The sequence below is a fragment of the Urocitellus parryii genome, chromosome 3 (genome assembly GCF_045843805.1).
Source record: "Urocitellus parryii isolate mUroPar1 chromosome 3, mUroPar1.hap1, whole genome shotgun sequence".
Lineage (NCBI taxonomy): Eukaryota > Metazoa > Chordata > Mammalia > Rodentia > Sciuridae > Urocitellus > Urocitellus parryii.
Window position 1 is genome coordinate 94959523 of NC_135533.1, and position 72089 is coordinate 95031611.

At 37.8% G+C, this 72089-nt stretch overlaps 1 pseudogene and 1 gene segment (V, D, J or C); both read right to left on the minus strand.

Moving 5' to 3' along the window:
- Positions 1-8240: 8240 nt before the first annotated feature.
- Positions 8241-46417, minus strand: LOC113181960 (T-cell receptor gamma chain C region DFL12-like). The segment is given in 7 exon segments: positions 8241-8449; positions 10917-10955; positions 12170-12499; positions 20253-20279; positions 29946-29952; positions 45955-46274; positions 46375-46417. Coding segments are annotated over 7 exon segments (909 nt in total).
- Positions 46418-50815: 4398 nt separating this feature from the next.
- LOC113181942 (nuclear receptor-binding factor 2 pseudogene) lies at positions 50816-51668 on the minus strand (annotated as a pseudogene).
- Between the last annotated feature and the right edge of the window lie 20421 nt (positions 51669-72089).

The window sequence follows — 72089 nt, forward strand, 5'->3', positions numbered from 1 at the left end:
TCATAGATAGTGCACTATAAATTCCCACCTTGCTAAAGAGTCATCAAAGCTTGGAAACTTGAAGAAAGAAGGGAAGTATTATTCCAGGGACCCCGCTGCTACTCACTGTGAAAAGGAGAAAACAAATGCAGATAATTCCTTCAATGTCACAGGACCAAAAGCATCTGAGGCAGGATTGGAACCCACACTCTGTTATGGTAAGATATGCGGTCACCCCAAAAGCTCATATGTGAGACAATGCAAGGGAGTTTAGAAGTAAAATGGGTGGGTGATGAGAGCCTTCACCTAATAAGTGTGTTAATCTCCTGATAGGGATTACCTGGGTGGTGATTATAGAAAGGTAGGATGTGGCTGGAGGGGGGGTGTCATTCAGAGGATGCCTGGGGATTTATATATTGTCTGTGGTGGAATGAGTGCATGTGCCCCACCCCCACCCCTCTCTCAGCTTCCTGGTGTCCATGTCCTGAGCCACTTTCCTCTATCACACTCTTCTGCCATGATGTTCTGCCATGCTTTGGACCCAGAGCAATAAAACTGGCTGTCTGTGAACTGAGATATCAGAAACTGAGCCCCAAATAAATGTTTCCTCCTCTAAAATTGTCTTGTCAGGTCTTTTGGTCACAACAAGGAAAAAGCTGATAAAACAACCACTAATTGTATTTGTAACCTGGTGTTTTAAAATTGTTCCTTTTTGTATATGCTACATAATATACACAAAGTATTTCTATTTTTGCATATTGAAATGATAAAAGCAAAAATGTCATCATTTGCTAATGATATTATTACAAACTAGAAAACTTACATATAAATAAGCATAATACCAAAATTCATCACATTTTAATAGGTTGTCAACACAAAAAATAATCAGTAGAATTTCTGTATCACAGAAATAAATTAGAGTGAGAAGTATATAGCAAAATTTTACCATACACAGACCAATAAGCAGTGTAAGATACCTAGAAATGAGTCTATCAATACTTTATTCAGGGAACTTTTGAGGGAAAATGGTAGAGCTCTCCACAGAAAGTTCAACTGAAATATTAAAAAGCAACAAGGGCTTTAAACCCATGCAAGAAATGGTCACTGTGTGACATACTTGGGTCAGAAACATCTGGACCTTTCCCTTTGAGATGAGTACTCAGACATGGATGTCTATCACTTCACTTTTATTAAATATTGCATGAGAAGTCTCAACCAGGACATTAAGAATATGAAATTAATAAAAGTTAGGAATGTAAAGAAGATATAAAACTGCCATTACTTATAGGTAACAAGAATATATACACAGAAAAATTAAAGAATCAATGAATAAAATAAAAACTATAAGATAATTCATCAAGACTTTTGAGTAATATGCACACATACCCTTGCAGAATCTATTGCAATTATCTGTACCATTAACAAATGAAATTTTAAGACATGAAATTTGAAATTTCTACAAACCTATTACCCTTGATATTCACAGCTGAGCCTTCCAGCAATGTGATGTCTCCCAGTTCTATTTCCTTTCATCTGGATTGATTTTACAACAGTAGACATGACTGAATAGACAGAGATAACCCTTTCCCTTTATGACTTTTTTATTTAAAAATACAATATCCTTATATGATTGTTTGCCGCAGTCTGGCTGGGCACAATTCAGGAGCCACTTGTCAAAAGAAACTAACTTTATTTTTAGAACTACAAACGCCAAGCAAAACAGCTCCTCAGGAAAAGAAACCCTCAGAGCCCAACTGCCACCACCGGCTTCCACAAGCCTCTTACCCACACAAACCTCACCACCTCCCCCAATCCTCCTGCTCTTGAGGCCGATTGGCTGGGTCGCATGGGCAGAGCCAAAGAAGTCCCCCAATGAGCAGCTCCGTGGTCTGAAAGGGCAGGGAAACAGCCCAATGAGCATCACCGCAGAGGAGCCAATCAGCTAGATGTTGCTGGGGCCGCTGTGAGCCAATCATCAGCCGGCAGCTGGAAGTTTGCTGGCAGCTGGAAGTTTGCTGGGGCCCCTTTGGCTTTGGCTCTCAACAATTGTTCATCAAAGATATTGTTAATTTTAATTATTGAAAAGATGGTAATTTGATGGAAACTCTAGTTAAAGGTATATCTGTGTCTATAAAAGAGGGTAGAAGTGGATATGAAGTTTAGCTCTATTATTTTAGACACAGATATACCTTTAACTAGAGTTTCCATCAAATTACCATCCTTTTCAATAATTAAAATTAACAATATCTTTTTTTTTTTTGGTCAGGCCTGGCTCTCCATGGAACTCCATTTCCATGCTGAAGATTCATGGTGCCGGCGAACTTGTAGAGACCCAATTGCAGGAGAGTTAGGAGATGAGTGAGTTTGCCTCAAGTTAAACCAAAGAAGCTGTTCCTGTGAGTAAAGGGAGGGATTGTTGCCAAAGCTCCTTTTGCTTCAGGGAACTCCCACCTTCTCTCCCTGAACAGTATAGTTTTGTCCATCATGGTCCACTTTGAGAAAAAGGAAAATGAACTCAGGGAAGTCTCCAGAACTTTGGCCATTTGCATGATACCTGCCCTATATATGCCTTGTCCAGTCACCTGCCATCTGCCACTGTGGACCTCTGAACTGCTATGATGCTGGATGCCCTTAACTGTCCAGGCCCCACCTGATAGAGAACAAAGACTTTGGGTTACTTCCCCCAACTTCACCCCCTTTCAACAGGAAGCAGTTTGGAGATGTCGTCACCCATTTTTCCACAGAAATGGAATGTAGAAATTGACAGTGGGGAATGGTACAGTGGTCCACTTTATGCTTTGAATATAACCCTTGCTGCACTGCCACTGCAATTTATTTTTAAAATGGACATGTTTCTTTCTCTTCCTCTCTCCCTGTTCCTCCTTAATCTCTCCCCCTCCCTAATCTCAGAGGTAACAGGATTACCATTCTTCCCTGAGGATGGCACCAGATGATCTCAGAAATGACTATCTCCCCAAATTAACAGGAGAATTACAACTCCAGACAGAGGACACATGAAATATAGCTTTTGAGTCATCTCTTTAAAAGCCCCTTGTTCCTATAGATGGGCCGAATCATAGCCTGTGGGACAGGAATGTTTCTCCTTTGCTAGCAAAGCAATAAGCCTTCTTTTTCCTTTAAAAAAATAATTCTAGGTCTGAGGATGTGGCTCAAGTGGTAATATGCTCACTTGGCATGCGCGGTGTGCTGGGTTCAATCCTCAGCACCACATAAAAATAAAATAAAGATGTTGTGTCCACAGAAAACTGAAAAGTAAATATTTAAAAATTCTCTCTCTCTCTCCTCTCTTTATCACTATCTTTAAAAAAATAATAATTCTACTGAGTAGATCTTTGCAACTCGATTTTTTGAAGTTACATAAATTCAACATGTGTTAGTAAATGCAAAAGTTAGCATATTTACATCAATCACTTCTTTCCTATCTTCTCACACATACCAGCAGTACCATGGTTAGTTATGGAGAGGGAAATATTTATTTGTTCCAAAAAATAATAATTATGACTCCCTGCATTAGATCTTTAAGAAGGCTAAATATTTCATTCTATTATTTTTCATAATCCTGAGTAATGAATCAGTCATTCCCAGATATTATCTGCAGATCTCTGTTGGATAAAGACTTAATGCAACTTGCCTTCCAGAATGCTTTCCTAAATGTCACCTCTAACTGATCAACCTTAAGTGACCTTGTATTCCTAGCTATCAGATTGAATGTGCCTCCAACAGGCTGTAGGAGAGCTGAGAGAATGATGCTGTCAGCCAGAATCCTTAGCCAAGGACAAGAGACTGCAGTTTGGGAGATTGGTCTTAGAGGTACAGATGGGGGCAGAGCATAACTGTTGAGGAGTACATTGGGTGCTGAGAAGTATATAGGGTGGTGAGTTAGGCTTTGGGCTCAAGGTTTCCCTTTGTTTAGAGTACAGTGAAGTCAGAAGCAGGAAATGGGATGGGGCTGATCTCTATCTGTGTACCAGAGGCAGACATAGCAACATTTTGAGTACAGATAAAGGCAGGTCTGAACCACTGTGCTAGTCCAGTAGGCGCAGTAATACACAGCAGAGTCACTGCCACCAAGATTTTGTATTATTAATTGATAACTCCCATCTGTTATTTTAGCATTATATTTCGTCGAACTGATTCCTGAGTCCACCACAACCTTGTAATTGTAATTATTATAGTAGAGGAGGCGTCGCGGGACTTGCCCTTCCTTGAATTGATACCAGTGGATGTAGGTACTTGATAAATCACAAGTGATTACCACGTTTGACCCAGGTGAACTCGTGACTGACATCATTCTCCTTTCCAAACTGGAAGATGTTTGACTGCCTGGAATGGTAACAACAATAAAAATTAATGGCTAAAAGGTAATGGGATTCATTGTTATGGCCTCCTTGAGGGGAAAACCACATCCCATGGGCATCTGTGCCACATACTTACCGGGAGGCAGGATGGCTAGAAGTAGGGCTAGAGCCCACAGCATGCCTTCTTCCCTGGGTCACAGAGGAAGAGGACCAGATGATAAAAGGAGAAGAAATGTCTCCCAACACTGACAGCCTGCTCAGAATGGAAGTGATCCCTGCAGCACTGACTTAGAGCTGATCCTCCTGACTGAGTCAGAAGCAGGGAGAAGTAACTGAGGAGGTTCCTGAGAAGAAAACCCAGCTGTTAACCCAGAAGGGGTGGTGCTGGGAGGAGCCCCTGCCACTCTCCTTCTGCCCACTACTCTAGCGCCCCACTGTGGCTGCTGAGGGCAGGCCCTCTGCAGAGGAGGAGAAGCCAGGAAACTGGAGGACTCAGAGCTGAAGAAGGTTGCACACATACATGGTGGGAGGCAGAGCCCATGATGCAAATGCCTGACTCCTTGTAAAAACAGGTCTCTCTGAAGTTTTGAGTTTTCAGGTTGCTTTTGTTACCATGATCTTCTTTATTATGGCCCAAACCATCTTCACTAACATCTGTAAGCTGACCTTTGGACAACCACCAACTGCAAATCTGATAAGCCCTGGATCTCCTTTATTAAAAGCATCTGGGGATATTGGCTGCACATGACTCTACTGTAACACAAATGGATGTGAAGGAGGTGGGGGTCAGTGGCGGACAAGAAACTACCATAGGAGGAGCTCTGGAAGCAGAGGGCCTAGGTCACAGGTATAAATCAGTAGAATGGAGCTCATCCTTGAAGGAGGGATAAAATATTTGTTCTCTCAAAGGCTGACAGTGAGCACAGAAATATAGAATGAGTGTATTATTGGAATGTGTGAAAGGTTTCTACTACCCCTGGGACTGGGCAGATTGAGTCCAGGGCTTGAAGACCCACTCTGCACTATGGCTGGGCAGGAGAGGGTTGGAACATCATTTTTTTTCTCTCACATTAGCCTACCCACCTCTTCTGAGTAACTCTGAACACCTAGTTATGTGATATTAATGTCATATGTAAAACCTCATTAAAGTTGAATCTGATATCATGTTATCTCTGAAGAAGGACTACTTTGATTCTGTATGTGATATTCAATCATGCAGTGAGCTCAGGGCTTCTGTGTCTCTGTGCTCCTGAAGTACCTTTCTGTTGCCCCTATTTACAGGTACCTATGCTAATGGATTCAAGGACATGGGTTTTCCTGCTTTGTCTATGCTAAGAAAATAAAACCAAAAGGTACAGGAATCATTAAATACCTGAGACAAGTCAGACACTTGGTAGAATGTTAAGTATTATCTTGGGCCTTCAGGAATCCTTTGCTCTTCCCTTCAGAACAGTGTCAGGAAGGGTGGGGATGTGACTCAGGGATAGCTTACACAGATAGTATGCTCAAGCCCTGCATTGGGACCCCAGCACCACAAAAGCAAAAAGAAAGAAATAAAAACAGTATCAGGGGAGTGAACAGAAGGTGTGGTGTCTGAAGAATCCTAAGCATCAGATTCCCAACCACCTCCCACAGAGGATAACACACTTTGCAATACCCAACACAGAGAGCCCAGCATACCACAGCAGAGAGAGCAGGTCCTTTCCCTGCCTAATTGTGTAAAGGTGAATACTTCCTTCCATTAGTTGTGGCTTTTTAAAGTGACAAAGTTGGTTGTATGGTTTAACTGCCCTCAACTTCTCTGCTAACACCACATCCAGCCCTGCACTGCCCTAACCAATAGGGGCCGGTTTGACTCTGAGCCTTTTGCACAAATCAACCACATTTGACAGAGCAAGGAAACAAAAGAAGCCTGAGAAAATAACACACCACACCAACACTATCCCCCAACTCTGTGTCCCCTACCACCCACACTCTCCCTCTCTGCACTGCTCAAATTCAAGGCTCCCCAGATGCACTGGGGGGAGGAAGGGACTCAGGTTTGAAACCACATGAGAGGCTGCTTAATGCCCAGGCAGTGAGGTCAGCCCCTCAAAGATCTCAGTGATCTAAAAAAACCTGACTTTGTGTCTGCTTTCCCAGGGTAGGGAGAGTTCCACCTCTCTGAACAGAGCGACTGAGTATGTCCGAAAGAGCTGTGGTCAGTGCAGGATCAGGATATTTAGATATCTAAAGTAAATTTAATATTTTTTGAGTCTGGTTACTCTTATTTTATTTCCAAGTATGAACCTCAGCTTCCAAACCAACACATATCACAAAATCTTAAGCTGATTATAGTTTGTTGTTGTTGTTGTTGTGCTGGGAATTGAACTCAGGGCCTTGTGCATATAAGGCAAGCACTCTACCAACTGAACTATGTCTCCAGCCCCTTAAGCTAATTATAAACAAACAAACTTCCCAGGATTAAATACATTGTAGTTTTAACTCTAATAACAACAACGAAAAATTACTATAAATGAGTCATTAAAGAAAAATAGCTTTTTAATTCAAAAAAATTCATTTATATTTTTCACCCACCTACAATTCACTAAACATTTCCTTTTATCTTTGCCTACAGAAATATCAGTATTATTATACTCAGTTAAAACAGATCAAAGGCATGAACATATACTGCAAAAAATAAAGAGTATAAACACAGGAAAAGATGTGTTATCTTTATTCATAATAGCAAAAAAAAAAAAAGTGACTTTGAGTGGCCGGTTAATTTTTCTAATCTGTAAACTGTAGGAATATAAATACACCTGCCTGGAAGAGCTCTTTGAGGATCAGGGATTGCCTGGTGCATGGTAGAAGCTACAGCAGGTTCCATCCATCCTCTCTGCAGAGAGGTAAGAGCAGAGATCTTCCTTGGTGCTTTGGCATGTATGTGAGTACATACTCTTTTTAGAGTTCATCACATTACAATGTTGTTGAGGACTTTCCTGCACCAAACAATTTAAAAATATCTAATCCAGACAGCTCCAAGGAATAGGGCATCTAAGTTCATTTTATAGGAGGAAATTATGGCAGAGAGTTTTTAAGTATCTGACTTCACACAAATGCTAAATCTCAGACCCAGGAGTGATATTTAGGCCCACTATATCTCTGGCTACAGAGTCCAAGTGCTCAGTCTCCTGGTTCTGCTGCCTCTCCATGATTGGTGCCCCTCTCCTGGGTCTATTATGAGGATCCAGAAACATAGTACTTGTAAAAAAGCTGTTATAGAACTCAGCATATACAGTGTGAGTCACATTAGATATTTTCCTATTTTCATTGGTCTCAAATCAAGTAAACCTGAATCTATGAACCTTCAGAGCAGTATTGTGGGTGTTTTCATTTGGCTGTGGCTTCTCTTGGAGCCAGTCCCCCAAGGAAATCCCCATAACCACCATCGCAAGGGCAGAATTGGACATATGGTGTTGGACTCTTGTTAACAATGTAGGCTTGAAGTCATGGCTAAGTCATCCTCTGTTTCTCACCTTGGACTTTCCAAGTGAAAGTCCAAAATTAAATTCATTTCATCAAAATTAAAATATGCATGTACAAATGTAGACATTTGATATTTAAAAATTTATTGTATCTGTTGTGAAAAGAAAAGTATAGAATAAAGTAGCAAAGAGAGCTGCTTTAGAGTGTTTAGAATAGAAGACCATCTTAAAGATGGTCTCTGTTTAAAGGGCATTAAGGGCTGTGACTCGAAGCAGCACTGTCCCCAACAAGGTTGCCATGATTTGGGATGTCTGGAGAAGTTGATGGAGAACATGGAAACAGAGGCACTAGGGGTTACAATAGGTTGCTCTTTGTTATTACGGCATGAAGTTTCTGAGTTCATGGATGAATTCGAAATCTTCTGCAATGAGGACAGGAAATTAAGGAGCCCATGCTCAGCAAGCAAGCCCAGCCAGGTCCTCAGCAGACATTCTCCGGGACAATAAACAAAAAACATAACACTATCCTGTTGTGCTGCTGTTAGGAGCTCTTCAGATTGCTGCAGACAGCTGTTCTTCTTAACAGATGGAAGGTGATGATGGCCAAGTAGACCACACTCTTGAGCAGCAGGAGGAGGAAGGTCCAGTAGGCAGAGGTGTTTGTGAGCTGCAGCCTCAGTGTATCTAAGAGAAGTCATACAATTAATTGTGCCTGTTATTTCACATGAAAAAAAAACCTCTTGAGGTAGGGTGCCACAGATGTTTGTTTTTGGTGACCTACACTGAAGTGACATTACCCCCACCAAACCCCAAAGGCTAACATCTACCACTTCTACCCAAAACACCAACAGCAAGGTTCAGCTTTCAAGTCAAGTCCATTAACAGCCTCTGCCATACTCAACTTAGAACCTTCCCAATGCCAAAAAGTAAGGTTCATTTTTAATATTTGAGGTCAATAGGGGTCAAATGCATGTGTGATAACGAGGTTTTAGATTTTCTTCACTTCCAAAATGTCTCTAAGTAAAAATAGTTGATCATATTCATTAACTACTAACCAAATGCCAAACAGTATTCTGAGAGCTTTGCATGTAAAATTTTAGTCTTTAAAAAAACCTCTGAGAGAAAGAAAAAAAATATCTTCATTCCCATCTACAAACTAATGATCTGAGAGTATGGATATAAGTAATTTTCCTGATGTTATGCTTTTATTAAGTGACAGTCCCTGATTTTGACCCCAACAATATGACTTTTAAAGAAGACATTCTTATCCACTCTATGATTCCACATTTCCAAAGGCAAAAAACTACCTAGACATCAAAATTTTAATCCTAAGTATAAATCTGAGTTTCTGCTTTCGAAGTATATGAGACATTGCAGGTTATGCATGGATGTAATAAGACTATTAGAGGGACTAATCAGTGGAGTTTGGTGGTGTTCACCATTGTGCAACGTGGGAGATTTTGGAAAAAGAGTACAATATGAAAAATAAAAAGAAAGTTTTTGTGCCAAATTTCTGAAAATATTAGGTTGTTGGGGCACACTCATCTTTTTTTTCTGAATGTCTCTTGTTGATACTCTAATATTTGGGGGATAATGACACATGATATCCTTTGAAGTTTTACAAGAAATATATGACATCATGTAACAATTAAAGATACTGACAGTGGGCCACAGTAGTTAATCAATGTGCCACAAGGACAAGTCTCTTCCTGTGGAAAATTCCACATACATGTTCCATCTTCATAGAATCAGACCTCAAGAATCGTTGACCCTGAGAGTACAAAGAGATCCCAAGAAATGTGTTCACATCTCTGGGCCCTTGGTCAGGTGTGGGTTCCAGCCTCTCCTTGCCTGTGTGCCAGCTAAGATCTATTCCAAGGGATACTGGGAACAGAGATAAGGTGAGCAGGGCTGGAGCCAATGCCTTCAGCCACCTTCTGTGTGCATATGAAGGGAGAAAGGGGCCATAAACTCGTACTTATTTTCAGTTTGATAAAGATACATTTTGCTACACATTCACATTCCATGTAAGTGAGTCTGGCATCATTATTCTCTATTGGCAGATAAGCAAAGTATTACAAAGCGGAAGTCCCTCACCCAGGTGGATACAACTGATGGTTGAGAACAAGGGGAACAGTCGGGGTCTGTGGTACTCTGAGGCCCATGCACTTCCCACCCCCACCATGTGTCCGTCCTGCCTCAGGATCAAAGCTTTGGAATTTCTTGCTCTGAGACTCTAGCTTGGAGGAAGAATAGAAAACTGAATAGAAATATAAATATTATTAAATATTTATATATATATATATTTATATATATTATATTATATTATATTATATATATATTTATATATATATATATATATTTATATATAAATATAAATAGAATAGAAAACAAATCTTCATTTGAAGGCATGAGTTGAAACTCAAGGTCTGGCTGTATGGCATGTGCAAATTACATAATTAATTTTAGCTGATCATTTTTATCTATAAAATTGGAAAAACTATCATACCACTTGATAGGAATATTATGAGGAGGCATAGAGAACACAGTCCAAGAACTTCTACACAAAAAGCATTAAGTGCCACTTTACTTTATTAACACCTATCTAAAACTTTATTTTAAAAAACTAAAAATAACATGGACCCTTAAAAAAACTAGAAATAACTTGATATCACGTTTTTCCAAATCATTTGAAATAATAAAAATCTTTTTGTTGAAATAGTTCAGAGCATGTTACTGTAACTTTCATTTAAATCATTTCCTCCCCAAATCACTAGTTGACTGTGTTAATGTGTTGTCTAGAAATGATGAATTAATTTAATGTATCACTCAATCTATTCTGTAACATCCAATCATTTTTTTTTAAATATTTATTTATTTATTTCTTAGTTCTCGGCGGACACAACATCTTTGTTGGTATGTGGTGCTGAGGATTGAACCCGGGCCGCACGCATGCCAGGCGAGCGCGCTACCGCTTGAGCCACATCCCCAGCCCAACATCCAATCATTTTAGATCATGAATTAATTTAATATATCACTCAATCTATTCTGTAACATCCAATCATCTGTTTTTTTTCTACCTAAAAACAGGTAAGTACAAAAGGGAAAAATGCTAAAGCACGACATGATAAAAAAATACACTAAAACTTACTGATTTCATCTTTAGAGCAAGCTTCAGTCCTGGTGACACCTGCCAGAAATGAGAGCAAGTACTGGTCAATTACTCATATCCAATATTTGACAGTGAGAGCATAAGTGTTTGTATAGATAGATATAGGTTTATGCATAAATCATAAATATATATAATCAGTTCCATGGTGAGACAGGAAGACATTAAAAATCTGAGCCCCACGATTATAGAAATAATTGGTCTCAGGCTGTGATTAAATAGATATCATTCATATATAATTTTTCTACTCCTGAAAAAGAAGTTCATGCAAGATTTTTTTTTCTCTTTTTTACCACAAATGTAATATAATGTTCAAGATAACCTACAATAGAAAGAAGCCATATTATTCCGAATCATGCATATCTTAGGAAAACTGTGCAGACCTCACTTATTGCAAAAACTAAGGGTCCCAGAGGATGAAGTCTTACTTGGAAAATCTGGACCTTGCATGGCAAAGTTTTTGGCATGTTCTGCTCTATGTTTCTTTCACTGATTTAAAAGGGCTGTTAGCCACAGGGAATAGTCTAAGAATGATTCATTTCCATGACCACTTTGAGGCATTTGGATAGCCGTTTAACACTCAGGACTATTCTTACTTTCCAAAGTCATCAATTGTGGACACTCCTTTTAGCATTATCATATACTAAATTGCTAGATGCTTTAGAGTATGTTGTTTGTAGTTTTGTTTTATTTCATTTTTGGTTTTGTTTGCAGTGCTGTAGACGGAACCAGGGCCTCTCACATCCTTGGCAAGGGATCCATCATCGGGGTTATATGTTGGCCTTGTTGTTTCCTACAAACCATTTAACAATTCTTAAAAAAAATAAAATCATGTGACCTTAATATTTTGCATGAAAAAAAAAAAACAAAGGCTGAGAAAGCTTTGGAAAAATTTCTCTTTTTTTTTTTCCAAAGACTAAGTCATTCTAATTAAATGGTAAAATAACAGGGCATGTGCTACCATTAAATGTAATGATATTTAAGAAGAATTTATATAATTTTACATTGATATATCATAAAAAATGTAAAGTAACTCTTTTTCAAACAAGATTTCTAAAGCTGGGCAATGTGTCAGGCACCTGTAGTCACATCTACAGAGATTGAGTGAAGAAGATGACAAGTTCAAGACAAGCCTGGGCAATAGTGAGGCCTAATCTCAAAAATAAGAAAAAAAAGTTTTCAAGGAAAAAGCATAAAAATTTATAAAGTTCATATTTATATTTAAACATATATACCTTTATTTATCGAAGGAAAGAGAATCTCTTGATCAACTCCACCTTTATTATTCTCGTGTTTGACGATACACCTGTGCTCTTTATCCATTGACTCTCCAGTCACAGTTAGCCAGCTCATCTTCATGTATGTGTCATCAGTCTTCACAGTGTTTCCCTGCTGGTCTTCCAGAATCCCATCTCCATCCTTTTCTTTCCAAAATACCTTAATAACATCAGGGAAAAAGTTCTCAAGAAGACAAAGATGGGTCCCAGCCTTATGGAAATTTATTTCAGCAACAGAAGGAAGAAAAATTGTGGGCTTGGGGGAAATGTCTACATCAGAGCTTTTATCTGTGGAGAAAATGGAATATCAATAAAAAGAATTACTAGAGAAACAGAAACGTCACATAGTTTGGAAAAACCTAGTGCATAGAAATAGGAAGAAGAGTTGCCATTGAATTAGTGCCCAAGCTGGTCTTTCATTCCCACCTAGGTTGTGAAGTATTTACTATTGTCCTTATTTATAGATATGGAGAGAGTTTCAAGAGATTAAGTAACTTCCAAAAATAAGAGTTATGAAGTGGCAGAGGCAAATCTGGCCTTCCTCCTTTCTTCACATGCTAAGTAAGGGACGACATTTAACTGTTCCTAACCAAGCTACCAACACTCATGAAACCACTTACTTTTTTTGATTTCTTGTAGTGGTGCACGTTTTCATGGCAGATGACAGGGAGGGAAAGGAGACCAGGCTTCTGTAGTGATCTGTCTGCAGATGAGTCTGTGTTACTTCTAAAGTGCTTCCCTGTCCATCCTTTATCACTTGTGCTCACTGGCCAAGTAGCTCACATTCTCATGATATTTGGTTCTGTGCAACCTAGACTTCATTTAGCTGACTCTAGAATGCATCCTATTTATCTTATTTCTTATATGAGTAAACATCAGGATGTAGATTTTCTCTTTTTTTCTTCTTCTTTTTCCCTCTTTTTTGTTAACAACATGCAATCATTAGTTTTAATGAGTATATACTTTCATTTATACTTTCAATCTATCAAGTGGATCTCTTAGTTTCAAAGACAGATCCCATGTCCAGTTCTGAAGTCCCTGGAGTTCTAGTTGATGTCTAACTAGCTACATAACATTTCACTTTCACATCTGAACTACTTCAAGTTTGGGGTTAGGCAGTATTTAAAGTTGCATCTCCAAATTATTCATACTGTCTTGAATTTAGAAGCAAAATAGCAACATTGTTGTACCTTTTATTAAACAATTTACTGCTTATTTTCAGAAATGATCTTGTGCTTAATCTCATCAACCAATGTTCTTATCTAATTTTGTTTTGCTTTAAAAAAGATTCCAAGATGTTCATTTTATTTTGGGTTTTCATTTGAAGTTCAGTGTGACTAGGAAGATACCAAGAATATTTTTCATATGTTCTTTAATATAAATTGGAAGAGTCTATACATATCTGCATATCCATACATGCCTCTCAGTATTTTTCCCCAAATTCACATTTAATCTACATGCTATTTAACTGTTTTGAAGCTCCATTATTCTCTTTATCTTAATCTGCTGAATAAGGCATGTAATGTAATTGGTATAATGTAAAATTTGTGATTCTAGAGTTTCTTGCAAATATAATGTCAAAATATCAACCAAAGCATCATGTGTTTACAATGGTATATCATGTGTGTCTGAATGTGAATTTGTAATATAATTATTTTTAACCTATTGACTAAAATGATAGATGTTGGCTTTCTAATTGATTTTCAATTGAAACTCAAATGCTTTGCTCTTTGGGCTAGTTGAAGTGAGCATAATAATTCAAGGCCATTTCTTTCCTTTTCCTTCCTTTCTATTTCTTTTTTATTTTCAATTCTGGAGGCTGAACCCAGGGGGCACTTAATCACTGAGCCATAACCACAGCCATTCCCCCCTTCTTTTTATATTTTATTTTGAGACAGGGTTACTAAGTTACTCAGGTCCTCACTAAGTTACTAAGACTGGCTTTAAACTCATGATCCCCAGCCTCAGCCTCCCTAGCCACTGGGATCACTCCATACCACGCCCAGATCCCCAATACTATTATTTATTTATTTATTTGAGGAGTACCAGGGATTGAACTCAGGGGCACTCAACCACTGAGCCATATCCCAGCCCTATTTTGTATTTATTTAGAGACAGGATCTCTCTGAGTTGCTTAGTGCCTTGCTTTTGCTGAGGCTGTCTTTGAACTATTGATCCTCCTGCCTCAGCCTCCCAAGCCATTGGGATTACAGGTATGTGACACCACACCCAATCTTACCTTTTATTTTAAGACAGGGTCTCAGTAGATTGCCCAGATTGGCTCAGAACTTGGAAAAATTCTGTGTCAACCTCTGGAATTATTGGGTTTACAAGCCTGCATGGCCATACTCAACAGGCAAATTCTATTTTTCTTCTTTTTCCAGGGCCCAGGACCAAATCCAGAGCCTTGATCAAGATAGGCAAGGGCTCTGCTGCTGACCTAAATCCCTAACCCCAGACAATTTCTTAAGAACAATTTGGCTTCTCATTTGAGATGAAAAAGACTAAAGCTCCTGACTTTTACACAAAAGTCAGCTATAATTTCTATGTTTTTGAACATGCTGTAAATATAATTGGGTTATAATATACTTATTTTAATTTGGTTCATCTTGCTTTTAAGTGCACATAGTAAGATACTATATATTTCTCCACCACATGCTTTATTTTTAATTCAAAAAGCATATTGTAGAAGATAAGATTGATTTTAAAATTCTATATTATAGTTACATTTTAAGAATACGTTTGTCCATTGAAATACATCTGATTCATTATAATACAGAAATTGAAACTCAAATGTTAAACTTGAAAAATTTCTGCACAGCACCCCACCATGCATTGCCTTTTTTCTCTGGCTAAGCTTGTTTTATTTTTTTGAAGATAAAATGAATCTCAAACTTCTATGACATCCTCAATGTAAGAGTTAACTGGGCATTAAATAGCATATTTGATTGTAATGAAAAGTACCTTTATTGTGCTTTGAAAGTCATGGTCCTTTAAAACTTCCCATACAAATGTACTTATTAAGAGCATTTTTCACGGTCGATTTTTGTTCAAGAAGCATAAAATGGCAGCAATTCTATTTTATTTAAATGATGAATAAAAGAATTACCATATATTTAATTATTTTAAAAAATGACAAAACCTCTTCAATTCAATTATTTATATTAATTTGTACAATCATGCAATGTGAGTTAAATTGCCAACTTGTTTGTATTTGAAGATTCCGCAAGATGAATTATGTATAAATTTATCAAACGTCATATGCATTTTCTATTGAAAGTAAGATTTTGAATCTTTATTTGAGAATTTAAATATTCTCTACTTTCTGTTTTTCCTTCATCAAATCTGGAGGTATAGTTATTTTATATTTAAATATGTATTTCAGATTTTTTATAAATTTCAGAATTATTTAATTGATTTTATATAGACCATTTTCTGTATGAATTTATTTTCCATATGAATCTTATTTGTCAGGAAAAAGCTTTGTATGAATGTTTCCTAACAAATAAGGGTAAAAGCCTTTTTATTGACAATAAAATACAGAATAAATAAATGTTAATGATACAGTTATTATTAGTTAAGACAAAAATATTAAAATTCAAAGCATGTAAAACAACAACAAAAATTTTAAGAAACATTTTAGTGTAATTTTTCTTGCCAAGTGATAAAAAAAATAGTCTGCTAAAGATAAACAAGGGCTGAGGATGTGGCTCAAGCGGTAGCGTGCTCGCTTGGCATGTGCGCAGCGCTGGGTTCGATCCTCAGTACCACATACAAATAAAGATGTTGTGTCCGCCGAAAACTAGAAAATCAATATTTAAAAAATATTTCTCTCTCTCTCTCTCTCTCCTTAAAAAAAAAGATAAACAAGTACCTCCAGATTCAATTTTATTGTGAACAAATGTTAAGATAATCTTTTATAGGAACAGTTAGAAATATACCTGAATCCTTTTAAGAATGTCTGCTCTATAGTAAAGGTTTCTGGCTAAAAACAACTTTCTATCATAGAAAAGCTTCTCTCTTTCCATTTGAATCAGAAAAATTATGGATTGAACAGTATGCAAACAACTCTATTCACATTATCTCTTTCAATACCCATGTATCCTTGCTGGGTTCATACTGTTTTCCCATTTTATGGTTTAGGACACTGAAGCCAAAGGATGTTTCTGCATGTCCACTAAATAGTGATGAATCTGGAGCAGGTGAAGCTCCGAGTCTGCCTTGGAGCAAAGAGTTGACTCCTTTGTCTGACTCTTGGTCATGAGTAAAGGCAATGTCTCCACTCTATTGAGTCCATCGAAGGCTAATCTATAACAGTGGACATGGTCTCAGGGTCAAGTACTTGAATGATATTATTGCCAACATTGTATGAAAGTGTTTCATAGAAGTCTACATGCACACAGAGTCAAACCTTATCAAAATATTTGCACAATGTGTTCCCTGTTCTCTAGTATAAAACTTTCTTTTGAAATCTCTTGTAAGGTTACTACTGAAACTTCATCTCATTCTCTCTTTTTCTAAACATTCTTAATTCTATTCCAGTTTAATCATTCCTTGCCTATCCTCTATTACCTTGGAAATAACATATCCTCCAATACATACCTGTGACAATGAGTTTTGTTCCACCACCAAAAATTTTCCTACCATCATTTCACAGTGTTTTCACCCATATCAAAAATGTTGAACGAGTTTAGTGTCCTTGTGTTCTTCAAATTCTAGGGTCAACATGATGGCCTGAAAGTCCTAAGAAACCAGAGACCAGGATTCTGGTCTTGGTTCATATTGCTCATAACAAGTTCTGTGACTGAGCAAGGTGACTACCTTCAAGGCTTTTGGTTATTATTATTATTATTTTATTATTATCATTTGGTACCAGGGATTGAATCTCCAGGTGGTTACCCACTGAGCCACAACCCAGTCCTTTTTTGTATTTTATTTAGAGACAGGATCTTGCTGAGTTGCTAAGTGCCTCGCTAATCTGCTGAGGCTGGCTTTGAACGCACTATCCTCCTGCCTCAGCCTCCTGAGTTGCTGGGATTACAGGGGAGTGCCACAATGCCCAGAAAGGTTTTTGGTTATTTATCCATTAACAATGATGAGAATGTAAAGCAATTCAACATTGCTACTAGTGCTGAAGTGAGACCAAAATGGAACAATACATAAAAAAAGCAATTGGATTAAAAATACCATAGAAACAGAGAAGGGTTTATCATTATCAGCTTCATTGTTATCAGTAGCTATGACTGTGCTCCAAGATGGTATTGTAATTTCAAAGGACCAAGACTTGCCCTTTTCAATAAAAATTCAGCATTTGGGGTTGCAATTAGATTTAAAGCAATAAAGGAAAGGTCATTCCTCTGTCCTCAGTTTGAAGTCTACTTTGCTCCAATATACCTGAAATTGCCAAAGCCATCATCATAGGAATCGTGTATTTCTCACTCATCTCTTTTATCTTCCCCATTAAGACAATGGAAGGGAGCCCTGGCTCAAGCTAGCAGGTGCAGTGAGTGAGTAAAAACTCTTCCCTTGTATCGTCCAAAATATTGGCTTTCTTCTCAACTAGCAGCACAACACATTGTGAATTCCAAGTTTTCCCCAGAATGTTCCCCTTCAAACAACCTTCCTTCAGTACATGCCAAAGTATGACTTGTAACTGCTGGTTAGGCCCTTAAAGGAAGAAGACGACCAGAGAAATGGCAGGCAGCCTGGTTCTCAAAGCCATCTTAGGTCACTATGTGCTACCTGCCTGACCCATCTGCGAAGGGACCCCTTCTGTGCATAACATTAGATGTCATGAGCCCCACAGCATTGAAATAGTGATGGTACATAATGGGATTCTTCCCTCTATTTCTTAGAATAATTGTTAATAATTGTTGAGTCAAGCACTGTGGCACATGTCTATAATCCCAGAGACATGGAAAGCTGAGGCAGGAGGATCACAAGTTCAAGGCCAGCCTTAGCAGCTTAGCAAGTCCCTAAGCAATTTAGAACCTGTTTTCAAGCAAAAAAATTAAAAAGGGTTGAGGGTGTAGCTCAGTTAAAGCACCTCTGAGTTCAATCCCAGTATCATATCTCTTCTAAAGGATTGGTGCATCTATGTCCTTTCTAATTCTAAAATGAAAAATATTGTATTTGAAAATGCAAGCTCAGGGAAGATACTCCCTCTTAGGAATTGACTGCCCACTGTGAATAATGACCACACAGGAGCAATTCCAAGAATTTTGTGCTAGAATCTGTCCTGAAACCAATATTTTGTTAGCATTTATACGAATACATAAAAATCAGCTCAACTGACACTGGAAAGAGACAAAGCTCTAATAAAATCAGATTTTATTAGAGTGGTATCAGGATTTTAAGAACTCAGTCCACTCTCCCTGGGCAGCTTGGGCTATACCTATTATCTTATAAAGTCTTGTAAAGTCTGGTTTTATAATTTCTCAGGATTTGCCAGAAGCTTTGAATCTCCTCCTTTAAAGGAGTCCATCAGTTCTTGGTCTGGAGTACAACTTAGATTTAATTAATATTTCTTTAATTTTCAAAGAGAAACAATAATAGTAATGACATTGGAACATTTAAAATGAATATTTGCTGTGATTTATATTTGTGACTCATATGAATGGAAGGATGGGTATCTGGATTAATTATAATTTAATGTCTTTTTGAAATCTAATTCCCATTGATAGTCAACTTGATTTGTTACAGAATATGAATACTTACTGATGATCTCTTAAGCTATTCACAGTAGAAAGATGGCACCTTTTGATTTGAACATTCCCTTGCAGTTTCTGGAGCATTGAATATTAACCCTGTGCTGCTCATCAGGAGACCCTAACTGGTGGGCATTTTTGTAGCTATCCTGTCATGAGTGACCAGGCAGCTCTGAGTCATGCAATTGAGGAAGGAAAGTCAGTACAGCTGCAATAGCTCGTACCAGCTTCTGTATTTCTGGCAAATATAATGCAGAAATAAAATTTAATGAAATGCTATAAGAACAGCTTGTCATTCTGTACAAGGAACCTGAGAATAATATCTTGAAGCTTTAGTGAATGCCTATGCAATAGGATGTCCTAGAGCCCCGATTTTTGCCACAGTTACTAATCTTATAACTAGGAAAACAAATGACCATAAGCCTCAGTGTCTTCATCTATGAAGTAAGAATAACAGAATCTCTTGTCCTGGGATGTTAAGCAAGGAGGGAAGTCCTGAAACTCTTTAATGTTATGGTACTGGGCCATTTAATCAAATTCTTCCACCAGATACAATACAGATTGGATATTCTTCATATAAAATGCTTGGGACCAGAAATGTCAGAGATTTTTGGATTTCAGAGTTTTAGATTAGGGATGCTCAGCTTGTATGTAAAACCATGAAGAGTCTTTCCCTACACCTTGGACTGAAATGGTTTGTGGAACTTGCAAATTCCAGTTTATCTCCAGACCATGCAACCGAAATCATTGCTCCATAAACTGTGACTATAGTTAGCCTACCTTCTAAAGGATTAGAGAAATGAGAAGATGGAATAATTTATACTCCATAGTAATGTTCTAAAAGAATTACATATATTTTTACTGTCTTTAGCCATAAGATTAAAATTAAGAATTTAGATTTTGCAGATTAGTTAGAGATAGCTGAATTGTGATTTATCTCATAATATATAGAAGAAGCAATTAGTCAAAATCCATTTTAAAGACTCACTTCAAAAACCTTATACAAAAAAAAGTATCTTGAGGCAACAATATTTACACTAATAGTCTACAGACATGGTTTCCCAAATTTTAATTTCTAGCCCTAGGCTATAGTTTCTGTGTGTGTGCATTCTAAATGTACACATTCAATCTGCTTTCTAACAGGGAAGGGAAGAAATCATGTACAAAGTAATTTTGTTTCAATATCCAGAATCCCAAAACTATGAAATTGCTTTTCCTAACCTGAGGCCAAGAAATTGGTAGAGTCAGGAAAAGTTTATTGCATTTTTTTTTCTTCTACAAAGCCTGTATCTATTTTTCATTGCTAGAGTAAAAACAGGAAAAAGGTTACTTACCAGAGGGAGAAACTATGAGCTTTGTACCTCCTCCAAATATCTTGATCCAACCTTCACTATATATCACATTGCTCACAGCTTCTACAAAAATCTCAGCCTTCTCCTATGCTTCATGACATGCCCAAGAGTTTAACATCTTTGTCCTGGAAGTTTGGTCTTCTGAGTTTCTTTCAACTCCTCGACTATAGGTTTTGTGCCGTGTGATATTTTGTAAGTTTCCTCTTACACAGACCTTGTAAACTCTTTCCATTGAAGCAGGAATCTTTGGAATGCACCAAAGAAATTGTCAATGGTAAGAACAGGAAAAAAGAGAGATGGGCCAACTGGTCCTATTTTTCTAAGTTAACAGGAATAGTATTCTGAGAATTGAGTCCTTTATTTTTAAATTTCTAGGTGTTCGGTTGTATTAAAACTGCTCAGAGATACCATCAAAGGAAAGGGACTTCCGTTCTTACAGACACCGAGGCATCTGTGCCAGCCATTGGGAACACATTTCTCAAAGGAGGAAGCTCTTTAGTAACTGAAAATGCAAATGTGAGAACTGTGATCAGGTCTCCACTTTCAGTAAAGCCACATTTACTGTGTGGAATCACATTCACTATAGGAGCAGTGCCAAGTGAGGAAATAAATTCTGTGACGAGTTATTATTTTTCCTGGAATAAGAGAATAAACCTGTAGAATTCTATTCCCCATGAAATTAGAGATTTCTTACTTAAACTACACTAGAAATTCCAGTTCTCTGATATGTTGAAAGAAGAAGTCTCTTTGGCAGCACTTTTGTAATCTTATGTCTTTTTATCTCAGAGTGGGAATAGAGAAATTGCCAGAATCAGCCAATTCCTCATCCCACTGCAGATGAACAGTTCAGTTGCAAGAACCAAGAACAGGCTGAGGTGGCCCCCATGTTCACTCCAGGCCCAATCCAACCTAGCCTAAGTTCCATGAGCACATATGCCATCTGCCAACAAGGGTGAGGGATGAATGTGGTCATGGAGGAAAACTGTCCATGGACAGCCACTTACAACCACCAACCCAATTGGCCAGAACAGGAGGCTAAATGAAAATTATGTCTGAAAGTGTTTTTAAATTTCAATTGATTGATTGATTTACTATATCATTTTCTAAATTCCATTTTTTAATTACTTGGAGCTATCCATTACCCTTTCCATCTTTGGCACCCACACACAATGCCCACTCAATCCTTTTAGTTTTTATTTTATTTACTAATCAGAAGCTTTTTTTTCAGTATTATCTGCATTTCCAGATTCATGAAGGATCTCAGAAATAAAATGCAAAATAATGAGTATTATTTTATGAAATCTTTTATTTTACAAAACTTATAAGAAGATATATGAGAACTCTAGTAAGACCACAGTTACTGACGGCCTACAATAAAACAATAATACAAGGAGAAACTTATTAATGATGAAGAAACTATCATAAAGAAGCCAATACCTGATGTGTGTGTGTCAAAAATTTGCTCCCAAAATATAGGCTCTCACTTCACCTCATTGATTGTTTCTTTTGCTGGGAAAAAGCTTTTTAGTTTAGAGTCCATCCCGTGTATTAATTCTTGATTTTATTTCTTTTTCTTTAGGAGTCTTATTAAGGAAGTCAGGGCCTAATCTGACATGATAAAGACTTAGGTCTACTTTTTCCTCTATTAGATTCAGGGTCTCTGGCATAATTTCTAGGTCCTTGATCCACTGTGAGTTGATTTTGTATGCTAAGAGCAGAAGTTTCTAAACATATTTGCATACCTCCCCTAGTCATAACATCAAGTATTCATTTTATGTTATTTTCTTTATAAATTATAGAACTATATTAATTCATCAGTTTTTCAATATGTTACATTATAAAATATACAGCTAAAACTATGAGTTAAGGTGAATAAACAGAGAAGTACTAACACTACCTGTTTTTGCTCCAATGGTTCATGGGCCAGGGCTTGTGAATTGGATTCTGGAGACTGCTTGTGCAGGCAGCTGTCTTCTCACTAGTACCTTGGGAGAAAAATCAGCTCAGGAGTGAATGATTTAGTAAAAAGTATCTTCAGCAAACTTAAATTTAATACATTTTCCTGAGAAGTAGCAACCAGGATCATTATACTCAGAATGTTCAACTTGAAGAAAACATTAAATGCATCAGAAGACAAGAACCAAAGCATTACAGATATTCAAAGAGAAATGAAAGATACCTCAACCAATAAATAAAACTCCTTGGAAACTAAACACCATACATGAGTCAAAGATGACTTATGTACAGCATATCCCATGTGAGTTTTGTGTTAGAGAATAGAAGGCAGCCACATATGACAGGCTAATCAGGCTTTGGTCCCATAGTGCTACAGTGTTAAGCATAAGTATTAAAGACAGACTATAACAGATTCCACTTAAAAATACACTGTACCTTGTACTTCCAAAAAAAACTAATTTTCGGGATTCTTTCAGCATGAAATCACCTTGGGTAATACATATGAGGTACAGATATGCAAGAGGACATAAAAGTGGCAGACACAAAAATCAATAAACTGTGACTTTACAGTTAAAAAAGAAGACGCCAATACCTCCTAAATTCACATCTAAATTAACTGCAATTCCAGTCAGAATCACTAAAACATTTTGTTTCTTCTAGAAAATGAGGATTAGTAATGAGCTTAATAAATTGATTAAATATCTATAAGGACATAGAAAGATGAGGGAAGGAAAAAGAAAAGAAAATAGCAATAAATAGACATTTGGGATAATAGATGCTAATGCTTATTACAAAGCTACTGACATAATGATGTAAGAATAATGAAGCAGATAAAAAAACAGAAAACTTCCAGAAAAGCGTTCCAAGTATGTTGGTATGTGAAATAATGACACAACATTTTTAAACTGCAAGAATTTGATAGATTGCTTAAAAACTGGAATTGGACAAGGATTAATGTTGGATAGATAAAAATCTCTCTCTGCCTCCTACCATATGTGATAAACCCTAAACAGATTAAAATGACAAAGACACAGCTGCCTGTGTGTTCAGAAGTTGTAGGAGTGTAATTACATCCACTGATGAGAGGAGAATTGGCTGGGAATGGGGCAGGAGAAGTATCAATTAATACACTAGGTGTTAAGAAGTAAGTATGTGGGTAATTTTGTCTTTTTAATAATGTTTTCAAATAAACGTTTTTAAAAGAATAAACAAGGAGGACTTACTGAAGGCTTTTCAGAAGATATAGACACGACCAGCTTTGTGCTTTAGAAAGATAAATTTATTTGTGGAAATCAAAGGGAACTGGGCAGGGGAGTAGTTCAGGTGATACAGCCATATCTCACACACGATCACAAACCAGCCAGAGGCGACTGAGGACCTGTGTTTCCGCTGTGACCAAGGAGTGTACAGAGTGTGCAATGCAAATGAATATATGTAATGTGTTTTGAAGATTCCTGTGAAAGAATTCAAATAATTAGCATCTTAGAGGTTGAAAGTGAAGGAAAGGATGCTTTAAACTGAAGGGAATTGATAGATTCAGGGCCTGGTGCTTCCACTCCTGGTGTTGTGTGTGACCTTGGTACAATTTACAGAGCCTTAGTCTCTTCATCTGTAAGATGGAGATGAAGAGACCCATTTCTCATGAATCCATAAGGTTCAAATGAAATAATGTGTATAGACTAGAGATTGGGATATAATAGATATTCAAATATGGACTATTTTCTCTGATCATTAATGCAAAAATTCAGGCGCTTTTAAAGAAAGAATGGAAGAATCTTAGATTTGTGAATAAAAATCAGTAATTTTAATTCTCACCCTCCCTATGTAACCCAGACAGACACACACAGCATTTGCCAGGTCCTGAGATGACCAGTGGAGGAAACTTAAATCCTGTTTTACAAAATATAATGAAGAATGAATTAATAACCATGTAAGTTACAAGAAAGTCCAGTAAGGTCGAACATATTTCAATTTAATTGTAAAGTTTTGCATCACTTTCTCAAGCTTGGCCTTGACAATTTTCATCATTGACCAAACTCAACCAAATTTGTTAGATGAAAAAAAGGTGTTAAAATACATCTCATTTCTCATTTCAATGTTTGCTTGCCAACTAAAAACAAAAGAATAACGTATACATTTTTTTTTACATTGGTTCATATTCTGGAAATTTTAGAACTTTTACTGGAATCTGGTACCTGAAAAAGTTGCAAAGATTTCCTTTGAGAAAAAATGAGAAGATTGTTCTCTTAAGCAAAATAAACACATTGTCCACATTATCTGACATGTGTAAGAAGTGCAAATCACATACATCTATAAACCACTCATTTTCATGAACTGGCATAATGTTGATTTCACATATTTTATTGCTTGAATAATACCAAATATGTTCCAACAAAGTATAGTGGGTCATTGGGAAGTATTGAGTTTTCTTGTTTATAAATATCAGAGGACAGTGTTTGAGAGAGGCCAGGTCATTTCACTTTCAAGAAGTTATTTCTCTTTAGCAATTTCATCTCTCATCTCCCTTCTAAATTTGATGATCTCTTAATTTCTTGGGGCTCCAAATGTATGACAGATACTTAATTTATATAGCACCCTCAGCAAAACATGCCTGGGGAAGCCCCTATTTATTTTTGGCAAAGAGGATATTTGTCTGTTCTGAAGAGGGAGGCACAAAGGGCCCTTCTGTGTGAAAGAATATTTCCTGGGGAATTAATACCACCCCAGTTCCAAAATCTCCTTTCTGTTTTCTTTCTTCCTATTGCAGGTTGATAAACTCTGGCCTTTGACTGTGGTAGTAGAAGGAAAGAAAATTCATAAATATAATGTTTACTAGGAGTCAGGCTTCATCTTACATTTACCTCTTTTACGTTCACCTATAATTTGTTATGATCATAGAAAGTCAGATAGGAAACTGGAAACTTGGGAGTTTGAATTTGAATTGAGTTTTGCAAAATCCCAGTCCCTGTTCATTCAAATGCTTCTTATTGTGTGGACGGAGTTGTTTGGCAGGGTAGTGTGTCAAGGACAGTTTCTAAGTTTGTGCAAATCTGGATAAGACAGTGGATCTGCATTTCGTCTGGCCATGTGTGATTTTGGGTATTGCTTTCTGAAAATCACAGGGATCATCAAACTAATAAAAAGTAGATTAAAAGGTTGATTTGCATATTCTAAAAAGCAATATACCAGTGCATGGTACTATGAAGCAAGTGCCTCTAAGTAGGAGGCAGACTACTGATAATGATAATGTACTGCATGCTTGTGAAAGCTACAAGAAAGGACTTCAAATGTTTTCACCATCAGGAATGGATAAATGCTTGGGGGAAATGTGTTTAGCCTGATTTGAACATTACAAAATGTATACATGTGTCAAAATATAATATGGTATCACATACACATGGATAATTTTGTTTGTGATAAAGCATCAAAAATTACTGTAAAAAAAATTGAGGTCTTTGAACTTTCAAACACTAATGCTTAATACGGGGATGTGGCCAGTGTCTCCCTAGGGGGTTCTTCTTCCTTCCAAGTAGGGTGTAAGCCACCTAAGAAATTAAAGTCTACAACTAGTGAAGAACAAGAGACAAAGTCAGAAAGATAGTTTCAAAAAGTTGGAGCCCCTGATAGGTCCAGTCCGCACAGGAGCTGGAGCTAGACAATTAGAAAATGGCTCCAGTGGTTTATTTAAATTTTTTAAGAAGGTACATCAAAAACAGGGATAAGGTTACAGGAGTGGAGTCTTGCTTCGTGATGTCTTACAGTCACCAGGTCCATTGGCATCATGGCAGGTCATACCCATCTCAGAAAGGCTGTGCGACTACAGCAGGTCACCCATCCCTGGTGCTATATAGGACCTTTGGCAGAGCTTGAATGTGTTCTCACAATGTGTCTAGGCAGTCAACCAGAGGAAATATCCACTAGAAGTTCCCAGACACCAGATTATCCTATTCATTAGGCTGCGATGTGCAATATAGTCCAAATAGCCCATGGATGGCTCTAAACATCTCCTCCATTTTTAATTTTAAATACAAATAAGGGGTATTTACTTTGAGTCACTGGGTCCTTGATCTGAGAGCATCACAATCTATTATTATGCTCTAAAAAGAATTCATAGCAAATATATCATTTCAATAACATACAATGTAGATAGTTTTAACATGTTTCCAGGATGGGAGCCAATAATTAATTTACAAAGTATTTGATCAGCTAGAGATGCAGGGACCATGAGATTGGTTCTGCTTTTCTAAGTATCCTGGGTGCTCTGATGTATTCCCATGAGGTTTAAGCCATTATTATTTTTATGCTAAATATCCATTAGATATCTTTTAATTTTTCCCAAATTTACTGGGAAGTATGATATTTGGCTGCAGTAATAAAGCCATATTTAGCAAAGCATTTAATTTGAGGGTATAAAGATTGAATTTGAGGGTTTAAAGCTCACTATTGATATTTGAAAGAATAGCTTTTAGAATATTTTAGTTTCAATCTAACAATACTTACCTAATTGCATGGGACTTTAGAAATACTTTGAGCCAAATTATTAAGAAAATTTACGGATATTATCCATTTTTTCTTATTTTTATATCTCTAATAATTAAAACATAAGAGAATTGAAAAAGGCTCACAGGCCAAAGCAGGAATCCTCCTTGTGGTTCCTGCCTATAAAGTTATGCATGGGGCCATTTATATAATGTAGAAAATTTGAGGCTGCAGTTAAATTCCAGAGATCTCTTTGAATATCATCCTCCCTAAAAGTTAGAATATTACCAATGGAACTTCCAGAGGTAATAACATCATAAGAGAATGGAATAAGTCCATAAATATAGTGAATACTGAAACAGATAAAATCTGAAAGAATACATTAAGATTCATAGGACCCAAATTATTATCAAATAAGGAATAACTTATAAATCTAAACATATTATTGATCTTTCTAGTGTAACATCAATCAGTTTCCCAGGCTTTAATTTGGGCTTCATTACATGGCTGTAAATAACACTAAAACAACAGGTAGTAATCTAAATCATATGGGTTTTTTAAAGAATTGGAATGATTGTATGTTCAATCTTCTTTTTACATTTTGAAAATAGTTCTAGATAATTATATTTTCAGCTTCTTAGATCATTTACTAAATTAAGAATCCAAATTAAACATGGCTGCTTGCAAATTCTTGGTAAGAAAAAAGAAAAGTGAGATACATTTAGTGACAGTACTTCCATGTAAAGTTTTCCTGACTTTAGACTTTCTATAGGAAATGGCATCTTGATATGGCTGTCTTTTATCAACTTTTGAAGATAAACCCAAAACATATTCATCACTACTAGAGATTCTATGTCACACTGGCAAAGCTTTTGTATATTTCATTCAATTAGGAAAGATACCAAATTTTATTGCAGAATGATTAAAGTAATGAAATATTGGTGGGTATTCTGTGGAAATAATTGGCCTATTATGAAAGAATTTCATTTCAATAATCGTCCCATTTTAATAACTGTCCAGATATAATCTTAAGTTCTAAGGACCAATATGAATGGCTGGCCTAGGTCTTTTTCTATGCTGTCCTTTCCTCAAAAGTCACCTTTAAGTAGCACCATGCTCATCATGGGACCAACATATAGTCAGGTTCCTATTGTAGCCAGTATAATTAAATCCAGCAACATGAATAAGTGCAATGTTTATCTGTAAAATCTCCCATCATGTAAGTATCATTAGAAAATATTGGGATGAATTCCCTAGTCCACATTGTTAGGTACATAAGAGGTGGATCTGGGGAACAGGTCCATTGAAGTCTCTCCGTAGATTTAACTTGCCTGATAGCTCACAATGTCAGCATAGCTATAAACATTGTGGTTAGAGATTTACCTTCCTGTGTCAAGTTTTTCAGTTGTCTCCATGATACAGGTTTAGATTCCATCCTTTGAAATTTTAATTATCCTATTGTACCATGTGTTGCTCAGCAGCAGCCAGACTTTTAGTATTAAAATTTAAAGAATTTTTTTAAAAATAATTTTATGAGATTCATTGGGCCATGTAGGATCTTGTTTTCCCCCTTTTTATTATTTAAAATTAAAGGAAAAAATTGATATTATTCAAGCCAATGTTATTGAGCTGAATAACATTGTAAAACAAACAAATAAAAAACCTTAGATTTTACCAAATGTATGATATGATTTTGTTTATAGTAATGGGTTGAGCAACAAAATTATAAAATGGAATCAGTATAGATGTTGAATGTCAGTTTTATAACTTATTTGTTCTATAGTTAATAGTCATTTTAAATTAACTTAAGTTATTATATCAGAATTGGTGCTTATGTAAGGTGTTTTAATATTGAAACTAATCTTAGTTTCTCATTTGACTACCTTTCTATAGTTTGGCTATAGAATATTTATAAAGATTGTTCTTGAACTTCCTTAATTGGTTGTTCCAATTCTATTTGGAACAAATAGAATTTGTTGTAAAGATTTTTTTTTATCATTGTCAATAATGAAAGTTTTTACTTCATAATGGTTGATATTCTGTTTACCATGTGGACTATTACTACTTAGAAATCTAAATGGTCAAATACCTTGTTGGGAATAAAAAAAAAAAGAACAATGAGCACTAAAAGCAATCACCTAACACTAGAATATATAGGGCTGGGTCTAGTTTAAATTTAAAATCCAATTGAATTGTACAAATTACTTGTTTTATTTGTCTTTGCATTATACCTGGAGATTGCAGTGACCAGGGGAATATTCTGGCCATACCCTTCAGAATTATAAATAGGCACCTATTGCTGTCCAAGATTGCCTATTATCCTGCACATGTCAGTGTGAATGTAAGGAGTTTCTAAACTTACATTGAGATAGAGAGGCAAGTGGAAGTGCTCTGGCCTTAATATCTAGAGTTTTGGCTGGAGACCATCTTGACAGCCAAATGTCATCTGAGGTGACTCTGAGCAGGGTTTTATCTGGTGTGTGGTTGACTTTTGAGGATGTGAAGCCTTAGTTCCTAGGGTTCCCATCTCTGCTTTCAGAACTCACATCACACACACACACACAAACCTTAAGAATGTTTGGGTTTCCTCATAATTTTATTTCTCATTACTGGAGGAGAAAGAACATGTATAAAATATTTAAAAAAAACACTACCATGCATTTCATCAAACATCCTTGCCATTGTGATATATGATACAGGAAACCTTTGCCACTTACTGAGATGTAAAAGCTTGAGGATAAAAATAACGTGTTAAGTAGTTTGTGGTACAAGGGACTATGACTGGAATTAATTTTGTTTGGGTAACTTATTAGTAGTGTTTAGGTGTAATATCATAGCATGGACTTTTTGAGTGTTGCTGTTATTATTTTCAAGGATTATCTGGTAAGTCATTTGACATAAATAAGTCCTGGGACTAACAAGGCAGAAGTTGGCCAGTGCCCCCCCCCCCTTTAACCAAAGACAAATTAGAAATGTTTTCAGGTTTCACAGTGAAGTAGAGGAAATCTTGGCCTTGGGTCAGCAGGTCCTTCTGGAACTGGCAAAATATTTACACATATATTCATTAAGAAGTCAGTGTCTATCTTATGCATGACCTTATGTTGGGTGTATATGCTGAAGAAACTATTCCAGTGTTATGATTTCAGAACAGAAATGAAGCTATAAGAAAGGAGGGTAAGTAACCTTGGATGGGATAGCAGAATGGGGATTGATGGAGCCTGGAGTCCATCCTCTGCTGACCTTCTCCCTTTCTAAATAGTGTGGCAGTCACGTACTTCACCTACATAAAACCTGGTTGGGGGCTGGATTATCACTTGGAAGATAAGAAATTGTTCCCAGATTCCTTTTGAAAGATATGCAATGTTGCTTTAAAAAAATAATCAATATTGACCACAAGAGAGGTAGAAAGAGGCACTGAACAGAGTCTGAGAGGTAGGAGTATTCCTGCCTCTGAGGTTCACTAGCTTGAGCAAGCCAGTTGGCTCCTAATTTTGAGTGAAAGCATTGGGCTAAATATGTTCCAAGCACCTTTCTGTTCCAACACCTGTGAACCTGGGAATGACAGTATTGGAGAGTCCATGTGGTTGCATATGAGCACAGCTGAGGGGTCTTAATCGGGAGGTTCTCATACAGGTCCCTTGTGACTCTGTGACATTGTGGGATCCCAGCAAGCACAGAAGTATGTGGCTTCATCTGAGGTGACAACATTATTGATTATCAGATAAAAGATGCCATCTTCTCTCTCTTCTGTCTCCAAGCGGGGGTTGGGCTTATCTTGCTTGTTAGTCTTGGAGGAGCCATAAAGGATCCGCTTCAGGGGCTCCCCTTCTTTCAGTTGATACCAGTGCACAATGGCATTCTGGAGGGGGATCCCAGAGACCTTGCAACTGATGTGTGCTGTTCTGTCTGATCTTCGGGTTAAGGTTATTTGATCCTGAAATAACCTTATTTTGGAGTCTCCACCTGAAAAGCAAAGAAGAGAGATCATAGGTATTAAAATTATTTTTGTGTCCAGATGACTCTGTACATGAATGGAACAGGACAAGAAAGAAGTTAGGTTGACTTACAAATCCAAGTCAAAGTCACAAGAAAAATCCATGAGGTTATCATTTTCAGTGACTAGTTAGGATTGACGGCACCAGAAAGCATGAACAGGACCTGGGGTATGATGGCAGCTCTTGCTCCGAGGAGGAGGAGGGACAGGGAAGAAAGGCTAGTTTCTGAGCCAATAAGAGTCCTGCACAATGAGATCTGCTGCAGTGCTGCTTCATCAGGTTCCTGGTGTTGAGACTGTCAGTTCCCAGAAGACCAGAGAAACATCTGTGCACTAATACAATGTTACATTACCCCACCCCCAACCTCCATAGGAGCATTTCCTCCCTATTGTCCTTTAAATGTTTTTAATACTCCTATCCTTATCCTTGACCTCTTTTTTTAATCACCTGCATTTTATACTTTGCCATATTTTGTAACACCTATAGATAGCTATGCATGCTTATCTTGAATGCAGAAGATAAGTGCTATTATTGCACATAGTAACAAACGAGGTCAAATTCCACAATCTTGTGCAGAAATAGGTCTGTTTTATGGATCAGTAGTTTGCTCAAAGTTCACAGCTTGATGCCTTATTAATAATTAGTGTGGTTACAGACACTGAGGTATTTCATGCTATTGTTTAAGGAGAAAAAAAAATCTTTTTATGTCTACACTGCTCCATTTCATTTTTAGTTTTAAAAAAACTAAAGCACCCCTTTAATATTATTTGGAGGACAAGGTAGATGTGATTTTCTATGAATTTCTGAGGATCCCCACTTTAGTTGAAGTGGCTCAATGAGGTGAAAAACACTGGGATTTTCGTACTATGATGCTAAGAACCTTCAGACGAAACTTCATTTAGTCCTCAGAAACCCACCGTAATTGTTAACACTTAACATTGTTCCCACTTAACGTTGGGAAACAAAATAAAAAGCTCTAGTAATTTTCCTAGATAACATTGTCAGTGAGTGGCCCAGCAAGAACATTAACACCCAGGCCTATCTCATTCAAAAGCCCTACATTCTATATAGTTCATTCATTCATTCTAGTAAAAATTTACCCTATGCTGGCCTCCCCATGATAGTCATTCCCCTAAAAAGGGTTCATATTCTTAGACTGCTTTTATCCTTACCTTAGTCTTCTTTCCTTTGTGTCTCATAGACATTAGGTGAAAGGTGAGGTCTGTTGAGACTTAGGTGCTCTAGTTATTCCCACTGTAATAACAAAATCAGGAATCATCATGGACAAGGTATGGGACAGACAGCCCTGAGCCTGCCCCTGGGAACGTGCCCTGGTGCCCCCTAATGTTCCCTCACTGGGTTTCGACAGCATCTCTGTTCTTAATAGCACAATCTGATCCTTAGAAGGGAGAAATGGAGCAAGGATATGTTGCAGTAATTTCATGTATGGATATTATGTGCTAAGAAATTCATAAATGGTATTAACATGAGAAGAGTTTCTGATGTAAGAACTTTTCACATTAATTTCTGTCTTGTTTGAAAGTAGATTATAAGAGAGGTACGAGTGGAATTTTCATATTTTGGGTCTAATATTTTGTCCCACTATTCTGTGAAAGTTCTCAAACATCCAGCTGGTATTCACAGGCTAAATATAAAATAATCATCAATAAATATGTTTTATTTTGTTGGTTTGTGGAATTACTAGCTTTGCATTCTCTGTAGATGCAAGAAGCAGGTATTATCTTTTTTTTAACTATCTGTTCCTCTTATTCACGATTTTGTTTGTTTGTTTGTTTTATTTGCAGAGCTCTGATATACAAGATCTTCAGGCTTTGTTTTGTTCCAGCCCTCAGCCCTGAATGTGGACAGAGATGCCACCTCTTCCCCCAGATATAAGATTTGTACAATGATCTCTCATGGACCCCTAATAGCTGATTGTTTCCTTATAAATTTAAATATCACTAGATTTCTTCAGATCGTCTCAGGATACCAAAAGAGGGCATATGATTATTATGTCTGACAGATCATTCTGTCCCTCTGAAAACTTCCAGTGCTCAGGTATAAAATGGAAAAAAATGACAGTCACAAGAAATATCTATATAATAGATGCACATCTGTTCAGCATTCATTTTGAGCCTCTTCTGCATTCATTTTGAAACATTCAATTTCTGGAAATCTGTACAGTCAAGTAAACAACAACTGTACTATGTTCAGCCATCTACCCTGCATTTTCAGAGTATAATTGCTGTTACCATGCAGGGTTCACTGAGAGCTGAATCCAGGAGTTTCCCTGGAAAGCTCTGGAAGTGCTGTAAAGAAGGGAGTCTCAGGGTGGATACCCTGCTCAGCAGCCGCTGTGGCTGCACATATGAGAAGAAGGTGAATGGGCACAGACCTGGAAGTAGTTCTTGTCTAAGTTATCCTGGGAACTCTGATTTTGTCCTTATCCAGCAAGTACAGTAGTACATGGCCTCATCTTCTTTCTCTAAGAAATTGCCAAGGTTGCAGTATTAGTGCATGTATTTTTGCTGGCTCTGAATTTGTTCTTCCCATCTAAATCCTTTTGAGTAGTTGTCCAGACATATAATACATGCTACAGACCTTGATTTGGTTTCTGTGGGTAGCAGTATAAGGTTGGTCTGAGACTATTTGGGAACAACACCTGAATATCTGTTGCTATGGAAATTAATATTTTAGGTTGCTCCAGTTGCCCTAGTCCAAGTGCAAGCAAAATGAGAGTCTCCATGAACAAATAATACATGAAGAAGCTACAAAAAAAGAATGACTTCATTCTCTTCTGCAGACTGTCGTGATGGCGGGGGAAACTCAGAAGCCCTGATGGAAAACAGGATGACTGCTTTCAGGAGTGGCATCCCTCCCCTCTTCTAGGTTGCTGCCCAGGGAGAAAGTGAGAAAGTGAAGGTCCTGAGAGCTAAGGTCTCAGGTCAGTGGAGGAGGGTGTGGCTGTTCTGGTGTCTCAGAGAAGTGGAGGGTCAGGTGATTTCCTGGGTTCTTTGTGATCTGCCGCAGTTATGAGCAATTCTAGGGTATCCTGCACCACATAAGCTGAGCAGATTGAGTATGTGGAAAGAATCACTGGTATGCAAGAGTTCATCTGGGTTTGGGGGAGGGCTGGTACACCCCTTCCCTCTGCAATTTCGCACTTTGAAATATTGCTTTGGAGCTATGAAGACATGGCTGGTGTGTTCTGTCATCATATCTGTCTCTGTGATTTCCTCTTGAGTCAGAACTCAGGTAAGAATCCTGACCTTAATTTTTAAATATCATAACCAAAAAATCAAACACTTTGATGTTAATTATTCAATATTCCATGTATATAAGCACTAGAGTGTATATATATATATATATATATATATATATATATATATATACACACACACACACACACACACACACACACACATACACACACATACATACATACACTTAGCAATTGGGCTGTCCCTAATCAATCATGACTCAGAGAAATCATGATCTGGTAACTCTAGGAAGGAACTCGACTGCAATTGCTGGCAGGTTTGAAAAATAGAAATCTATAAAACCATATAGAAAAGGTGCTACTTTCCCTCCTCTTCATCAATTCATTATTTATTCAAGTTTCCACCCCACAAACATCTGTTGTAAAGTCAAGATAGTTTTATTTCCCAGCATGTGATCTGATGGGACCCTGCAGTGGGACTCTACACTGCTCTTTTGAGGATTTAAGGAAATGATCTGTATTAAATATTTAGCACAAATATTGTAAGAAGCTTAATTCCATCTTTTCTATCATTTCTTCTTAAAAAAAATGTTTCTATTCTCATACTGTTTTTACTCTCCCTTAGTCTTCCTTCCATTGTGTCTCTGTGCACATTAGGTAAGAGATGAGATCTATTGAGATTTAGGTGTTCTGGTAATTCTCACTGTAACCCCAGGGTCAGGAATCACCAAGGACAGGGTGTGGGACAGGAAGCTCTGAGTCTGCCTCTCAGAATGTGCCATGCACCCCCTAGTGTTCCCTCACTGGGCTTCAACAGCATGTCTGCTCATAGCACAATCTGATCCTTAGAAGGGAGAAATGGAGTAAGAATGTGTTGCAGTGATTTCAGATGTGTAGGTAAAATGTATGCATGGATATTATGTGATAAGAAATCCATATTAATAACATTATCAATACAAGAAAATTTTCTGATATAAAAATTTTGCCTCATTAATTTCAATGTTTTTTTGAAAATAGACTTTAAGAAAATAGAAGAATTTTTATAGCTTCACATTTAGTATTTTGTCCCATTATTCCTTGAAAGTTCACATCCAGCTGGTATTCACATAATAAATGTAAAATAACTGTCAATAATTACTTTTTACTTTGCTAATTTGTGGGAAATATTAGCTTTGCCTTCTGTGTAGATGTAGAAAGCAGGTATTATCTCCCCTTTTAAGTGCCTGTCCTTTTATTCAGGATTTTTTGTTTTCTTTGCATAATTCTCATATACAAAGTCTCCAGGGTATATTCTTGGAGAAGGACTTGTTTTCTTCCAGCTATGAATCCTGAGTATGGATAGAGCTGTGGCCTATTTCCCCAGAGGCAGTATTTGTACTTCGGTAACTCATGGACCCCTAATAGTGGATTATTTACTTATGGATATAAAGGTCACTAGATTTATTCAGATTGAGCACTGGATACTAATGAAATGGAATAAATTATTGTGCTTGACAGATCATTTTACTTCTGAAAACCTCTGATGCTCATGAAAGAAATGAGAAAATAACAATAACAGGAAATCTTTATAAAAGGTACATGTCTCCCAGGCATTTAACCCTCTCCTGCATTCATTCTGAACCATTCGGTTACTGGAAATCTATGTACAGTCAGATAATAAACAGATGGAGTGTGCTGTGAACCTTGTATTTTCAGAATTCTCTGATAACCTGACTTAATAGAAAATAGTTTCAAATTATTCTTAATTTGAATCATAATTGCTGACACCATGCAGGGCTCACTGGGAGAGCAGAATCGAGAAGGCCCTCTTGGGAAGCTCTGGAAATGCTGCTGGAGAGGTGGATCAGCCTGGGCACCCAGCTCAGCAGCCACTGTCGCTGCTCGTATGAGAAGAAAGTGAATGGGCACAGACCTGGAGGTAGATCTTGTGGAAGTTATTCTGGAAATTCTATTGTGTTCATCCAGCAGGCACAGTAGTTCATAGCTTCATCTTCTTTCTCTAAGAAATTCATTTTCAGGGTCCAAATGGAAGTTTGAGAACTTTTACTGCCTCAAATTTGTTCTTCTCACCTAATTCATTTTCCGTAGGTGATGTCCAGACATTTATTCGATGCTCTAGACCTTGATTGTCAGTACCAGTGTATGACTTCTCTGTCCAAGTCAAAGGAATAACTTACAAGTTAAGTGAGAACTCTTATCTGTTGCCTTGGAAATTGTTATTTTTAGGTTGCACCAGTTGCCCTAGTCCAACAGCAAGCAAAGAAGAGAGAGTCCTATGAACAAACAACACATGAAGAAACTACAAAAAAAGAAGAACTTCATTCTCTTCTGGAGACTGTAGTGACGGGGGGAAACTCACAAATCCAGAGGGAGGACAGGATGACTGCTTTCAGGAGTGGCATCCCACCTACCATGCTAGCTGCCCAGGAAGAAGATGAGAATGTGAGGGTCCTGAGACCTAAGGTCTCAGGTCAGTGCAGGAGGGTGTGGCTGTTCTGGTGTCTCAGAGAAGTGGAGGGTCAGGTGGTTTCCTGGGTTCTTCATGATCTGCTGCAGTTATGAGAGGTTCTTCATGAGCTGAGCAGATTGGATATGTGTGTTGACTATGTGGAAAGACTCCCTGACACACACTGTTCCTGTTTTCGGGGAGGGGTGGTTCTGTTACCTACTCACCCTTTTGCTCTGCAATTTCACACTGTGAAATGTTGCTTTCGAGCTATGAAGACACAACTACTGTGTTGTGTCCTCATGTTTGTCATTATATCATTTACAGCTGACTCAGGACTAAGATAAGAAATCTGACATTTATTTCTCAGCAACAAAGTAAAACAAAAATATCAACTGCTAAAATATTTCATTGGTATTATTTAGTATGCCATAGACACAAGCACTGATTTAGGTGGTGCTTTTTAAAAAATCAATTGGGATGTCCCTAAACAGATTATGACTCAGATGACTCAGTAAAATCACATTTCATTCATTACCTGTGTGCCTCTAACATGGCAGGTATCATCTCATGGCAGGTATGAGATAGGGCAATCTTGGGAAATCAGCTTTTACACTCCCTGGACCTGGGAATTGCTTCATGAACATATGTTATGTGGAGGACTGATCACAAATCAGTGTTATAATTTCTATGTTAAGATTGTTTTAAGATTTGAATAGCATCAAGTAGCTACTGAGGACTTGATACTTATCAGGCAATGTACTGAATATTTCCTTATATTAATTCATAGAAGCCTTTGAACAGTCCTATAAGGTGGCTGCTGTGATCATCTCTATTGAGTAAATAAAGACAGTAGCAAAAAGAAATTAAGGAACTCATTCAAAGACTTTGAATTTTTCTACTTATTTATGACTAGAAATAGCATTGCTTGTGCAAATGTATTTATACTTATATACATATATATTTAAGTGGGATTTTCATATTTTGCTTTATGTTCTACATATCTCATTGCATGCTATAGTGCAAGTCTTTAAATTATATGTGTAAAAATTATTTTTCAGGACCAAAGACCCCATTTAACACCTTCCTGCATACTTAGCCTTATAGAGTATTGGCTGAGGTATATAGGCTTTCGGGAGCTTGTTTTCTACATGTTTAACATGCCTATTCATGTATTTTTAAAAGTGTTAAGAATCTTATGTTATCATATTACACAAGGGTAATGCATAGATTGCTCTAATATAAGCACCTCACATGTCATGAATATTCAGTGGTAGTATCAAGTCTTAGCATTCCTGTCATTATCAAATAGGAAAAAATTGCTTTGTTAAATATGTTTTACAACAAAACCATAGTATGTCATTTAGGAAACATGTGAAATTAAGAAAAGTATGCAGAAGAAATTGAAATAACCTATTCCCTTGGGAATAATCGTTCTTAAAATTTTGGAAAATCCCATTATTTAAATTCATAAAATATTTTATCAAGAAATATTTCTATTTTTCAGAAGTTTCATTTTATGGACTTTTTTGTACTGTGAATATTTTATAATTGTAATGCTATATCTATAGTGCAGTGATTTCAGAAGCTACATGGTTTTTCACCCCTTGAACGCAGGGTGAATCAGGTGTCTTTCTCACTGTTATTCACCAATTAGTCGGACTCCAGCAAGGTTATGGGGAGTTCTCCCAGAATATGTAGCACAGGCATCTCATTGTGGAAAGCTCTTTACTCCTCTGTGAGACTCTTTTGAGCACTAGAGAAGGCAACTTTGGAGCTGTCTCACATACACTATCAAAGAGAGGGTTGTTGTTGTTGCTGTTGTTATTTTGGTACCAGGGATTGAAACCAGGGCGCTTAACCACTGAGCCATATTCCCAACCCTTTTTTATATTTTATTTAGAGACAGGGTCTCACTGAGTTGCTAAGTGCCTTGCTAATCTACTGAGACTGGCTTTATTTATTTATTTATTTTTATTGGTCGTTCATAACATTACATAGTTCTTAATACATCATATTACATGGTTTGATTCAAGTGGATTATGAACTCCCGCTTTTACCCCGTATACAAATTGCTGTATCACATCAGTTACCCTTCCATTGATTGACATATTGCCTTTCTAGTGTCTGATGTATTCTGCTGTCTGTCCTATTGTCTACTATCCCCCCTCCCCTCCCCTCCCCTCCCCTCCCCTTTTCTCTCTCTACCCCTTCTACTGTAAATCATGTCTTCCATTTGTATTCTCTTGACTTACCCCTCCTTACCTCTTATATGACATTTTGTATAACCCTGAGGATCGCCTTCCATTTCCATGCAATTTCCCTTCTCACTCCCTTTCCCTCCCACCTCTCATCCCTGTTTACTGTAAATATTCTTCTCAAGCTCTTCGTCCCTACCCTGTCCTTGTTTACACCCCTTATATCAAAGGAGTCATTTGGTATTTGTTTTTTAAAGATTGACTAGCTTCACTTAGCATAATCTGCTCTAATGCCATCCATTTCCCTCCAAATTCTATAATTTTGTCATTTTTTAATGCAGAGTAATACTCCATAGTGTATAAATGCCACATTTTTTTTATCTATTCATCTATTGAAGGGCATCTAGGCTGGTTCCACAGTCTTGCTATCGTGAATTGAGCTGCTATGAACATCGATGTAGCAGTGTCCCTGTAGCATGCTCTTGTTAGGGCTTTAGGGAATAGACCGAGAAGGGGAATAGCTGGGTCAAATGGTGGTTCCATTCCCAGCTTTCCGAGAAACTGAGACTGGCTTTAAACTCAGGATCTTCCTACCTCAGTCTCCTGAGTTGCTGGGATTTCAGGCAAGAAATCCAGCGCCTGGCAAGAAGGGTATTTAAAGTAATGTTCATTTTAATTTATGGTAATAAGGCTTTACAATTAATAATATACCTAAATATATACCAAGGACTTGCCAACAATGTTCAAAGTGCTTTCTTGTACTTTCATTTTCACTCTCACTAATCCCCAAAGGTGATAGTTTTGTGACCTCCCTGTGACAGACCAGACAGAGGGGCAAAGATAACTTATCCTCAGTCACTTTCCTGGTACTCAGGGAACATGGATGAGTATCAGATGCTCGCTGCAAATAATATGAGTAAATCTCCATAAAATGACAATAAAAGACATCAATTTTTTTACTTTTTCTGTGCATATTTATGAGGCAATGTGTTTATATCATTTTACTTTCTAAAATTTTAAATGGGCTTTGCATTTTTAGGCTCATATGCTCTTCTATTGGCTAACTTTATATTTGAAAATATATACTACTTCCTTAAAATGAGAATATCCTAATTAAAGTCCCGTGATAATAAGCACCCTTGCTAATTTATAATCCATCTGAGGTCACCTGAGTTACATAAAATCTTTGTGTCTGTTTCTACATCTATATTTTCATAAATATCTTTCAGAAACATTTTAAAATCATGTTCTGATATAAGAATTATAATGAACAGAAAGTATAGATAATAGTCCTTGACACATAATAATCATTTATGAGGTTTTCAAGTTGCATTTTCATTATTGCTTTAAAACTAGGAAAAAAACCTTACCTGGTTAAATAATATTTTAGTTGTAACAGTTGTTGTAGTCCATTTTGGAAAATGCATAAAATCAATAAAAGTATAAAGAATAAAATAACCCACCCACTTAATTGGAGAAATAAAGCCTGTCTTAAGAATTCTATGTTTCCTTTACTTCTGTTTCTTCCATTGACATAGACACTTACATATTTGAAAGGGAATTTATATATATATATATATATATATATATATATATATATATATATTCATATTTAATGTGTTCTTTGGGTTTGATGACGCATTTTCACATGTACTCATGAATCCTCAAAAATGTCATTTTTAAGACCTCATATATTCTATCTTTTAAAAGCAGCACAAGCAATCCCCACTTTTTCCATTTTTGTTCATTGTTACAATTTTCTCAAGAACATATTAAAAAGAGAATTGTAACTGTTTCTCCTTAAGTCTGGTGCTCTAGAATGTTACATTACCAGAAATTCATGCAAATAATTTAGCAAGGACAGTTTGAGAAAATTAATCCACAGTTTCCATGCATTTCCACTTGAAAAGGCTGATTTTGTCCCTTTCTTATTCTTTTTTAGTATTGAGTAATGTTCCATTGTGTATAAATGCCACATTTGTTTTTATCCATTCATCCACTGAAGGACATCTAGGTTGGCTCCACAGTTTAGCTATTTTGAATTGTGCTGCTATAAACATTGATGTGGCTGGGTCCCTGTAGTAATCTGTTTTTAGGTCCTTTGGGTATAGTCTGAGAAGAGGAATGGCTGGGTCAAATGGTGGTTCCATTCCCAGCTTTCCAAGGAATCTCCATACTGCTTTCCAAATTGGCTGCACCAATTTGCAGTCCCACCAGCAGATACATAGATTTTCATTTTTGTACTTGAATATTCTAAATAAGACTGATACTCTTGAAAAGAAAAGAAAAGAAAAGGCTGATTTTGCATTTGGTATGTTCATCTCAGGAGCAGTTTTCTTATTTGTTTGTTTGTTTGGTTATTTCCATAAAAATATGGAGAACTAGGAAAGTTATGTTTGGACTTAGCAGGACAATAGTTCTCTCTTAAAAAAATAGTCATGCTCAGAAACAGTGTAGACAAAGAATCAAAGAAGATGTAGAATCAAAGAATGATGAGCTCCCAGAGGTAGGAGAGGAAGGACTGAGGATTCACATGTCTAATGCCATCTCCTGTGTCTGCCTAACCTGAAAATCCCTTTTATCCTTCAAAGAGTTTCAAAATTAAACATTAGACCATGGATTCTTTTTTTTTTAATTTTTTATTAGTTGCTCAAAACATTACAATGATCTTGACATATCATACATTTGTTTCAAATGGGGTACGTAATCTTATTTTTCCATGTGTACAGATTGCAGGATCACATTGGTTATACAGCCATGTTTATACATACTGTCATACTAGTGTCTATTGTATTCTGCTACCTTTCCTTTCCCCCCCTTCCCTCCCTTTCCCTCCCATCACCTCTTTCTACCCAATCTACTGTGACGCATTTCTCTCTCTCTTTTTTTTCTTCCCCCCTCACAGCATCTTATATGTAATTTTGCATAACAATGAGGGTCTCCTACCATCTTCCTTGCAATTCCCCTTCTCTCTCCCATTCCCATGCACCTCTCTTCCATATTTAATGGTAATCTTCTTCTCATGCTCTTCCTCCCTGCTCTGTTTTGAGTCGCCCCCCCTCCCTTCTATCAAAGAAGACATTCTGCATTTGTTTTTTAGGGATCGGCTAGCTTCACTTAGCATAATCTCTTCTAATGCCATCCATTTCCCTGAAAATGCCATGATTTTGTTATTTTTTAGTGCTGAGTAATATTCCATTGTGTATAAATGCCACATTTTTTTATCCATTCATCTATTAAAGGGCATCTGGGTTGGTTCCACAGTCTAGCTATTGTGAATTGTACTCCTATGAACATTGATGTAGCTGTGTCCCTGTTGTATTCTCTTTTTAGATCTTTTGGGTATAGTCCGAGAAGGGGAATAGCTGGGTCAAATGTTGGTTCCATTCCCAGCTTTCCAAGGAATCTCCATACTGCTTTCCAAATTGTCTGCACCAATTTGCAGTCCCACCAGCAATGTACAAGTGTACCCTTTTCCCCACATCCTCGCCGGCACTTGTTATTGTTTGACTTCATAATGGCTGCCATTCTTACTGGAGTGAGATGGTATCTTAGAATGGTTTTAATTTGCATTAGACGATGGATTCTTAAAATAGAGGATAATGAATACGAATAGCTTGATTGCGTTTTGGGAATATCTAAACAAGTTCAATACTATGTACAGGAAACTTATCAGGAGATATGCATGTTCTTTCTGGAAACTTGCTGCAAACATTATTTATTAATAATAGAAAGCAAGGATTTTATGCCTATCCAAGAACAAGGGAGATCTTTCCATCTTCTAGGGTCTTCTTTAATTTCTTTCTTTATTGCTCTGTAGTTTTTTTTTTTTTCTTTTGAGGTCTTTCACCCCTTTTGTTAGGTTGATTCTCAAGACTCCTTCTATTTTTTTTTTTTGAATCTATTGTAAATGGAGTAGTTTTCCTTGTTTCCCTTTCAGAGGATTCGTCACTGATAAACAGAAATGCCTGATTTATGGGTGTTGATTTTGTATCCTGCTACATTGCTGAATTCATTTACTAATTCTAGAAGTCTTTTGGTGGAATTTTTTGGGTCTTCTAGATGTAAAATAACATGGTCAGCAAATACTGCTAATTTGAGTTATACCTTTCCTATCCATATACCTTTAATTTCTTTTGTCTATCTAATTGCTCTGGCAATTAGATAGTGTTTCAAGAACTAGGTTAAATAGAAGTGGTGAAAGAGGGCATCCCTGTCTTGTTCCAGGTTTTAGAGGGAATATATTAATTTTTTTTCCATTTAGAATGATGTTGGCCTGGGGCTTAGCATAGATAGCTTTTACAGTATTGAGATATGTTCCTGTTATCCCTAGTTTTTCTAGTGTTTTTAACATAAAGGAGTGCTGTATTTTGTCAAATGCTTTTTCTATTGAAATGATTAAATGGTTCTTATCTTTAAGTCTATTGATGTGATGAATTACATTTATTGATTTCCATATATTAAACCAACCTTGCATCCCTGAGATGAACCCCACTTGATCATGGTTAACTGTGTTTTTGATATGTTTTTGTATTTAATTTGCCAGAATTTTGTTAAGAATTTTTGCATCTATGTTCATTAGAGATATTGGTCTGAAGTTTTCTTTCTTTGATGTGTCTTTGCCGGGTTTTGAAATCAGAGTGAATGACCATACTTCCAAAATTCCTATACAGATTTTATGTAATTTCAATCAAAATTCCAATGACATTCCTCATAGAAATAGAAAAAGCAGTCATGAAATTAATCTGGAAAAATAAGAGACTCAGAATAGCCAAAGCAATCCTTAGCAAGAAGAGTGAAGCAGGTGGCATCACTATAACCAGAACTTAAACTATACTACAGAGCAATAGTAACAAAATAGCATAGTATTGGCACCAAAATAAACTGGCAGACCAGTACTACAAAATGAGGGCACAGAGACTAATCCACATAATTACAGTTATATTAGACAAAGGTACTAAAAACATACATTGGTGGAAAGATAGCCTCTTCAATGAATGGTGCTGGGAAAACTGGAAATTCATATGCAACAAATTGAGATTAGACATCTGTCTCTCACCAGGCACAAAACTCAACTCAAGGTGGATCAAGGACTTAGGAATTAAACCAGAGACCCTGAGTCTAATATAAGAAAAAGTAGGCCCCAATCTCCAGCATATCAGATTAGGGCCCTACTTCCTTAATAAGACTCCTGTGGCACAAGAAATAAAATTGAGAATCAATAAATGGAATGGATTCAAACTGAAAAGCTTCTTCTCAGCAAAAGAAACAATCAGTGAGGTGAATAGAGAGCCTAAGCTTGGGAGCAATTTTTTTCCTCTTGCACATCAGATAGAGCACTAATCTCTGGGTTTATACAGAACTCAAAAAGCTAAACACACACACACACACACAAATAAATAATTCAATCAATACATGGGCCAAGGAACTGAACAGATACTTCTCAGAAGGTGATATACAATCGATTAACAAATATATGAAAAAGTGTTCAACATCTCTAGCTATTAGAGAAATGCAAATCAAACTACTCCACTCAAAATGGCAGTTATTAAGAATACAAACAATAAGTGTTGGCGAGGGGGAAAAGGCACACTCATACATTGCTAGTGGGGCTGCAAATTGGTGCAGCCAGTGTGGAAAACAGTATGGATATTCCTTGGAAAACTTGGAATGGAACCACCATTTGACCCAGCTATCTCTCTCCTCAGTCTATACCCAAAGGGCTTAAAAACAGCATACTACAGGGACATAGCCACATCAATGTTTACTGCAGCACAAATCACAATAGCTAAACTGTGGAACCAACCTAGGTGGCCATCAGTAGAGGAATGGATATATAAAATGTGGTATACATATATACATAATGGAATAATACTCAGCAATGAAAGAGAATAAAATCATGACATTTGCAGGTAAATTGATGAAGTTGGAGAATATAATGCTAAGTGATGTTAGCCAATTCCAAAAAAAACAAATGCCAAATATTTTCTCTGATATATGGAGGCTCATTGATAGTGGGGTTGGGAAGGGAAGCATGTGAAAATTAGATGAACTCTAGATAGGGAAAAGGGGAGGGAGGGGAAGGGAGGAAGCAAGGGGTATAAAAAAAGTGGTAGAACGAGATAGACATCTTTTTCCAAAGTACATGTATGAAGACATGGTGTTAATACACTTTATATAGAACCAGAGATATGAAAAAATATGTGCTCTATATGTGTAATAGGAATTATAATGCATTCTGCTGTCAAATATAATAAATTAGAATTTAAAAAAACAAAAATTTTTGTATTGATTTATATTCATACATTTATTGGGAAATTATTGGTATTTCATGGAGTCCATAAAATCACATAATCATTCTAAATCCAGGGCAGAGTCTTCAGCACACAGTAATAATTTGTACCACTTAATGCTTCATGATGGGTCAATGTCTCCTCCATTGGATAGTAACTATTTCTTGTTTATTTGATCCCCCTGAGACAAGTAAACAGTTTAGCAGCATAATAGTTCAGTGCAGCCAGATTACCTGGGTTCCAACTCCCATCTACTCGGATCAGCTTTGTGATTTGGACCTGACCCACTCAATGCTTCACTTATCTCCTGAGTCAGGTATGCATAATGACAATAACAGAATTAACCTGAAAGCAGTGTAGATTAAAAGAGATGAAATATGTGAAGAATCATAATGGTCATCTTCTGGTCTTGGCAGCTTCTTTAACCAGGAGGACCAAGGATCACCAAAATTGTAGGCACAATTAATGGACTCAGCGGCTCGAGCTCTTTTCTGATGACAGGAGCTAAAAGAATCCTCCTCGCCACATCTCCCATATAAAGTACATCTGCTCCATACTAATGTGTCCCAGATATCCCAGCATTCACTTACACAATTCTTAAACTTCTCAGCCTGGTTCAAAAGGGCATGACTTCTTGTCTTTGGGTATCCACCATTAGGCTCCTTTCCTCTAAACTTTAGCTTATTCATGATGCAGTAGACCAGTGATGGGTACACTGAACAGGGGTTGTCTTGATTATGTGTGACAACAATGACACACTATGAATTCCCTTCTACCTGCACCTTGCACTTACCAAATGCCTCTGGTAGCTGTTATGATGAACATTGGCAAAGCCTGTGCCTCTCAGTCTACAGACAGGGCTAGAACCCCTTAGGAAATAGATTCAATTGGAGATTTGGAAGCACAATATCTGGGCCTAGCTGTGAACTCCTGTAACCAGGTCCAATGATGGTTTCCTGGAGAGCACAGGAGGGCTGCAGAGAAGGCAGCCTGTGGCTGGGAGCCCAGCTGTGGAGTTGGTTGTGGTAGGAAAGGATGTGGGAGGGCTCAGGCCCAAGGAGAGGATCTTGTGTGCGTTGTCTCAACAATTCTAATACTGTGGACCACCCGGCACAGTAGTACATGGCTGCGTCTTCTTTTTCTATGGAAAATATGGTAAGGACTGAAGACGAAGTTTGAGAATACTTTTTTGCCTCAATTTTGTTGTCCTTTCCATTCAAGGAACCTCGAGCTGGGGACTTTGTTGAAGAAACTTGAATCAGATGCTCCACAGTCTTATTTGGTTTCTTCCAGTACCAGTGAATGACTTCAGTATCAAAACTTGTGCTGGATATCTTGCAATTTATGCTAACACTTTTCTTTATTTCTTTAGAAACCGATATTTCAGACTGCTCCACCTTTGACAATCCAAGTCCAACTGTGAGTTGAAAAGGAGAATATGAGAATATGAGAAGAAAACATGAAAAAATTACTGTAGTCACTCATCAAGAAGGAATGAAATGGGCAGAGTGACTCACCAGCCCAGAAGGAGAGGAAGGTGACAGCTTGCAGCAGTGACATGTTGACTTCCAGGCTACGTCCTCAAGAAGTGGTGGGGACCTGGTGTCTGGATGTCTCAGGTCAGTGTCAGGAGGGCGTGACCTGAACTGGGAAGAGGGAAGGAAGGGGTGGGCCCTTCAGTGCTGACTGCAGACTCAGCATTGCTCTCTTCAGGCCTGCCTTGCGTATATTAAAATAGGGCTAGTGGTCACCATAGGGCTCTTTGCATGAATGTGGAACCAGGAAGGGCCTTAGTTTCTGTGGAAATGCCCAGGAGCTATTTTATGAACTATTTTTCTCAGCATCCTATTTTTGCATGTTGCATATTTAATAAATACTTTCATAATAGCAAATATTCAATGAGCATTTGGTACTTGCTATACTTTTTTTTTCAAAATGTTCTCCCCATTTTTAACCTTGGCTATAGTCACACAGTTTGAATACTTGTGGCTGCACTTTAGAATTGAGAATACTGAGGTACAGAGAAGAGAAGGGGCTCCACAAATTCACATGGTTGATAAGCAAAACATGCTGGTGAAGATGCTCATGAAGAAACTCATAGAAACAGGATAAAAATGGAAACAAAAACATCCATGATTATATATCCAAGACCAACAACTATTATCAGAATGGTGTATTAACTTTTAGATTTTCTTTGTAGGTATATGGATATGAAAATATTTCTGTGGATATAAACATTTATACTCAGGGTTTTGTATTCTTCTGTCGGTACAACAATAGCACCGGAGCATTTTTCAATGTCTACATCTATTAGCTTTCCATCTTTATCACTTAGGAACTGCCTGACGGTTGCAAATTTCTTCACTTCATTGTGTCTGAATTGTTTCCTCTGAAAAGAGATGCAATAATGATATTTGTCTCAAAATTTTATGCTTATTGAATAATATATCTAGTACAGTTCCCAACATATAGTCTATTTTCAGTTTTATTAATTATTATTACTACTATAACTAAAATTTAACATTTAGCATCCCCCTCCTGTCAACCACTTCATTTTCCCACCACTTTCCTCCTTAAAATGCTTTAGTGGTTATTTTGAAGCAATGACCTGCATAAGTCAAGGGAAATCATCAAATATTTTTAGTTATTTCTTATTTTTTTTTTTTTGCATGTCAGGGAGCTGCCCTTTGCTATGTTCTTTTCTTCAGCTAAGCTTCTTCACTTTCATTTTGTGACTTCCATGTGGTTTCCTCTGAAAATTGGGTGTATGAGAGCTCTTTTAGTTCTGGATGGTGGTTGTCCCTGACCTTGTCTGTAGCTTTGTCAATTCCCATATGTGGCAGGTGTGAACTCAGTCTCCACGGGGCCTCTGTTGGAAAAAGGAAAGGAACGGGTTGGCTCAGATGGCTACATTTTCCCTCTGAAGTAGCTGCCCCATATTCTCTGTTTCCCAATAAATATCATTTCTGAGGCGCTCAACACTGAAAGCTGAGTATGGAGGGAAGAAGTCACTAATCCAGAAGGTCCATGGGCTACCATTAAAAGAACTCATGCTACTCTCACACAAGTGTTTTTCCCGACTATAGAAAGATGATAGAGAGGGACACCAATGGAGTCTGCTTCCTGGGTCTGTCTGCAGGCATTGGTGTGGGGCTGTGGGTACTGATAGCACAGGGGTGTCCATAGCTACACTGGAACTCACTAGGTCCCCAGTATACTCATGGCTCACAGACAGGTCCTCCAGACCCTTCAGTCCAGTGGCCGTGTGCCTGTGCTCTGTGTGGCTGGATACTGTGAGCGTGCTGTGAGGAGTGTGTCTAACTGGTGGAGCCCACACAATCTCCCTATACCTAAATAATGATGGTGAGAACATATTTGGACATTTTTCTTTTCTATTATGTGGGATGAATTCATTCTTTCACCAAGAATCATAAGATGAGAAGCTCCATAAACATAAGAGTGCATTATTACTAAGAGGGGAAAATGACAGACAAATGCCTATTTCAGACACATATTTTGTTCTTTCTGAATTGTATGAAATAAAGATTTGAACAAACGCAGACTATTTTTTATTTATTATTGTAAACACTGTAAAAATAGGTATTTTGATTTTTATGTTGTGTAATTCTCTATACATGAATAGCTTGAATTCATTTTGAACATTCCTTGGTGCAGTAACTTGCTGGCACTTGAACACTTTTGTTAATTATATTTTGAATTGGCACTGTTTTTATTTTTCCCATTTTTCAAATGGGTAAATAGAGGCTTCGACAGAACAAGCATTTTGTTTCAGATCAAACAGGAATAAGTGGAAGAACAGTACTTTGTCCCAGAGCGTATAATTACAGAACCTGTGTTCTTTTTTTAAAAAAATATTTTAACAAGACACTTTAGTTCTTCCATATCTCCTTCCTATTGTATATTTCACTTCTTTCTTTTCAGGGCTCTAGATTGCACATTCTACTATTCGTTACAGGAAATAGTTCACTTGTGCCTCCTCCATGGCTTGCAAAGACTCATTTATTCCAGCAAATATGCATCAAGGATCTGCCAAAGTCCAAACTCCATGCAAGAACTGGGAATGTCACAGAGACTAGATAGACAGAGGTCCCTACTTTGTAATACTTGGATTCCAGCATCACATCCATTATTCTTAACTCATTTGCTGCAACACCTGGACATAAAAATCACATTCTGAATCATCAGGAGTTCCCTCTCTTTATTGCAATTCCCTTATGATTCAGTCAGTGTCATCCACACCCCCTGGAGGTCTTAGGATAAAGGAATGATAGTCTCTGATTCACTCAGACTGTTTACACAGTCTTGACAGAAGCCTTAATCAGGTTGAAATCAGCACAAATGGCATTTGGAACATCCCCCACAGGGGAAGAGGATGAGTCCTTGCTACCTGATGTGTGTCTTCAACAGCATCCAGCACTTTCCTCCATGGCATCTGGGATTTGGACTCCTCCTCTGAATCTGCTGGTGCACTAACAGACCTGAACTTACCACTGTTGAGTCTACACCAAGCCTTTGGGATGCAAAGCTTCCACTTACAGCTTGTCATCCAAATCCCATGCAATGTGTTTCCTGACACTTTCAGCACCCCTGTACCCTATTAGAGACCCCTGGAGGTTTTAGATCTCCTCTGCATACACCAGGGGGAAAAAAGTGCTTGGTTGGGCTGATATTTTTATATCTTCCACTGTTGGTGAACCCTGGCAGTACTGAAGAAGCTCAACATCAACTGAAGCTCTCAGATTCTCCCCAGGTCTATCTTGGGCTCTGTTGGAGTTTCTATCACTTCTGAGCTAGGGCACTCTGGGGATAGAGAAAAGGAATGGCCTTCATTCAATTCTTTGCCTTTCTAACTCTTCCCATCATCTCATAGCACTTCCCAGCTAGAAATGCCACCCTTCTCTCTAGGTAAATGCTGACTTCATACTCTGAGTTTATCCTACCTATTACTTGCAGTAAAATTTTGTATTCTTGGTTTTGTGGGATTGTCTTTTAACTTCTGAATGGAGATTCAGACTTTAGAAAATCATTGTTCTCTTTTAACTGCACCTGATTTTTAAACCCACTGTCATTCAACTAACTGATCAAAGGGGTTTGGTTTAGTCACATCTTCCAGGGTTCTTTTTGTAAAAAACAAACAAACAAACAAAAACACACAGTTACTTTATTGATTTCTTACTGCCAACTAGCATTACTTCCACTTATGCATCATTAAAAACAAAGGATCATTCCTTAGTATTTTTAAGTGATGCATTATATAACAAAGTTAGAACTTAAAATGCACCCTGATTAATTATGTAAACTGGTAATTTTTAAAAATAGAATAACTAATACTTTGGTTCCTTTCTTCATAAAATGGAAATTTAAATACTTCTCCTGATAGTCTTGAGGTTATCATTATATTATTAATGCAAAATGTGGCACATATAGTTTCATCTAGAAAGGTGTATATCCTACACACCTTACTTAAAGAAACAAAATGTGCATAACAAAATGCACACAGTCAATGCATGATAGAAAGCATGTTTCAAATACAAGGCAGCCCCTCAGGCTACCATATTATTTAGGTTTTACATTATTATTTATGGCATTATAGATTAATTATATATAACACACTTTTATACATTTTAACCCTGAAGAAAAATAATTGGTGCTTGAGAAAATTATTCCAGGTACCCATTTGGTTTGTATCAGGAGAAAATGAATCTCCAAGAGTTTACTGTCTACCAGGTGGGAACCCTTAGCTCCAGTGGGTAGATCAGATATGCAATATATTTCACAGTGACTGTTTTCCACATCCTGGCAATGCTGCTCCTGCCAGTCAGCCAGATGGTAAAGCGCATCTGGAATTACCCTTGTATGTGGTTTTCTCTTTTTAATTTTTTCTTCTTTTCAACTGTGTTGCTGAATTTCTTCTGATCTCTCCAAAAGCCTTCTATTTTAATTATTAATAAGTCCTTTCAGAAAATCCTCAGATAGCTCCATAAGTGGAAGTTCTGGAGATGGAAAATCCAAGGGAGGAAGATTGGGTATTGGAATATCCTTGGCTTTCCCAGTATTTGCTGCAAATTTCTGCCAGGTTGAAGAAGCTATAGCAGTGTCTGAATGTGGTGGCAAGCTCTATAACTCTGACTTTTCTACAAAATCAGCATCCACATCCAGCTCCTTATCTACTGGATCTTTTAGAAGTCTGGCTTTTTCAGCCTTTAGTTGTTTATTTTCTTTCCTTAATCTTTCATTCTCAGCCACAAGGAACTCCACATGCCTCTTCAAATCTGCAATTTTGGTTGCCTGCTCCTCGATAATTGTTTTATCATCCTTCAGGGATTTGCTTCCAATATATGGCTCTGTTGGCTCACTCTTTTGCTGAAATAAAAATAGTAGTGTGTCTGGATCCCTGTCAAAGACTCCCTGAATTTCAGGGAGGTGTTTCTCTGTAGAAGGGCTGTACTTCTGAGAAAGAAGGGGACTCTGGCCCTCTGCATCCTCAGCAGAGGGTTTATGAGATGACTGAAGATGGGTAGCTACATCCTTGTCTGTGTTCTGAGCTTTTGATCGTTCTTCACGCTTTGCCCTTTTCCACCTCTCCTGGATGAGGAGGAGCTGTTTCATGTGGCTATCCCTTTGTAATTCCAGTGATAAATAACTTGATCAGCTTCATAGCATCAGAAAGATATGTCGCAGCCTTCTTGTGACAAGAAAGAGCCTCTTCATATTTCCCTGCAGCTAATAAATGGTCTGCTCGTCTGCTCTGCTGATAATCCAGGTTGAGAGGTGCTTCCATTACTTCCATAGACTCTGCAGGAGCGGCAGCCTGAGGAAGGGGAGTGGCGGTGAGGGCACATGGAGGGGAGTAGAAGAAGAGCTCAAGGCAGCCTTGGAGACAGCCGCCTCTCAGCGCGCCCACAGACATTGTGGTCTCTTCCAGGGTTCTTAAATGTCATAGTTTAGCCTTAATAATGAAGGGGCTACATACAGGAAACATGACTTACAGAGGACAGTAAAATGAGGAAAACTCTGTATTTCCAAAACATGATCCTCATTTCACATCCAAAACACTAGTTAGTTCAGGCTGTTGGATTTTAATCCCTCTCCTTATATCCCATTCATGACTTCTGATAAAGGATGTTCATAAGAACCATTTTTTGTCCAGTAAGGAGAACGGCCCTGAGGCAGAATTTCCCAGAAAGGAAACTCTTCCAGTTGTGTACCCTACGTAACCTTTGGCCATGACTTCTCAAGCAACAGTTCATTCGATTTTGGCCAGACTCTGCTGGGCTTGAGCCAGCCCACATTTGCCTTCAAATGCCACAGTATATTCTTATAAATTTAATAAACTGAAAGATATTCAGTGTGGCTCAAGGGTTCTACTGAAATGTTATGACCTGTGTTTGAACAGGTCACTGACCCTCTGTATGCATCAGTTCTTTCTTCCATCCATAGGCTTATTTTAGAGTTTTTATGATGGTCCCCTGAGGTTCTGAACACATAGAACATCTAGTGCATCATGGGGATGAATGGATATGAGTTTTTCCTGTTGCTTCCCAGCACCTTTTCTTAAATATTTCATCATTACTGGAAATCTCAGGGAAATGGAATAGTGGAGTTTGCCTGCTCTCTGAGATGCTCAGGCAGTACCAGCATACTCAGTGTCTACATGTGAACCTGATTCAACAGGAAATGATGCCAAACCAAACATTGGGGGCACTGTTACTGGCATCTGGGGGTGCAGTTGATATCCATCAGACTCCCTTTCCTGTTTCCTCTGATAGGGAGGCTTCAATGTGTGGAAGACAGGAAGTGCTGCAAGCTGGGGCTGACGCCTAGCAGGGCTCAAGACTGGAGGAGGCAGTTCCATGTTGGGGAGGATGTGGTCACAGACATGTCCAGGGGCGGGGCATGTGTGCTCATTATTTTTTTCTTTAATGGCATAATAGGTTCTTAGGGACATTGTAGTAGATAATGATATTTTCTTTTTGTATGTATTTCATAATAAGTACCAGAGGGAAGTAGGCAGAATTATATACCTCATAGGTGGAATTCTTTGCCTGTAACTGATGCTGAATTCTGGTCGTTTTATTTTTTGTTACTCCCCAAATACATATAGATCCTCATGATCCTGGTTTGGTGTTTTTCAGTACCTGAGTATGTTTAAAAAGTTGTATCTGACTTTGGATTAGACATAAGGGAGTGAAGCAGGGGAAGAGGTATGGAGGTAGAAAATATAGTAGAATGAATCAGACATTATTACTGTATGTGTGTGCATCTGTGATTACACAACCAATGAAACTCTACATCATGTACAACCAGAAGAATGAGAAGTTATACTCCATTTATGTTTGATGCATCAAAATGCTTTCTACTGTCATGTATAACTAAGTAGAACAAATAAAAAGAAAAGTTGTACCTAAATATCCTGCAGTGAAGACATGTGTTTCATTTCTAATACAGAAATAAATGTTTCCACTTGCTCCCAGTATATTTATCCAATATTTACTAGAAACAAAAGAATACAACTTGTATTTTCAATAAAATTATAATATTCCAGAAATAAAATAGCATTTAAAAGAATATCCCTCAACCAATTTGAGAAATAGAGGAACAAATTCACTCTCCTTAAGTGAAGAGCAGATGAATATTTGCACCCATAATATCTTGTCTTTCATGATCTGTGGGGAAAAAGGTTATAGAGATAGGGAACTAGATCAGGAGATGCCAGGCCAGGATTGGGTGGTACAATTCCTACAATGTCAACAGAGAAAATTGGCATCTCAGGACTATATACCCACATCTCTCATTTCTGAGGTTGCTAATTGGTCAGCAACACATGGAGCATTATCCATATTATATGACAGCAAAATAATCAATTCATTTGCCAAAGTAAAAAGTTATATACTTAGTTATCTATTGGTTCTTAGAAACTTGAGATTCCTTTTTGTTGTTCTTGTTACTTTATCAGGATTATTTAGTTGATTTTATGGAGAATTTGGCCCAAGTTACCAAATCTCTTATGACTGCATGCCACCTGTGGACTTCTTCAGGCCAGGTCAACTCTGGTCTCTATGCCCACCAAACCCTCAAGATACAGGTTAAGCCCTTCCATCACCCCACAACAGAGCTCTGCTCTGGACCCATATTGGCACCAGGACGTGGAGAGACGCTGTGGTGTGGATGTGGGAGAGCTGACTCCCTGCCTCCTACCTGGGAGAAGGGCACATTGTCATGACACTCCCAACAGTGCTTTATAGAGAAAGTCTGCAAAACAATTGCTTCAGGGATTCTATGGGTTCCAATTATATGCAAGCTGGACATAGCTCATAACTGACCTGATTGGAGTTAACAATTTTGTTGACCTCTTGGAAAATCTGTGGATAGTATATCTAATCAGGGCTTCCTGAGCCTCTGCATTGTTGATATTTGGGGCTAGATAAAGCTTTGTTACAGTGGTAGAGGAGGGATGCTCTCCTATGGGATGTTTGGCAGCGTCTCTGGCCTCTATTCACTAGATGTCAGTGCTGCTCCCACCCCACTGTGGTTGTAAAAGTTGTCAGACCTTACAATGTCCCCTGGATCTAGGAATGCTTGGAGTTCAGACTACAAGTTTAGCGATCTTTTTAGGAAGCTAATAAGACTTAATACCTTGAGATTTTTGTATTAGTCAAGGCGGGAACAAAATGAAACAGCAGCTAAACATCATATAAATTTCACATTCACCCAAGAGCAATATCATTTAATTGGCATTCTACCACTGAGTTACATCCCCAGCCATCCCCAATTTTTTAATGTTTTAATTTGAGAGAGGGTCTCACTAAGTTACCCAGTCATCCTTGAACTTGAGATCTTCCTTTCACAGCTTCCCTGAATCTCTGAGACCACCGGCATTTGCCACTGCACCTAGCTACCACCTCTTTTCTTGAGAAATAGGAGTGGACACATAACAACAGTCCCTCAGTTGTACTGCCTTACTTCATCAGTTACCTATCGCTTTCATATACATGTTGCTAAATTCTTTTTGCTACATCAGGACTTGTTCTGACTGATCGTTATATCCTTTTAGTGAATCAATTAGAATTATTTCTCTCTAGGGAGAACTCTATAAATATTGGCTGTCATTAGGAGATAACTCTTATTAGAGATCTTAGTGGAATGAATGAAAAATAATAAAATGAAACTGTAATTCCTTACCTTGGTACATGTAAACATGCACCAATTTCCAAAACACTTTTATATATGTTGGCTTATTCTACCTAATCAATGATATTTTGAATCCAAAGGAAGTCCCAAAGGGAATGAACTGGAACTCTATTCCATTTCTTAACACCAAGTCTACTTGGTGTGCCTCAAAAGGGAGCAGGAAACCAGCCAGTCCTTTTCATTCCTCTTCTGCCTGCTATGAGTTTGACTTGGTGCTTTCTGACTGTTGATGCCCTCAGCTATGAAAACGAAATAAACACACCTACCTCCCAGCAATAATTTAAGGAGGGAGCTGGACACAGCTCATGGTATAACACTGGTGCTCAGTGGATTTTGCACACTGCACCTTTGTGCTCCTTCCTCTGCCTCCTTGTTGAAGGAGGTTTAGCACAGAGCTACTGTTGTGAGGCCTAATTTTGGATTAGGAATCTGCTTTTTATTTGGCAAACGTTTCCTTGAATTTCATGGCTCCATGGAGCCTACCAACGATCCACTCATTTCTGTCTTCTCAGGGAACTTAGATACACAACAAAGACTACATAATCAAAGAATCATTTGTTTAATTCTTTATTTCCTTTCAGGTACATAGTGAATAGCATAGCGCTGCTCCTACCATTATTTATCTAATTACTGAGGATGTTTGATTGCTGTAGTTATGCTTCATTCAAAAAGTTGGAATTCTGTTTCAACACTTTTCATTAAAGGATCAAATTCCCTATTGGTATATATTTGTAGACATGCATTCTGCATCTGCATGAATATACAGAGAAGTCTGACCCTACAACTTCTCTTTATCTTTTATTCTAGTTATTTCTGGGTCAGTGTGTGGTGGTGTGGTGGGGAAAAGGGTAAGTTTTAATGACAAAGTTGCCTTTAAATCTATTCTTTGCTATTAACAATGTCTTCTTGACCTTGGAAGTTGTTGTCACACTGAATCCCAAGTTCCTCATCTAATAGAGAGGATGATAGTCTCTAACTAAGACAAAAACATATAAAATTGAGGACCTGACACCCATTTGCTCCTCAGCCCATGTCAGGTCCTCCTTGGGCAGTTACAAGGGAAGCAGAACAGAACGTGGCCATCTCAGGCAAGGCTTCCATTTGGGTAAGTCCTAAACTTCCTTTTTCCATCCACCTTGAATAAATGTCTGTGCTCCACAGCAGGTTGAGCGTCAGAGTTGATGGTCAAGAGGCATATTTTTGTGTTCCATCTTGATGCTTTTCTTTTTGTTCAATAGCATATTTTTTATTACATCCTTTTTTTTTCATTTTAAAACAAAACAATACAAAACCTGCTCATAACACAGAAGTAGAAAAAACAGATTGTATAACAACATTTTCTGGATACTGTTTCTAAGTTAACACTCAATTGAAGCATCAATTTGAATGACTTCAAGTGACCCTGAAGAACTGTTGAACCTAAGGCTGCAGGTAAAGAAATGAACATCAAGAAAACAGCAAAATTCAGTTGCCCCTGAAACGTCTCCTTAGAAAAATTTTGCAGTCTTTTGTTTTGCTCATCTCTCTGAGATCAGGAGTTTGAAATTATACAGAACTGGGTTCAGATGCCATTTCTCAGCGGGGTGTGGTGTTGGCACACTGCTGTGATTCCAGCAATATGTAGGCTGAGGCATGAGGATCACAAGGTTGAGGCCAGCCTGGGCAGCTTAGCAAGACCTTCAGTAACTTAGTAAGATCCTATCTAGAAAGAAAAAAAAAATCAAGAGGACTGAGGATATACCTTAGTAATAAAGTACCCCAGGGTTCAATCCTCAGTATCAGAAAAAAAAGAGAGGGAGAGAGAAAGAAAGAAACAAAAAAAGAAAATTAAAAAAAAAAACAGCTATCAAGCTATCAATTTATCAAAGTCTTAAATCTCTTCCTATAGAACATCTACAAAACTGAGATAATACTAATAGCTATCTTCCATGTTTTAAGTTAGGATTAAAGGACATAAACTATATGAAATGCTTACAACAGAACTTAGCATGTAAGATATCACTAATTGATAGCTAGTGTTACTATATTATTGAGAACATTATTACATTATTTTCCTAAAGAACTTGGGACCTTGAGAGACTACTTAGTATAATAAATTCTATACAAACAAATTAATTAACTTTTTCTCAATTTTCTTTGTTGTTGATGACATTTTGTTTGATTTCTTTTTCTTTTTTTTGGCGTGGGAGCAGCTAAGCAAAGAAAATAAAGATGGTCAAAGTAATCTACTGAACTAAGGCACACAGAATGCACATTTTGATTGTTTCATTTGCAAAATATAAGTATAGATTTTTGGTAATTACTTCATAACTTTAGAAGTTAAAAAAAAGAAATTCAATGGAACTACAGTAGAATCCTAGTGATCAGCAAGTGATTAAAACAGTGAAAAGGTGATTCAAAAGGAGAAAAGATGATTAAGAAAGTAGATTAAGACTACAGAAGAGGGGCTGGGGTTATGGCTCAGTGGCAGAGCCCTTGCCTCACACATGTGAGGCACTAAGTTGGATCCTCAATACCACATAAAAATAAATAAATAAATAAACAAAGATATTTTAAAAATAGCACAGAAGAAACAATCAACCATAACAAATGTATGGGGGATTGATTTTAGATGGCATAAATACGGCAGGTTTTTCTCTATTCTCAATAGCCACATAAGAGCTGGGATTATTATATTACTCTGTACTTAATTATTATTTTAAAGACCATCAAGGACTGAGGATGTAGTTCAGTGCTAGAGTGCTTGCTTACCATGGCATGAGGCCCTGAGTTAGCTCTCCAGTGCTGAAAAACAGAAAGAAAAAAATCAAGAACACAGAATTGGTTTTGTCATAATATCGGTTCACATAGCATGATCATCATTTATCTACATATAGATCTTTTATTATTGATTTTATTTTACTCATATATTTAGTGATTTATTTAGTAATTCCACAAGTTCTGAGTCTATTCCTCAACATAGGGGAAAAAAACATTACAAAAACTCTATATGTCCCTCCCTATTAAATAATCAAGATAAATTAACAGAATTTAATGATACTCTTTCAAGACTTGTCAGGTTCCTATGTGTCACTGAAGGAACAGCCATGCAAACTGTTAGAGATCAGATCTTGGTGGCTGTGTGGAAAGTGAAATGAATGCAACCAGGTAAATTTGTCTTCTTGCTCTCCAGGTGCTGTGCTCACTGGGGGATAAGCCCCACCTACTTCTTTGGCGTCTGCTTTGTGTCTTCTCTGCTCCTCCAGATCTACTCTCCACCTCTCTGCCCTCCCCACTCCTTAAGGGTCTGACCCATGGGCTGCATTACTGGTTGCTTGTTGTCCAGGTGATGTTTGGGACCAGCCGAGGGAAGCACCAGCAAGAGGCTGGGAAGAAGGAAGGGTGTGAGGCCAGGGTTCCCTCTCTGACAAATGGCCTTGACTGCATCCTCCCCAGTGGCCAAGAGATAGTGGCATCCATCCCATGGCCAGGGGCTTCAGATCCAGGATCCAAGAGATGGAGTTGAGAATGGCCATTCTCTTCCACACCCATTACCCACTGGAAAAGCAATTCTTTTCCTCCCAGGACACTGAGGCCCCATGCTTGAAATCCCAGGTCCCAAGGAAGATGTACAAGCCCACTAAGCTACTCTGAGCACCGAATGCATCAGCATTTTTTCTAACTTGGCAGACTGTATCAGACTGTATCAGGAGAAAAGGCACAATTTATTTGTTACAAAAAGCATACTTCATTAAAGCAAAAGAAACAAAATATGGGTAAGCAGAGCCCACTGCAGAGTTCCTAATCAACAGCTTTCAGAAGTTATCTCTAGTGCTCAGTAATATACAGAGAGACTTTTATAATGAAGCATATGAATTCTTTTGAAAAGTAATCTTTAAAATAGTACTTTTTTAAAATAAATGTTTTCTATTAGATAATTTGAAAATTACAAAAATGACTTGGAAAACATAGTCAGTTTCTGAAGATAATCGGATCAGATCCAAGTCGCTGCCCATTCCTGTATCTCAGGCTGCTTCTTCATTCTAGGGACTGAAAAAATCAAAATTTAAAAAAATAAAAAAGAGCATTAAGGATAAGCAGTGGACAAGAGTTTCCAAGGGGGTCTGGCAATTTCTAGAATGATTATTTCCATAAAGTGATAAATTTCCTAGGTAATAAATATCACTTTTCCCACATGGCTAGTTTGTGGGGGATGTTTAGTAATAAATTAAATGGTATAAAATGCATTAATTCGGAAGGTTTTCTTAGATTTTGTTTGACCTTAATTAAATAATGTAATGGTGGTTCTATTATTCAGAGTCATTTGTCTCACCTACCACAATTGTGAAAGAAAATAAGTGGAACCAAAATCATCAGAATATCACAGCCTCCATCTTCACAGAGTTTGCATATATGAGGTAATATGGACATTTAAAAAATAGTCAAATCTTCTATCTCCATTCAATAAGCATTAATGTAGTCCCTACTGTATTCAGTCCTGTGCATTATAGTAGGATGCTTTCAGTGATTCCTGAAATCTGAAATTCAAATAGCAATTTAATTGGTAAATGTTTCCTTGAGACAAAAGTTGTTTCTCTGGCTGATATACCTTTGATGTGGCCACAAAGCCTAGGTGATAATCATGTTGCCCAAAGGAAAGGGCAGGAAGAGTAAATGACTCCAAACATGGGCGTGTTTCCCCTATAATGGTTGTTTGCTCCATGCAAACTGACCTCCCTCATTGGGCATAAGTCTAAGGGCCTGTGGAACCATGAGTGAAAGCATTAAATTAATTCACAGTGACATCTAATGAGACGTTCTGCATATGGACATATTCACTCTGTAAACTGTATTGGTCAGCCCTACTGGGACAGAAGTGGTGCCAAGTTCTGGATATACAAGTCTCTTTATGTGTATGTGTGCTTTTATATGTTACTGTAAAGACAGAAGATGATAGAAGGTAGCTAGAAGTGTGTATGTGTGTGTGTGTGAGTGTGTGCTAGTTGTTATATTGTTTATTTTCTTGAGCTTTTTAAATTTAACTAACCCTTACTGAGCTCTCACAGTATGCCAGGCACAGGGACACACCTATTTCTTCCCAGGAGGACTCATAACAACCCATGAGATAACTACAGAACTTTGTTTCACCTGTGAGCAGATGGGGCTACGCAGCTCCATACCCTATGCCTTGCCACACAGCCCAGAGGTGACAGTGTCTATGTCAGCCCTGGGTGTCTCTGTGAGAGGACTAGGATTTTACCACTTTGTCCACCATATGGATAACCAAATCAGTACTAGGGTACTGAAGAACAGAATGTTTAAGAGCTATGTGAGAAGATAAGACTAAGAATCATTCATACCTTAATTCTTTCATCAGAATTCGCATGTTTTATGAATACAAGATCATATTTCAAGAAAGGATGTTATGGAAAAAATTGAAGCAATAACCACAAATGGTAAATCATGAGCTGAGCTATATGTAAACGGAATTCATGGAGTTTTGTAACCATGAGCTGCCTTTAAGTTGGGCGCTGTCATACTAATGACAAATGACAACCCAGAAACAAAAAGTGATTGAATAGGAGCAACGTCCAAGCTTGAGAGCAAACCAGACATGTAATTTCTGCTGTGCTCAATGTCTGGTTCAGTGCAGCCTAGCAAAAATGTATTATCAGACAAGCTTAATATTAGTACAGAAAATGAACCATTGCACAAGCCCCATTCCAAAGTTGACTTGGACTTGGACTCCATTAGAAGTGATTACAAGTTTTGTGTGAAATTAAACATCACCACCCCAAGGCATGCATGAGAAATGTCTGTCTTCACAGTCTTCCCTGACTGTGTTTAGATCATGCAGTGTCTGTCACATTTTAGCCTTTAGGAAAATGAATCTTATTAAATCTAATACACTTTTTCTAATTGCTCAAGATAGTTGGATCAGAGAAACTTAATCTAATGTAAATCAACTAGTACAAATAAAGTCACAAAAATGTTTATATATTTTAACAGAAAAAATATCACAAGTGGAGAGTTTTCCCAGATGAATAAACATGTATGACCTAGAAAATCTGTGGAGAGAGAGAAAAATATGTGAAAAGATTAGGTTGAGCATTTGTACAATCTTACACAAAATCTCCTCTTTGAGAAAATATAGATGGTGACGACTCTGCATAAAATCACCACATGAGCTACCACCTGGAAGCTAGTAGAAAATTGCAGTGGTACTAACTATGGTTTCCCAAATAATTAATAATAAATGAGGAAAAAAAAAAGATTGTCTATGATGCCCTATCTGGTTATCTGGTACCATGCACCTCCCAGCAGGCACAATAGTAGATAGTTGAGTCTTGTTTTTCTTTCTTTCTTTCTTTCTTTCTTTCTTTCTTTCTTTCTTTCTTTCTTTCTTTCTTTCTTTTTATTAGTTGCTCATGACAATACAATGACCTTGACATATCATACATTTGATTCAAATGGGGTATGAATTCTCGTTTTTCCACGTGTACAAGTTGCAGGATCACATTGGTAATATGGCCACATATGAATGGTAAGGATAGACATAGAAGTCTTAGGTTTCTTGTCTACTTCATGTATGTCCAATGCAATGCCTGAGTCTACATTGATAGTGTTGTCATGTATATCAGGAGCTGTATGGTGTAATTAGGTCTGTCCTGATATCAGTGTAGGGACATTACAGCAATGGTTACCCCAGACACCTTTATTACAGGCATACTATTTTAGGCAGAGATCAGTAATGGAACATTGATATTGCTTTAGGTGATGTGCACACACACCAAAAGGTGAAAGTGCTAGTGGACAGAAAAAAGCAACTGGAGCTTTAAAAAAATTACAAAATGAGACAATATCAGCCTAAAGTAAGTGGATGAGGACAACTTCTTACAGAACTGAAAGACTACCAGAGCCATTTCTGGTTGCAGTGTTGGCTTGGCTGGTGGGCTGAGGTCCCCTCCGGCGAATCTTGAGTCACTTTAAGAAGAGGTTCAGATTGGCTGAGCCAACAAGTCAAACTCCCTGTGAGTGTGAGTGAAACAACCCCCACACACAGCTCTCCTGCCTAATCATGAAGGGGGTCCTAACACCTGTGAGCATACACAATCTGTGTGAATTGCCATACCCTGTCCTCCAACTTACATCTGACCATGGAGTGTAGGCAGCACCTCAGAATTATGAGATGACCTGTATACACCATCAGTATCCAGGAAGGTCCCATAGTGTGCTAGGCATGGTCCATAGTCCTTTGGGATACAGATGCAATGAGGTAGTAGCTAACCACAGAGAACTGTATAATTGAGAAAGTATGACTTACATCCATAGTCTTGTTCTTTTCTTGTTTTACCTGTTACCTTTTACGAGTAAACCCTCCATAATAACTGTGAGCCATGGTGGTGGGTGGTCAGGCTGTGCTATGCATCATTTGGCCCATAGAGAGCTTGTCTTTACGGAGCTAGAGACTTTGGTTCATCAGTCAGCTGACTCCTTTTCAACTACCCCCTCACTCTACAACATGGGCTCACCTGGCCATTCTTGGTGGCTGGCTTCAGTTTAAGTGCGAGATTCATGTCCTCTCTCAGCTACATGAGCTATGCATCTCTGCAAAAACCCTCCCCTCCCCCCTAGAAAGCAGTATTTCCTCTTTATGGATTACTGAGTTGGATTTCTCTGCTTTTCTTTAAGACATTTAAGCAATGTAGGAATGTTTTTATAAAATAACTTTCTCCTAGTCATCCCCTTAAAATTTGTTGTGTAGATTTCTGTTCTCACTTTACCTACTCCGCCTGAGTGGTCCCCCATTGGTGGCTTTAATTATCCTAGATAGGAAGAGAGAAGGAATCATCCTTCTCCACTCCACGCCTATCTCCCAAGCATTGATTGTGTGCACATCTCCAGCTCAGACAGCTACAAGTTTCTCTGCATTGGACCTCAAAGTGAAAGTGACAGACTATGAACTCATCTTCTAAGGTGAATCAGCTTGCTATCTCAGGGAACACCACTGCCCAAGCTCTGAGTGTCAGTTTCAATTATCTCTAATTTTTCAGACTTCAATTGCTGTGAATTCTGCCACCTAAACATTTCCTGGCTCACCCTGCCTCCAACCACTCTTTGCCCTGCAACCAACTTTGTCCCTTTCTCCAGATTTCCCTACCACCTGGGGACTGAGCTCACCTAGTCACTTCCCTGCTTAGGATTCTTTACCCTGCTCTACTCTGCTTCTGAAGATCAAGTTCAGGGCTGTTAGGACCTGAGGCCTCTATGAGGTGACCACCTGTTCCCTTCCCTTCCATCTTCAGCCACTCTCTCTCCAGAATCACATAATCCAAATCTATGGATTGACTGGCAGTTTTGCTCTCCTTCGTGCCAAACTCCTGTTCATGTTTATGCTCAGCTCAGCACTGAATCCTCCAGGAAGCTTCTCACCCAGGAAGTCAGGGGTGGATGTGCCTCCAATTGCTTTCTGGTGGCGCCACCTAGTGTCACCCTCTCTCATAGCCACTCCTGCCCAAGCATTGGCTGTTTACTGATTGTGCTCTCTCATTAGACTCATCTGGGAATCATTAGTAGGAGAGGGAGACCCTATTTTATATTTCTTTCATTCCTAGTTTTTTGGAATAGAGAAAAAATGAAGCAATCAGAGGAATAATGGACATTGAAATATTTCTTTTCATTTTGATTTCAGGAAAACATCACTAGTTGAAACACAATTTTTCAAGAGAGTTACCAAGTAATGAACACTTACTGAATGTTTTCAGTGTGCCAAGTGCTTTGTAACTATTATCATTATTGATCTCCATAAATTTACTATAATATCCAGGAGACCCTTCTGGAAAGAGGTATGGAAATGGTTCAAGGTTTAGCACATTCTTGATTTCAAATAGTTGTGTCTGTCTACAAAGTCTGTATCCTTTAAATACATCTGTCTGCTTCTGTTTTCTCAGATGTCCAATTAGAATAAAATCAGGGCTAAACTTACTGAATATTTGCAAATATTATACATGTGAGACCAGGTAGAATATTTAGAGCAGCGCTTGAAACACAGCAAACCTCAAAGCCTGATGGTGGTTACTGACACATTCTGTCATGCTGCTTTCGGTAAACGTGACCAGGCCGCAAGGAGAAACACACCTGCCATGCTTTTGTTCTGCTGAAGACAGCCCTGCAGAAAGACACCCCCAAAGCAAGGGACAGTGAGACAAAAAGTTGGAGGCTATTTCTTAGAAATAAAACATTTATCTAATAACTATTACCAAGAAGGTAAGTTCACTCAAGAAAGATATAATCCAGGTTTGTAAATAGATCAGAGGAACTTTTGAGCAGGAAAGTACTAATATATCACTCCATAGGTTGAATTAAAAAGAAGTGGCAGAGGTCAGGGACAGCCTATCTTTGGCACTATTGCTAGTCCCTTTGAAGATGCAAACTTGATGTCCATAGGAGTAAAGACCAAAGCTTCAGGTCACAGAGCCCACTGAGGGTAAAGCAGGAGTTGGTAAGGGTAAAGTTACACCTTTGGCAGAGTCTTCTCTTGGGACAAGTGAAGGATGTTGTTTCACAGAGTTAAGTGAGGAGTTTGCTCCTCGTGGTTGCAAGGCCCACATCCTCACCAGTCCACAGAATGCACTCCTGTCCACAGACAGGCTTGAAAGAGTGCAGGAAATGCACAAGGCCTCTCCTTGCTGTGTCCACCCAGTTTTATCAGCAGAGTGGGGAACAAGAAATGAAGGAACAACCTGAAAAAAAGAAAAAAAGTAAGGTTCAGTCCCTCTCCCTGCATGCCTTCATTCCTCCATTCATTCCTCCATTCATTTGTTCCACTCATGCTGGGAAGTCTTACCTTGACTTAGAGCTTCACTAGAGGGCGCTAATGTGGAGCTCTTTAAGAAACCAGCATGGGCCAATTATAAATCTCCAGCCCCAAAAAGAAAAGTCGGGGAATCTGAGTCATCATTTGCACTTTCATTCACCAATGTTTTTATTAATTGATTTTATGATGATAAAGTCATATGTAAAACATTGAACCCTCAAATGAAAAGACATTTAAATTCAGCATAGGCTTCAAACAACTTTCTTTCTTTCTTTCTTTCTTTCTTTTATTTCTTTCTACATATTGAGCAGCAGATGGTCTCCTGTTTAGTATTAGAGGCTTTCTTTTTTCATTTATTTTTCTTTTAAAGAAATTGACAGTTTTACGGGAATCTATATGTAGTAGAATGAAATTTATCCCCTATCTCTCACCTTGCACAAAATTCAACTCAAGGTAGATCAAAGGCCTAGTTATTATACCAGAAACACTGCACATACTAGAAAAAAATGTAAACCTAATACTCCAACATGTTAGTTTAGGAACCAACTTTTAAAAAAACAAACAAACAAAACAAAACAAAAAACCCTAAAGCACAAGATGTAAAGTCAAGAATCAATAAATGGGATGGTATCAAACTAAAAAGCTTCTTCACAACAAAGGAAACCATAAAGAGCATGAAAGGAGAGCCTACAGAATAGGAGAAAATCTTTGCCACCTGCACCTCAAATAAGGCATTAATTTCCAGAATATTCAAAAAAGTCAAAAAACCAAACCCAATCAATAAATGGCAAAAAAACTAAACAGGACAGAGATTCCATTTCACTCCAGTCAGAATGGCAATTATCAAGAATATAAGTAACAATAAATGTTGGCAAGGATGTGGGGAAAAGGGTATACTCATAAATTGCTGGTGGGACTGCAAATTTGTGCAACCACTCTGAAAGCAGTATGGAGATTCCTCAAAAAACTAGGAATGGAACCACCATTGAGCCTATTATCCCAGTCTTTGGTATATATCCAAAGGATTTTAAATCAGCATGCTATGGTGATACAGCCACGCCAATGTTTATAGTAGCTCAATTCACAAGAGGTAAACTAAGGAACCAATCTAGGTGCTCTCCAACAGATAAATGGATAAAGAAAATACAGTATATACACACAATAGAACATTTATTATTCATCCATAAATAAAATGACTTTATATAATTTGCTGGTAAATGGATGAATCTGGAGACTATTATGTTAAGTGAAATAAGCCAATCCCAAACAACCAAAAGTCAAATGTTCTCTCTGTTATGTGGATGTTAACACACAACAGGGTGTGTGTGGGTGGAGGAGAACAAAAGTTCAGTGGATTAGACAAAAGGGAATATAGGGAAGGGATGAAGGATTGGAATAGGAAACAATGGAATGAAACAGTCATAACTTCCCTGTGTTCATATATGAATACACCACAGTGAATCTCCACATCATGTGCATCCACAAGACTGGGATTCTAATTAGAATAAGATAAGCTTCATATTAGTATAAACCTATTATCATTGACTTTACTGTTATGTACAACTAAAAAGAACAAATGAAGACATGAATTGGTATGAATAAACTTTGTATATAACCAGAGATATGAAAAATTGTGCTCTATATGTGTAATAAGTGTTGTAAAGCATTTCATTGTCATATATAAATAAAAAGTTTAATTTAGTAAATATTTTAAAAAGAACAAATGAAAATTTAATTTTTTTAAAAAATTTAATCTTCAAATTTTTTAAAACAAATTTTTATCTTTAATGCCAATATAGCAAATATAAACATGTCAAATGACTAACCATTAAAGGTGAGACTAACCATTAAAGGTTAGTTTCACCATGAAAGAAATGAACTTGACAGTATCATATAAAGCAGTGGACATGGTGATCTCTTAGTTGCTTGACTTCAATTCATTGTAGAAATTGTGTTTACGTGACTTGGCAGACATTGGTATAAACCCCCTCACCTGTCAGATGAGAGAACAAAAATCCAAGAAGCTAGGAGGCATCCATATCCCACAGTGAGTGAGAAAGAAAAGGGCCCTGTGCCTCCTCCAGCACGTGTGGCGTCACTCTGCCAAGAATATAGCCTCCTAACAGCAGTTCCTGTGCCAGCCCTGGAGTGCATGTGGGTGCTGAGCAAGGCAAACGCGTTTCCTACCTTCCAGTTGCTGACCCTACTGCCACTGGAGATCACTGGTGCAAGAACATTGAAGCTGGAAGTCGCAGCCTGATCCTTGTCTCATTTTCCAAACTTCTGGGGATAACTCTGTGGAGTCCCTCACCCTAGAAATCTCTAGCCTTTCTTTAGGGGAGATGGTCAGAAACTTAAATTGTAATAATCTCTGATTAAAATAATGTGAATCACCAATGTAAGCCACACAAATGTAAAATTTTCCATATACTACATTAAAAAAATGTATCCATCCACTGTGCAAAAGGGGATGGGGTTTTACATTCAAAAAGTAAATAGAAAAAGGGAAAATCAGTTTTATTACTATTGTTATTTAGTCCAGTATATCCAGAGTATAAGCATTTTAGCGTTCAATCAATTTAGTTGTTATTACTGATTTTTTTCACTGTCTTCAAATATGATTTGTATTTTGGACATAGAGCCCATCTCAGTTTGGACTATTCCATTAGCTGTATACCAAATAATCCCTAACCACATGTAGGGTATTTCTGAGTGTTTCAGAAATGCTAAAAAGGACTGGGGGTGTACCTCATTTTGTTGAGGGTTTGTGTAGCATGTCTAAGGCCCTGGTTTTATCCCCAGTATCACAAATACACACAGAAAGGAAGGAAGGAAGGAAGGAAGGAAGGAAGGAAGGAAGGAAGGAAGGAAGGAAGGAAGGAAGGAAGGAAAAAGAAAAGAAAAGAAAAGGAAAAGGAAAAGGAAAAACATCCCAAATAGGAATAGGACCTTAAGAAATTTCCTTCAAACTGGATTGCTTCCCAAATATGTGCCAGCCAGAAACCTCCCCTCTCCTTACCTTCATTCTTTTAGGTGTGTTGGGACAACTGAGGGCTATTTGGGAAGACATGGGGGACTGTGCAAAAGGGGATGAGGTTTTTCTACTTTCACACCACAGGAAATCCAAGGAACCAAGACTCAGTGAACATGGCCAAGTCCTGGCTGGAGAGGGGAGTAAAAAACATTTTTGTGCTGGGTCTGTGTTGGTGCACAGAGCTGTGCTGGTCCCAGGTCATGTGGTAGTGATGATTTCCAGAATCATGACAATTAACATTAATCTGTCACTTCACATACATACTATTTTGACTGCATGGTGAGAATACTAAGGATCTACTGACTTAGAAAATTCTATACACAAGATTCATAATCATTAATAATAAACACACTGTTCATTAAGCCACCCAATTTTTTTTTCTAAATTGTACTAGTAGGTGGACAGAATGCCTTTATTTTATTTGTTTATTTTTATGTGGTGCTAAGGATGGAATCCAGTGCATCACACAGGCCACTGAGTTTTGCCACTGAGCTATATGACCCCAGCTCAAGCCACCCAAACTTATAAGTGCAAGATTGTATCCTTGGACCAACATCTCCTCATCACTAGAGCCCAATCCCTAGTAACCACCTTTTACTCTCCTCCTCTATCTATAGAGATAGATTTATCTATCTTTATTTCTGTTGTTTGGAGTTTGACTTTTTAGAATTCACATGTAAGTAGACCAGGCAATATTTGTTTTTCTTTTTCTGACATATATAATTTAGCTCAAAGTCTTCCAGTTTCATCTAAGCTGTAGAAAATGGCAGAATTTTCTTCTGAAAGCTTATATTCTGTTGCATGTGTATGTGTGCATGCCTGTGTGTGTGAATCACGTTGCCCATTCAGCCATCCAGACGCTCAAGTGCTTTCCATGGGTTCTCTATTGGGAAGAAAGCTTCCATGAACATGGAAGGGCAGACATCTCTTTAAGACAGTGATTTTATTTCCTTTGATTTATACCTCAAAGTAGGATTACTGATAATATTAGATAGCTCAATTTTTAGTTTTTGTGGGAAATGCCATACTGTTTTCCACAATGGCTGCCCCAACTTAGGTTCCCATCAACCATGTCTAACAGTTCCCTTTTATTAACATCCTCACCAGCTCTAGTTAGCTTCTGACTTTCAGTTAATGACTTTTCTCACAGGTGTGAGCTGAACAATCCTCTATTTTAAAGCATATCATAGGCAGCACACTGTCGTTTTATGTAATCCTTAGCCAATGCACCTGGCTAAGGAATCACAGAATCCTAGAACCTTAAGGATGGAAGAGAGTCCTTGTTCCAGAGTGCTCATGAGGAGAAAACAGCCCCCAAATGCAGGTGACTCCTTCAGTATCACAGGACCAGGAACAGCTGAGGCAAGACTGAAACACCCATTCTCCTCTTTGTAGGGAGTGACTTGCCAGAAAAGAAATCTAGTATCTCAAATTCAACCATGTATCGAGAGTACCCATACCTGTCACCCATACAACTTAATCTAACCCTTGGGGATAATAAAACTCTTTGCAGTGCAGCTAGTGTCCTCATCCCTCAGATGCTGACACTCAGACTCCTGGGACATTGCTCACAAAAAGCTGAGAAGGCCTGAGCCCTATCAGGTTTGGGAGTGCTTTGTATCAAAAATGAGAGAAACCTTTTCTCGGGGTCTGGCCTAGAAATAAATCAGAGAATGAAACACAGGTGTACCATGAAGGAATTAGGAGAATTTGGTTTGGAGAAAATAAGCAAACAATGAGTTTGATATGACTTAGGTATGTGTGGTAAGTCAGAAAACAATTTAGACCAAAATATATTATTGGAATTATAATTGCTTTGCTACTGGTGTGGCTAGTCCAGGAAGGATTACATAAAACAATACACTGGAAAATGAGAAGAAAGAGTTAGGCAACTACTTGCATTCTGTTATGATTTAGATGTGGAGTCCTCCAAAATCTCATATGTGAGACAATGCAAGAAGGTTTGGAGGAGAAATGATTGGGTTATAGCTTTAACTGAATCAATGAATTAATCCCCTGATAGGCATTAACTGAGTGATAAGTGGAATTGAGGCTTGGCTTTGGGATATATATTTGTATCTGGCAAATAGAGACCTCTCTCTTTGCTTCCAGATCGTCTGAGCTGATTCCCTCTGCCACACTCTCCACCATGATGTTCTGCCTCACCTGGAGCCCTGAGGAATGGAGCTGGTCTTCTGTGGACTAAGACCTCTGAAATTGGGAGCTCTCAAATAAACTTCTCCTCTACAGTTGTTCTGGTTGGGTCTTTTTAGTCAAGGTAGTGAAAAAAGCTGACTAAAACGCATTTCTTATCTCACATTTTATAATTTTTATTTTTGTGTGTGTGTTTTATACTACACACAAAGCATTTATGCCATAGTACATATAACTTACTAATTCATACATACATAAATGGACATGAATTTTGAAGTTTATTCATTCACAAAATAAATTCAAGAAATATTTTGAAAAATTTTAAAAAGGAAGAAAAGTTTTTTATTAGAAAGGAAGAATTATTATAAAGCTAAAATGATGAAAATATTATGTTCCTGGAAGAAGACTACACAAAACAGGAATTCCGCCCACTTGTCCTGTCGAAGTTGTGCTTAAACAGTGTTATGGTTTGGATTTAAGGTGTTCCCAAAAAGCTCACATGTCAGGAAATACGAGAAGGTTCAAAGGACAAATGATGGGTTTGAGAGTCTTAACCCAATCAGTGAATTAATCCGCTGATAGGGATTAACTGAGTGGAACTGAAGTGGTAGGGTGAGGCTGGAGGAAGTGGGAATTTGGGTGTGGCTTTGAGTTTTATATTTGTATCTGGCAAGTGGAGACCACTCTCTGCTTCTTGATCACCATGATGTGAGCTCCTTCCCTCTGCCACCCTCTCCCGCCATGATGTTCAGCCTCACCTAGAGCCCTGAGGAATGGAGCCAGCCTTCTGTGGACTAAGACTGTGAGCCTTCAAATATACTTTTTTGCCTCTATAGTTGTTCTGGTCAGATCCTTCAGTTACAGCAGTGAAAAAGCTGACTGAAACAAACAGTGACTCTCCTGTAACCTACTGGGAAAGTGGAAAGGGACCAAGCAGACACACCTGTGCAGAGAGAAGAGAGAGCAGAAATGGCCTTGTGAGATGCTGCACATTTGCCATGGAAAAACGGCAGTGAAAAATGGTGGGCTAAGGATGCAGTAGACAAGAAGTTAGGGGAGAAATTGCCTCTCCACATTAAGATCCCTGCCTTGACTCATATGTAAAATTCTGTTTCAGGTGGGTGAAAGAAACTAATGGGCATAAACCTCACACTCTTGGATGAAAACAAGTTAAAATATGCAAATAACAAATAAGGCTTTCTTATGACTATAAAATGGATAAAGGTGTGGTCCCTGATAGAGCAGAGCAGGTTAACACAGGCTTATGGAGGACACCACTCTTTCTCCCGAAGGTCACAGGAAGAAGAAGAACTAATAGTTTTGACTATGGTTACCGATTACCATGAAGGGATATGAGGACCTGTTAGAGCAGCAGCACAGGACTGAGAACAGAGTGAGCAAGGTGTGGGGTTGGGAAGGAGCTCAGGGACAACTTTCTAGAACACCTGAGTATGTCATGCTGATTAAGAGATAATCTCTCCATCTCTTAATGCTTAGACAGGTGTGATTGCAAGTGTTTTAATAAGAACTAGCTATCAGCTGTATCAATTCACAATAATTAAACTATTGAACCAATCTAGGAGCCCTTTAACAGATGAATAAATAAAGAATGTGGTATATATACACAATGGAGTATTACTCAACCATAAGAAGAAATGAAATTATGGAATTTGCCAGTAAATGAATGGAAATGGAGAATATCATACTAAGCAAAATAAGCCAATCCCCCAAATCAAAGGCTGAAAGTTCTCTCTGATATGCAGATGCATATCACAATAAAGGGAGGAGGGTAGGAAGAACAGAAGTACTTTGGATTAGACAAAGGGAATGAAGGGAAGGGAGGGGAATTGGAAGGGAAAAGATAGCAGAATGAATTGGGCATGACTTTCCTATGTTCATGTATGTATACACAACCAATGTAACTCTACATCATATACAACTAGAACAGGAAGTTGTACTCCATGTGTGTATAGTATGTCAAAATGTATTCTATTGTCATGTATAACTAAAAAGAACATTTTTTTAAAAAAATAAAG